The sequence below is a fragment of the Phocoena sinus genome, chromosome 3 (genome assembly GCF_008692025.1).
Source record: "Phocoena sinus isolate mPhoSin1 chromosome 3, mPhoSin1.pri, whole genome shotgun sequence".
Classification (NCBI taxonomy): Eukaryota; Metazoa; Chordata; class Mammalia; order Artiodactyla; family Phocoenidae; genus Phocoena; species Phocoena sinus.
Genome location: NC_045765.1, coordinates 163387443 through 163459531, shown reverse-complemented (window position 1 = coordinate 163459531; position 72089 = coordinate 163387443). Strand labels below are relative to the sequence as shown.

Here is a 72089-nt window from a genome sequence, read left to right as displayed (position 1 = left end):
GATGTATTTACACAGTTGATCAACTAACATTGTATTTAGAACTGTGCTTTGATTGTGTTACAACCATATTGAGACATTGGGTAAGTTCTGAAAGAGGAGAGAAATAAGGGAGGTAAGAAGGGAAGTGGGCAGAAATGGGAAAGGAAGGATGGAAGCACAGGCATAGGACGAGAAGAAAGCAATCAAATTGAAGTCTGTTATCAGTGAGGAAATTAAAACAAAGATGACTGTGATTGAGGGGAAAGATGATTGATAGAACTGTTAAGATGGGAAGGTGGCAGGGCATGTGATTTGGATATCTTCTGTCTTTCCATACCCCTCTCTACCTTATATGTCCTTCTCTGCCCTCCTGTCTGTCCTGGGAGACTGTCCTGTGGTATCCAAATGGGCACTGTCCAAAAGGGGCACTAACATGAAATAGAAAGGCAGGAAGAGAAAATCATTGGGAAACATATTCCTTACCTTCCCCTTGCTTGTCTATGGTTTGGAAATTCCTGTGTTTCTCACTTATGGCCTTAGCTTCTGCTAGGCTACACAATTAAAAGAATAAGTGGTTTCTATTAACACAGATCTCTCTGTAATCACCTGCAGACCTGGGGCTGTTAATGACTCCCTATTCTGCTACATTCTGAAAGCTGTTCCATTCCCTCCTAATTTCCTCAATCTTGCCTATACTTTGTAAGCAACCCCTTTATTAATTTTTTGAATTGCCTTTTTTGATGTGTCATCTGATTGGAGATCTTCAAAATTACACCATTATGACTGATGGTGTCAGGGGTGGAGTGCAAGTGAAGGGCAAGGCATTGGGAGACAAGTACCGCTGATGCTCAGTGGCTATGGTAACAATGTTGATTACTGTGTTGTAAGCTGACAGTTGTTGATCTCACTAGAGGGTATACTAAAAAATGATTATAAAAGAAAGCTCTCAATTTTTATCTCAAGACACAGGTAGACCTCTATCAGGCTATTTTTATGGCAGATATGGCCATGGAGCATATATGGCTGAAGACTGATGACAAGAACAATTGTAAGTGTTGCAAAGTTGCAAGACAAATACATACTCAGTAAAGCACTGCCTGAGAAGAAATGGAGGATCTCCCAAGAGCAATACATATTAGGGGTTGAGGAAGCAGGATAGGCATAGGGAGAAATTGAATGCATTGCTTAGAGATTTTAGCTGAACTCATGTGGATTCTGAAGCTAAGATGATCCTTCAGAGAGGTCCTGAACTGGGAAAAAGGAGCCAGGTGCTTTACACTCATATCAACTAGCCACTGGATTTAGGTTCCACCTGGAAGGGGTTGTTGTTTAGTTGATATATTGCTGCATTACAAACCACCCACAAATTTATAAGCTTAAATAAAAGTAAATTAATATTTTTATGATTCTGTACATTTTCTGGTGATTCTTCTTTTATGATTCTTCACTTGATGTCACTTGTGTGGCTGCATTCCAATGGTCATTTCATTGTGGCCATATATAATCAAGACTAATTTGCTACTGGTTTTGATGAGTAACCAAGATTCCAAAAGCAAAGGTCCATGTTAACATGTGTAAAGTTTATGAGTTCCAAAGTCCAAGAGATGTATGGACATAGTCATTGTAAGTCACTTCTGCCTATCTTTTTTGTTCATTTTATCCATGAACTAATAAAGAAGGGTATCACAATATTAGTCATGGTAAGAAGAATTTGGATTGTTGCTGCTAAGCGGATGAATTCAGGAGTCTTATTGGACTGTCTCTTAGATTCCTCATATTCAATAATAATAATAATACCCAAGGGGAAATTGTATACATGCAGGACTGTAGATAGCTTAGATTATTTGGTTTGATTCATCACAACAGGCTAAAAAAAAGTAAAGGTAAGAAAATAAAATATGAGTTATTATAAAATGTTCAAAGGAAAATGGAATATATATTATCCGTTTTGGCCTTCTTAACATCTGCATATGGAAGGACTGTGGCAGCTACTCTATGTTAATTATTTGTATACCATCCTCTCCAAATACCATATGTCAGAGGGCTAGAGCGTGTTTTGTCATGGCTGGAAGGATTTGTGTGTCTTTGGTACTTAAAATGTTAGTGACATAGTGAAGCTTTGAGAGTCATATGGTAATTTAAACTAAAATTGGGCAATTTATTTTACTTTCGTGATTTTACACTGACCTACATAAGAAAAATGTGCCGTGTTTATAAAAATTAAAAATTGTTCAAGTGAATTGGGCTTATATGAATAATTTTAATTTACTAAATTCAGAAGTTCTATTTAAATACTTTGGACTATTTTGCTGATAAACTAAGACTTGCCCAGTTACACTTTGAAGAGTTTTAAATGGCTATGGAATAGATTATGTTTAAAACTGCTTTTTAAATGATTATTGAAATTATATTAACTAAGTCTTAAATGTGACCAAGAATTCAGTCTGTTCAATCAGAGTTCATAGAACATTATTTAGGTTTTCCTAGGAAATGTCCTAAAATTATAAATAGAATAAAATAACTTATATGTCAAGTGCAGAAGAAAAATCAAAACTCATGACTGTAGACTAAAAGACCCCATGATGCAGAGTTGACTGCATTCTACAATTAGGCCTCTTAGCCTTCTCATTCTCTTGACATCTAACCCAGCGTCTTGTCACCTTGGGCCCCAGGTGCTGACAGTTTCCTCTTCCTGTTAGGTTTTATCTGCACATCTTCACATGACTTGATCCTTCCCTTTATTTGTCTCAGCCTGAAAGCTGTCTTCTAAGAGAGGCCTCTCCTAACCCCTAGGCTCCCAAGCACTCTCTCCTCTAGAAGAACACCAACCACGAGATAACTTTCTCTGATTGGTGTTGCTTTCTTTTATACCTTTCTCCATGGGAAGATAAACTTGGAGACGGTTAGTCTGTTGTCTGCCTGTTTCAGGGCTGTATTTCTAAAAGTTAGTCCTTTGATCCTGGATCACAGTACGTGCACAGTTAATATTCGTTAACCAAGGTAATCTCACCTCACCCTTATTAATATCCATCTTTTGACTCCAGAATCTGAAGAAAGGGAGGTATGCTCTCTATTGTTTTAAAATATAAATATTAGTTGGTATTATTAAACAATACAACTTTATAAACCTGGGAGGTTCAATTTCAGTCCACAAAAGCAAAGAACTATGCAAGTGATCAGGATATAGAGATAAAAAAGCCTAACATTCCTCCTGCCATCGTGGTGTTTTAAAACCTCTATGAGAAGCAGGACATTGAACTACTGTCAAACTACTGTGCATCTAGCTCTCTTTGCTCTTATAAATCTACCCGTGCACTTATTATCAGGATTCTTGTTATTTAATCTATAAAATATAACTAATTAAATTAAAAAGCTTTTTGGCACTGTATGAAGCACAATAAAATAATTAGGTACATTTTTTAATCTTCAACATAATTTGATTTTAACATGTATGTTGTAACAGAAAAGTTCATACTTTCCTCATGTTTTTATTAATTTTTGTGACTTTATTTAGTGATAGGTTATGCACAATTTAATTTTGTAGAACTTAGTCCCTGTAAAATTACAAAAATCCAAGCCAAATATAATGTGCTTTGATGATAAAAATCCAGAAAACCAATAGGAAATAATTTCAATAGGGATCAAATGCCTTGTCCCATGTCATGTCTTGTCCACTTAAATCCTTATTATACTGGGACTTTCTACAAGGATTTTTCATAGAAACCTTTGTGGAGTACTTTCCCCTCATTTCATAATATCAATTGATCATTTCTCAAATATTAACATGATGGCTATGTTTGGTATTGTAAAAATTAAACAGTGAATGCCAAATAAAACTTTCAAAAATACATGATTACTAATTTTACATTAAAAATGTACAAGTAATGGCAGTCAAAGCTCTCTCCACCTTTTTCCCTAATGAATTTGAGCCAGCTAGAAAAAGGACACAGGCCGTGGTCAGATTAATAATTAGGTAGGGTAATTGCTCCATTTTCTCACAAATTCCTGGTTGAATGTTATTAGAGGATACTTCTTAGTCCTCAAGACAAACTGAAGCTCCCAAACAGACCATCTTTTCCCACCTCCTTGTCCTGTCTAGATCTTAGGGCCTCTTGACAAGAAACCATAACATTCCTGTAGTTTGTGACACATATCTTTGTAACATCTCGCTTCTTTTTTTTTTTTTTTTTTTGGCCTTCTCGATTCTCATGGAGAACAGGGCTGATAAGTGTGTGTGTGTGTGCGTACATGCATGTGTATGTGTGTGTGTGATTTATGTTTGAGTATATATGAAATCAAGAAATAAGTAAGGGCCAAGTCAGAAATGTCTTTTCCATGTGGTAGTTCCAGCCCCTGATGAAGGTGGCCCAGGAGAGTAGGTTCCCCCTAACTTTTCAATCAGATAAGAAGAAAAGGTGGGAGGAAGGAACTAAATGAGTTACCTCAATATATGCCCATATTATCACTAGAATGGATTCTATTAACTAGGAAAAATCAAAACCTATGCCATGGTTATGATTAGGAACATCTACCTGTTTTTCACAAGGACTGACCTAAGCTGTAAAATAAGAAAAAAATTACATATATACTTTATCTTTTAACACCAAACATGATGGGACCAAAAAAGTGTCAAAATGTGGAAATTTTTTGTTGTTGATGAATGTAGGAAGCACAAAACAGTGAATATATACCTTCTCTCTTTCCATGTGAAAAATATAGTGGGGAGAATAAATTATTTTCATCAGAAAGGTTGATTAGAAAAATCCCCAATTTTATGTCAATATAAAGTTTTTCTTCAGGTATATTGCATGTTTTTTTTTGTTGTTGCTGTTGTTATCTGTGTTTTATTTCCCTTACATGCACGCAGGTTTATAAATTGGTAGAACTGGTAACATTGGCAAAATCAAACATTAGAGATGATTTTTTTTTTAAAAAATTGAAGTGTCAGTGAAACCTTGAAGCATTGTTTGTGTCAAATCATGTTATCTACTACATATCAGTAACAGTTTTGCCTGTCATGAAAGATTTGGCAGCTTATGAGAATGTCAGATGTCAGTAGAATTTCATTGCCAAGCAAAAGTTTGGTTATAGTGGAGAAAAATTTTTACTGTGTAAGGGTTGAAATACTTCTGAGTTGTGCATATATATTTGGCTTGCTTTGTTGATAAGAAAGAAACAAGACATGACTTTTTACATCAGCATGAATTGGTCTCAGCTATGTTTTCTAAGACATCTGACCTCAAAGAGAGGAAAATGGAATTCATTTAAAATTCATCATGCTGCTATCTTCTCAAGATTTGGAGCAGAGAAGGGGAGTCAACTACTTTAAGCAGTTGACAAAACTTTAAATGGTACTTTGTGTTTAAATATTTCTTTTTTGTTTTTAAGAGAGAGATGGAGAAAAAAGAGAAGCTACTATTATCAGCATAATTTGACAAGAAGGAGTTTATCCATGGCTTTCTTTCATTGTTGGATATTCTTAGCTATACAAATAAGGAAAATATTTCAAGGTTCAACTGGCACCATTAAGTGTTTTACTGGGGGGGGGGGGGAAGGGGACAACTAACCAAACCAAAAAAAAAAAAAAAAAAAAAAACCCTAAATGGTAGTTTGGTCCAACTGCCACTCTTGAGAAGGTTAAAGTCAGAAAATGATGTGAAGCTTCTAATAGGTGGAGATGAGCTGCAGCAGGCTGGAGTCAACAGTGATAAATCCCTGTAAGTTCCTAGGCAGGCGGGAGATTTCAGATATTGGAAATTACCGTAGGATGCATTTTGAAGGCCATTTTTTGTTTATTGTTATGTTTTAAGTTTTTAAGTCTTCCTTTTATTCAGCCATTTGTTTATATGAACTGTTTCCTTTGCTTACCTGTGTGTGCATGCTTTACTTCTGGTTAAAAAGCCATAGTGTCTCCTGTCCACATAATAACCAGGCCCAACCCTGCTTAGCTTCTGAGATCAGATGAGATCTGGCACGGTCAAGGTGGTATGGCCGGGGAAGCTGGGACGAAGTGAGAGAGTGGCATGGACATATATTCACTACCAAATGTAAACTAGATAGCTAGTAGGAAGCGGCTGCATAACACAGGGAGATCAGCTCAGTGTTTTGTGACCTCCTAGAGGGGTGGGATAAAGAGGGTGGGAGAGAGACACAAGAGGGAAGAGATATGGGGACATTATATGTATAACTGATTCACTTTTTTGTAAAGTAGAAACTAACACACCATTGTAAAGCAATTATACTCCAATAAAGATGTTAAAACAAAAAAAAGCCATAGTGTCTGTTGTTAGTTATTATACAGCTTACCTGTATGCCTTGTGGAAATGAACAAATGTTAACCAAATGAGAAAAGCAAAGGCTGTGTGTTCTGAACTCACTACAGCAAGGGAGTGAGCCATTGCCACGTGCTTTTTGGCAAAGACTCAAAGGCAAGCCAAAGAGTTGGAAGGCTTTATAGTGAGCAACAGGGAGAATGGTTTCACGTGTGTCCTGATTGGAGGCTCTTGCTGTGGGGGAATCTGGAGGCTGGCTCACTGGAATAGGAGCATCCTATGTGATTGGTTAGGGGTGCACATCTAGCCTTCTCTTGGGGATAAAACTTAGGGAAGCTGGCAGTTATTAAGCACATCCTATTTTTGGTTGATTGTTACAGAAGTTATTGTTTAGCTTCCTGGATCATCACGAGAGATAGCAATCCAGCTTCTTACAAGTCTGACTTAGAGCAGGCTAGCTTCCTGTGTAGTTTATTGAATAAAGGGTTGGTTTCCTGGGCACATTGCTACAGGTGTGGGTCAAGGTTCCATCTTTCTATATGGTCTGGCTGTTGTCCATTTGTATACTCAGTCTCTCAACTCTCATGTTATGTTTCCAAATCCAGGTCCTCTATTCTCTAGTGCTTGATATTTCCTAGAGATTCACCCTACCAGTGTCTTCCTTATTCACCTTGCTTGAGGTGTGATGGCCTCCCTCATCTCAGGCCTTTCCATTTTCTGTTTTTTTCTTATGAAACATTTCTTACAAAAATATGTCCATGGCTGTTTTGCACTCTTTACTCTGATCTCTGCCCAGATGTTACTTCTTCAGTAAAATTTTCCCTGATCAGTCTACACAAACCAGCCAATTTGAATCAGTCTACTCAGCTCACTTGTGTCCCTTCTTAGAAGTTATTATTCTCCTGCTTCAACTGTTCATTTTTTGTTTAATGTTCGTCTCTAGAATTTAGTCATCATGGATATTGCTTATTTTGTTCCCTGCTATATTCATTTTTCTTAGAATAGTAAAATGTGCAGTCATTGGTCATAAAGTATTGGTTGAATGAATAAAACCTGTATTCCTTGATTTAACAAATTTAGAAAATATTTTTTCATCTATCATATGAGCTTTGAAAACCTTAGCTTATTGTTTCCTTACTTTCCCTTTCCAACGTCTTCTCATAATTTTATGTCTTATTACCTTTAATTTTTCTAGATGCAAAATTTCTATCTCACAATTATCCTGAATTTAATTTTAAGATAAGAAAAATTCACTAAAATTCTGTCAATTAAAAACATTCAGGGATTAAAAAAAAGCATTGATGACAACGATTTAGCTCACCTTTCCCACCAAATCACACTTGGCTTCCAGATTGATAACTGTTATTGTCTTCTGTTGTATAGGTTTTCAGATAATTGTGTTTTCACTTGTATTGGTACTCTATTGATCATGGTAAATTAATATTAATTCTAGAACAAGCAAACCCAAACTATCAGGAACTTGAGATAGTAAAGCTTTAGTTTCCATTAAGTCAGGGTCTGATTGACACTGATTGGTTCTCCAGAAGCCCCCTTTGAGGAAATATATCAGTAATCCAGTTTCCTATCACATTAGGCAATGACAAATTCAATACCAATGTGGCTCCCAGCATATCTGCACAAAGAGAAGAGAGATTGTAAATGAGTGTGAGGTATGTCTAGGCCCATAAGTGGTGCACATCTTTATGCTTATATTTTATTTATGATTAGATTAAGTGAACACAAAATTAATATCAAAGGCAGTTGGGAAATATAGTCTTGCTATGTGTTCAAACAAAATAAATAGACAGGAGGATGTTATAGAGATAGTCCCCTGCCTAAATCAACTAAATCATAATTAGTTTTTGAAAAATAAAGTAATAATATTGAAAAAAATTTCTAGCCAGATTGATTGATCAGTAGAACGATAGAAAATACAAATTATTAATTGGAAAAAATATAGATATCACAGCAGAGGTTAAATATATTGGAAAGAAAATAAGGAGACATCATTAACAAACGTACACCAATATATGCAACAACTTAGTTGAAACTGATGAATTCCAAAAACTGACACAAGAGAAATAGAAGATCAGCATTGCTGTACATACGGAAAAGAAACATAATTTTATGTTAAAAACCAAGTTTTAAAAACTTCAATGTTCAAGGCTTGCTCAAAGTATTTATATTTGTATTTTATTGGAAATAATATTTTTCCACTTTCTTATTGTCTTTTAGTTTAAAGTAAATACAGTTTTTTGCTTGTTGTTTATTGATCTTGCATTCTACAGCCTTTTAAAAGTCTTCATTTATTCTAAAAGGTTTTTTTTGGTAAATCTCCTAAGATTTTGTGTGCACATATTCATGTCTCTTTGGAAAAAGAGAGTTTATATTTTTCTCTTCAAACTGTGTGATTTTATTTTATTTCCTTGTCATATGACTTTGAACTCTTGGCATAATCTGTAATTGGTCATGATGGTTTATTTCACATATATTTCTGGATTATTGGCTAATATTTTGTTAAAGATTTTTCCCATTGATGTTCATGACAAATACTGGTCTGTAGCTTTATTTTTTAAATTATATTTGTCTTATTTTGGTATCAGAGTAATTCAGGTCTCATAGAGGAGTTAGATATGTTCTTTCTGCATTTTTTAATGAGTCAGTTTACTGGATTTCCTTTATCTGTGGATTGTTCACTTAAGTCACACAGATCACTCATAAAACTCTAGTTAAAAATAGCTCCCTTAGGGACTTCCCTGGTGGCACAGTGGTTAAGAATCCACCTGCCAATGCAGGGGACACGGGTTTGAACCCTGGTCCAGGAAGATCCCACATGCTGCAGAGCAACTAAGCCCACGTGCCACAGCTACTGAGCCTGTGTGCCACAACTACTGAAGCCTGTGCACCTAGATCCTGTGCTCCACAGCAAGAGAAGCCACCACAATGAAATGCCCGTGCACCGCAATGAAGAGTAGCCCCTGCTCCCTGCAGCTAGAGAAAGCCCATGCACAGCAACGAAAACCCAATGAAGCCAAAAATAAATAAATAAATTTACTAAAAAAAAAAGCTCCCTTAACCACCCCAGTAGAAGAGTTACCCATATCAGTGTATCTTCCCATATCTGACATACCATAGTTATATTTATTTGTTACTTTACTAAGTGTCTTATTTCCCTCTTTAAAATTCATGAGAACAGAGGTGTGTGTGTGTGTGTGTGTGTGTGTGTGATGTTTTCATCACCACATGTACCTAGATCAATCCCTGGCACATGCTAATTTTTTAATAAATGTACATTGAATAGATCAATGGACAATTAATCTCCCCATTTGGCAATCTATTCTAAAGAAGTGATCTGAAATGTAGCCAAATATTTATTGAAAAACAGTATTCATTGAAATGTTATTGGCCATAGCAAATTATTAATCTGACCTAATGTCCTGGAACATGAAATTTTTAAAGTATATTTTTAGCAGAGACACATATAATACATGATGAAGTGTTTTAACGATATTATGAAATATGTATATAATGTTATCTATGTTGTACCCAAGATATGATTGAAACTGCAAAAGTATATTGGAAAGTACATGGGGTTGAAATACATCAAGAATATCACCAGGGTCATGGAGAAATAGGTGATACTTTTTCCCTTTAAACTTTTCTAATATAAACATATCATATTTTTGAAATAATTACTAAGGAAGAAAACACCATTAATTAAAATCCTCTGAGGATAAATAAATTAGGTTTTGTTTTGTTTTGTTTTTTAGAAAGTCAGAGTGATAAAGTCACAGATCTAATCCTCTCAAGCTTCTATTTCTTATGCCCTTTTGGAATTACTTTATGACCATGGACTATGTTTTTATGCTTAATTATACACCTCACACAATTGTTCTTTTAGCTATGAGAGAAATTAAATTATGAACCATAGATGGTTCATAAGTGTAATCGTATCACCCCAGTTATGTCAACATTTATTATAGGAATTAAATAAAGACCTTAGGTTTAGGTCTCCAAGTGTTTTCAGTAGAAATCTAATTCCCAAGTTGATTTACTGTAAATATGTCTGAAACATTATGTACTAAATGCTGTTCACAGTCACAGTTAAATGGCATTTTGATAATTCTCTGAATATCTGAAGTTAAGAAATCAATTTCACCTTGTTTAAAATATCATTTCTCAAATTTATTTCATCATTGAACCATATTTAAATTTATGCCTGTTGCTCAAATGCTACTTATCATTCATGTTTAACTCAATTTTTTTGTCTAATTATTCAGTCTTTCAGATTTTCTTCTTCTACTATAGCTTCTTTTCAAGATGACTAATAGACAAAAGATGATGTTACTTATCTGTTATTGGGGTCTGGGGTGGGGGCATCCAGTGACCATGTTGGTCCTTGGATGTTCACTGCCTCCTATTCTCTAAACTATGATCAGCCTGTTGCCTGCCTAGGCATTCTACTCCCATATTGGGCTGATTTCTGCAATCAGTGGCCTGCTGACACAGTATGTTTCTCTAAGCCATATCCACCGTGTCACACTAGCCTAGGCTGGCCTCCCTGCAGCCTCTGTCACCTTTGTCACCACACAATTCTCATTATCTGTTATGGACTGAATATTTGTGCATCTCCCCCACACAAATTCATATGTTAAAATCCTAACCCTCAATGTGATGATATTAGGAGGTAGGACACTTGGGAGTGAGGGTAGAGCCTTCATGAATGGGATTAGTGCCCTAAAAGGACCCCAGAGTGATCCCTCACCCTTTCAGTCACATGAGGACACAGTGAGAAGATGATCATTTATGAACCAGGAAGTGGGTCCTCACCAGACACTGAAACTACACAAGCCTTGATCTTGGACTTTCCAGCCACCAGAAATGTAAGAAATTTGTTGTTTAGGCTGCCCAGTCTATGGTAGTTTGTTATAGTAGCGTGAACAGATGAAGACATCATTTACACTCCAATACGGGAGGGGAATAAAAGTTATTTTGGATTGGATATTCCTTTCATCCTCACAAGGCATCAGCTCCACACTCCCATTCTACTTTCTGGAGCAGGCAGGTGCCTCCACCAGCCTTCCTGAGCTTCCCCATAACATACTGGTGCAGAGGAAAGGTTTTTCCCTTACCTTCCACTCTGTGGTCCCTTGACTTTTCTCGAGAGTTTAATGATGTATATCTGAGAGGTGTGAAGAGACAGAAGCTGTCACACTAATAAAATGTATACATAAGCATGTACCATAGGCATAGCATGTCTGTTATACACACATTTGTATCACGTGGACAATCACTCTTCTCTCCTCCTTTATCCTACCAGGAGAAATCTGATATGTATCAACACTTTCCACACACGTTAAGCAAAATCCTCAGAACTATGTCTTTGTGAGCTGTCCCCCATTTAATCCCTTTAAGTTATGGAAAAATTGATTTAAAAAGTCATATGTAAATTGGGCTATGGCCAATAGAATGCCAATTTAAATGTCAGCTATCAGTGTTTCAATCAAATGTTTCCTGTTCTCAATGAAAATTCCCCTGTCTACCCCTACAAGATAAAGATGTCCTTAAGACTCTAGAGAACTAGCAAAGTTCATATGTATTGCCCCATATTAGAGTACTTCTCTCATTAGGTGGTGATGTCCTTGACAGAAGGAGTTCTCACCTTAGGACACGTATTTACAGTTAGTTGCATAGTCAATGACACATTCCATATACCGTAAAAATTGTAAATGAACGTTTGTTCAGTGAATTGATGGAAGCTAATGCCTATTCTTGAATTTAGTGAGATCTCTCTTCCCCCACCAAATAATTTTTGGATGAGTGAATTTTGTTAATACTTTCCGAAGAATTGGCACTGTGTTAAAAAATAAATACAACTTTGGAAGTCATGATGCTGTTTGAAGTTTATATGTGAACACACAGTAAAAGTTTGGGATCAATAATACCCTGGTGCTTATCAGGAAATAAGCATGTCAACATGTCCTTTCTGCTTTTAGAATAGCCTCCAGAGGTTTAGTCCCAGGAACATAAAATATCAAGCACTGTAGCTCCATTTCTGTGGGCTTTACCTTTTGCAAAACAGTTGCCATTGCAAATGACACTGACATACCAGTTCTGTTTGTGATGAGATTTATTTCTTCATGCTTGGCAATTATGAATGACCTTTGAAGGAAAAGGTAAACAGTTGTAGCTTGGCAAGTCATGTGTATCATTTCAGAAATTTCCTCCTGAGTTCAAAGAACAAGTAATATCACTTACCGCCTACAGATTTAAATTCTCTGCCAAAAAATAAGTGATAAAAAGAGTTTTTTCTTGTTTTCTTATCACAGATTGTTTTATAAGGTGCTTCTTTAGGAGAATGGGGTAATTTATGACCTCAAATTGTCTGAACTTTTTAGGTCCTTGAGAATTCTCTGCTTCAACCATCACTTTCATTTCCTGCTGCTGTAGTTGTTCAAAGTTTTTAAGTTGATCATATCCCTTTGAAAAAAAGCAAACCATCCTTTTTGGTGTGACTCAAGTCTATAGTGTTACTTTAGGTCACTGGGAAATTGAAAAATGCAATTCAGAAAGAGAATACAATGTCAAAAAGACTGTTCTAGCCTCTCTGGGGCATTAGACTGACGGACATTGATGGGAAACATATTCCATTATTATTTTAAATATGCTCATTATTTTTATGATTCAGAATAGGTACATATAACAAAATATTATTTTTTCAAGCTCAACAGAAAGAAGAAAATACATATTTAAGAGATAAGGTCAAGAAACAATATCTGATATGTCAGAAACACAAATATTTTTAGAAAATTAACAGAGTACTAAAATAAAGACATGTAACAGAAGTGTATCCAACAAATATAAAAGAGAGAGAGAAATCCATTCCACAGACTTCAATTTTGTTCTTTATCAGGCTTACCCTCAGGCTTACTCTGGTACAATACAGTGTATCTTTCTCAGGAGCTCCTGTACTGCCCATAGTTAAGAATACAAAGAGGTAAATCAGAAGCGGTAAAAATGTACTGTATTGGTACAAAGGAAGAGATCTCATTTTTTTCAGCTCCAAACAGAGAGAACATAAGGTGCTTAAAATCTGATGGAAGACAGATATTTAGGTGACCAGCATTGTCAATTTCAAATCATTAGACCTGAAGCCAGTTTACTTATAAACTTTGTGCTTGTCACTACTGTTAGAATACCACACACAATGTGGCTTGTGGTCTGTCAGCCAGTACACTGTGATTTAGGAAATTCAAAGAGAGAAAAATGATCTATTAACAAAAGTATATTGCCGTATATGCAGGGAAGTTTGCATAAGTACAATGCATCTACCATGCTTTTCTATATTTGCCTAAGCAACTGATTCTTGACTTCTCTGTTGCTCTGGGTATTTTTCCTCAAACATCTTAAATATTATATCACCAGAGAGTGACAGTTAAAATGGACCCTTTGTAAGTAACTTATTAGAATGGCAAAGACCATTTACAGTAGGTTGATCTGAGCATTTTAACCTACTTTAATAAAATATCATTTTGAATATATTGTTAAAGAATATGCTAATAGCATATACTGGCAAAATGCGATTTTGCACACCTTCATAATGTTTGCTATGTACATGCATGTGTGTGTGTGTGTGTGTGTGTGTGTGTTTGTGAAAGAGAGAGAGAGATGTGTACTAATATCTCCATGTGTTAATGGTTTAGAGCATAATATGTTATATTCAGGGAATTGTAACAGACTAGTAAATCACTAAAGAAGTATTTGATACTACTTAAAACAATATTTTTTAAATAACAATTTCTTTAATCAGTGAATTGTTTCCATAAATCTTATCTATCTTTATGTATTTGTGCATATATTTTATGCATGTAAATAAGATAATACTGAACATGAGAAAATTGAAGGTGTATCAGACCAGGCTTATTCACCTCTTATTTCCATGTATATGCACTCACTAATGTCATACTAATGTTAGGATAAAGAGCATGGGTTATGCAGCCAGACAACTGAGTTGAAATATGAGCTTTGCCACATACTAGCAATGTGGGGAGAATTATCAGATCTCTATGTGCCACAGTTTTCTCATCTGCAAAATGAGGTTAAAAACAGTGTCTATTTCATTGGGTTGTTCGGAGAATTAAATGAGTCGATAATGAAAACTGCTTAGGAGATTGGTTCTGCTACCTGTAACAATGACCACACTAATAATAATTCATATAATATTGTATTCATTTTAGAGATTATTATCATTATTTTTATTGATTTCAAGAGTTACACTGATTGATTTTTAGTCATATTAAAAAGACATTGAAAAATTGAAAGATACTAGGAGGTGAATAAGCAGTGTGATTAAGAATGTGAAATCATGTTACAATATAAAATATACTAAAAGTAATTTTAAAAAGAACGTGAAATCATGTCACAGCAAAATTTGAAGGCACTAAGGACATTAGCTTTGAGAATATAAGTCAAGACCAGGATTTTTCAAGTTCAGTACTATTAACATTATGGTTTAGATAATTCCTTGTTTGGGAAGAGGTAGCAATGGCTGTTCTGTGCACTATATGATGTTCAAGACTGTCCCCGCCCTCTATCTTCTAAATGTCACTATCAACACTTTCCCTCTACCAATTGTGATAAACAAAATGCTGTAGACTTTGGTAAATTGCTCGCACTTCAGAATCAGTGGTATAGCCAAAATTTTAAATATCTTTTTGATAAAAATATCTTTTTTTTCCTTGCCAAGATTTACTGTGTTCTAGAAGTAGATTTTCTTTCTTCTGAAAACTGTTCCTTGTCTTCCCTGTTGAATCTCCATATTCTACTCCAACTGGGAATTCCTGACTTGAAATGTTTAATATACCATGTCTCCTTCACATAAGATTGGTACAGGAATGAACACCTGACACAAGATTAACTAATAATAATTCTTTTTGTAATATAAATTTATTTATTTATTTTTGTCTGTGTTGCTGCACACAGGCTTTCTCTAGTTGCAGTGAGCGGGAGCTACTCTTTGTTGCAGTGCATGGACTTCTCATTGCGGTGGCTTCTCTTGTTGTGGAGAATGGGCTTTAGGTGTGCAGGCTTCAGTAGTTGTGGCTCGTGGGCTCAGTAGTTGTGGCTTGCGGGCTCTAGAGTGCAGCCTCAGTAGCTGTGGCTCATGGGCTTACTTGCTCCGCGGCATGTGGGATCTTCCCGGACCAGGGCTTGAACCCATGTCTCCTACATTGGTAGGCAGATTCTTAACCACTGCGCCACCAGGGAAGTCCCAAACTAATAATAATTCTTTATCTTTATGGGTTCAGTTGACTTTTCCAAAGGTTAGCACTTAACCCCAGTTGGACTGACAAGAAATCCATAGTCAAAGTTTTAAAACTGGACATAAAAAATAGAAAAATATTCATGTTTTCTTAAGTGGTAAGAGCACTATGATGTCTCTTGCCATAAACTTATATTCTAATTAACCTCTTCTTTTCTCGATCTCCTAGTAAATAAGAATGGCTATTATTGTGTCATAAAATGCCTTTCTAAGATGTCAATGCAGTTATATGTTAAATAACTTAAGACACTATAATATTATTTTATGAACAGGGTATTTAATTCTGCATCATCACTGTAAAAAGGGAAATTTAACTGTTTTTATAACTGAAAAGACAAGTTAATGTGATTTATAGAAATGGGAGCATCTGGACGTGCCAACCCAATGCCAGCCAGAAATGTTCACCAACATCCTGAGTGTGGATACTGAGTTGTAGATCCAACAAGATTAATAACAAATACAGGTACTTTTAGTATGTAGTGGTCCTGAAGGAAAAGTTCATCCAGATAATTATAATATCATTGTTGAAATGAATGCTGCATTTCTTTGAAATGAGACTTCTGATGCCTGATGTCTGTCAAAGTAAAAAAAAAAAAAATGCACTGGATAAAGTTAAAGGAAGACTTATTCAAGACCACTGCAATAGGAGAGAATGACTAAACTCAACTCTGCTGAAACAAAAGGCAGAAGAGTTTCTAAGCACTGGGGTAAGCTAGCAGAAACGTACTGGAGGATCTTGGAGAGAAGGATGAAGAATGGGATGTGCTCAGGAGTTGAGTTGGTCCTGAGTTTGTAAATGTTTTTCTCTGCTATGATGTCACCTCTGTTGGTTAACTGGTGCCCATTAAAGTAAAGCTGTGACCCTCTCACACAGACTGGAAGATGGGAATGCTAGCTTCCTGGATGATTACATTTCAAAAGATGGCAACCAGGTCCTTGAGAAAAACATAAGTGGTTTATAAAACTGGCAAGAAGTTTTTAAGGAGATTTAAGTCTCCTTAAAGAGCAGGGAAAGAATTTGCAATTATAAGTCTTCTAAGTTAAATAGTCTAATAAAAGAGAAATCAGGAGCCAACAGTCAGGAAGAAATCGGTCCACGTTTAGTGATGCCAAAGGGAGCATTAAAGTCCTCCTGGTCATGACTTTGGGAAAGACAATAATCCTCTGTTCCACTTTGTTTTGTCCTTTTCTAAATCTTTAAATGGTTATTTTCATCTTGAAATAGCATAATCTCATTTGATGTTCCGGGAATACAGTAGAAATCAATGATTATATTGGAGATTAATTTTTAAAAATAAAGATTGATATATTTTGTGGATTATGGCTCTATTCTTGATTATCATCCCCAGATAAAACATAAAAAGTCTATACTAAAGATATGATTCTAGTGCTGGACAAGTCTTACATTTTCAAGGATAGTTAACATTAGAGTTTATAATAAATGGATTACTAAAACATATATTTATATAATTAACCTTGAAAGCATTTTATTAAAAAGAGTTACATGAGTTAGTTGATTAATTTAATTGTTGTAGTAGTTCCTTTAGTATATTTTAAAAGCTTATAATGACCATAGTAACTGGCCCTGTCACATAGACATGCTTTCCTATAACCTTGTAAAACAAGAAAATGTTGAATGAAAACATTAAATCAACTTCAATTATTTGTTAAGATATTCTAAAAATGGTTTAAAATATATATGTTTAATTTCATGTTATTTGATTCTCATTTAACATTTTTCCTAGATAGATTTATATTTTCTTTCATACACTGCTCCTCATGCTAATTCCAGTGAAATTCAAAGACATGTTACTGACTTAAGTTTTTAGATATTTAGTTCAACAGCTTGATTCAAGACACAATGAGTTATATTTATTATGCATATTTGATATACCTGAATAATCCTTTATTACAGTGTAGGTAATATTAGCCAGTAAAACACTATTCAAAAATTACCCTGGAGGGGCTTCCCTGGTGGCGCAGTGGTTGAGAGTCCGCCTGCCGATGCAGGAGACACGGGTTCATGCCCTGGTCTGGGAAGATCCCACATGCCGCAGAGCAGCTTGGCCTGTGAGCCATGGCCAGTGGGTCTGCGCGCCCAGAGTCTGTGCTCCACAACGGGAGAGGCCACAACAGTGAGAGGTCTGCGTACTGCAAAAAAAAAAAAAAAAAAATTACCCTGGAAATATTCATAAGGTAGTAAGCATTAGGTGTTTTACAACATTTTTACTGAAGCAAACATTTTATTTTTTTCTTTATACATCAGTGGAAAAGAAATTATTTTAGATAATGTGTCCTAGGATACAACAGAATCACTAATATCTTGATTTGATGGTGACCCTGAAATCCCAGGTTTAATAGTATTATGACTATCAAATGAACAGAAGATACCTTTATCTGAGAACAAGCCTCATAATATCATCAGGCACATTTGATAAATGGGCTGTATTTGCTGCAAGCTGGCTTTTCAGATCTGGATGAAAGTGTTTATACTTCATGTTTAATTACTTATGCAACCTCCAAAATGCAACAAAATGAATAAAGGAAATTTTCTTGGGGGAAACATCTCCAAAATATTTTTTTAAATAATATTATATATTCTTCTTCATGTGTAGATCAGTTTGATACTAAACATGCAGCAGGTACTCAATAGTTGCTGTATAAATCATATGGAATTAATTATGATTTCCCTTTGTTTCTTTCTTTGCATACTTGCATGAGCTTTTCCAAATGGTCTAAAAATCATAGTAAGCAACTAATAAATCTATGACTGAAAATGATAAGCTTCAGCATGAAGAGAAATTTTTGATGTGAGATTTATAGATTTTTCAATTTTCAGGGAGGATACTGAAACAAAATATACTGATCGTTCAGTTTAGTAAACTTTGCTCTTAGTAAACTATGTTTAAATTAGACTAAGATGGGAGGGAATGTTTGATGGGGGATTAATTATTGGTCATCACTTCTAATTCCTGATAAATAATATCAGACCTGATAGTGTGTGTGTGTCCCCTAGTTTTTGTTTTTCAATTAAAACAAAAGAAAGACCAAATTCCCACATACAGTAGCATAAAAAGAAATAATCCAATGAGATCTGTTCTTGAACAAGGCAATTCCATCATCTATATTATAGTTCAACCTTTATAGAAATGCACTTAGGGAAACAGGAATAATTTTGGAAACTAACATGATAACAAATATGGCACCCTGGTAATATGCCCTCCACCAGGACGTCCAGTCAGCTCAACTTCCAAAACATATTTAATTCCATCCACCTCTTTCTATACCACTGAGAGAGAAACTGTTTTCTGTGGGGTTAAGGAAGGTCAGCCAGTTGTTTTATTTTGAGGTGTTCAGGGTGAGATGCCAACTGAATACAGAGGTGGAGATGTCAAATAGGGACTCTGACATATGTGCTTGGACTTCAGAAGAGAGATCAGAGGTGGAGATTGAGAACCGAGGTCCTTAAAGAGTACATGTATCAAAGTCCTGGCACTAGATGAAGGCACAGAGCTAACACATGGATACGGAGAAAGAAGATCAGGCTCAAGCCCTGGGAATTCCTCACACTTAGAACTGTGAAAAAATAGAAGAGCCCACCAGAAGATTCAAAAAGGATGTCTAATGAAGGAAGAAGTAATCCAGACCTGTGTGTTTCCTTAGAAGCTGAAGGAAAAAGGAGTTTCAAGAAGGAGAATTAGATTAATGGATTAAATTAGCTTTTGAGTATTCAGGTAACAGAAAGATGTGACCACTGGATTTGGCAAGAGAGAGGTCATTGTCTACCTTGAAAGAGCATATTCAGTGGATTACAGGAGACAGAAACATAACTAATGTGTACAGATGGGATAATGAGAGGGGAGAAAGTGGAAACTGCATAAAGTGTACCTTCTTGATATAATAACATGGATGTGATTTTGACTCTCTCATGGGCTTTCCAAATATAATATAGCTTTACTCTGCTGTATGTATTGAATATGGTGAGATATTTTTATCATTAGATAATTCTGAATCACCTTTATGATAATAGACCACAGTTCAAGGTGATCGTTAGTTAGAAGTAAGTTGTCAACTTTAAATACTTTTCTTCATTCATGAAATATACCATGTCTATGTATCCTTTTAATCAGTTAATTAAACCTCATTTGTGAAGCGTGTATGCAGACCTCAGGAGTAAATGTTTCGAGAAATACCAAGCTAAGGAGAAAATGAAAACACGCATCAAGAAGTTAATTCTGGTAGATGTGGAACAACTAAAACTGATACTTATACCACTATAATAAGATTAAATATAAATAACACAAGGGAAATAACAATCTTTTGGAAATTAAAGGTTATCTAAGGAGGTAGATTACATACCTGATGTAAATCAGGAAAGGAAATGTACGTACAGTTGAGTTCCAAAATATTTCTAAGATATAAAGAAAATTAGAGCCAAAAGAAAAACAAAACAAAACAGCAGTAAGAATCATTGATTATACCTGAGGGGACGAGTCTCATTTGTGAATATAAAGTGCATCACAGGAAATAGTTAGAAAAATTGTTCTCGAGATTAATTTGAGTGGACTGGGTAGAGTGTTAAGCTTTACTATTTTATGTCCCCCTCTTACTCTTTCTATGTTATGTTGTGAACAAATCTTTTTATTAACTTTTAAAATAATTACTTCTATAAAATTATGTATTTTACCAGAAACAGTTGTTCTCATTTTATCATATTCTGAGGATTCATTTTGGTTTTGTTGGAATATTATTTTTTGGAATCATACTTTCAAAAAGTGTCTTGCATGTGAAACACTCTCAGTCATAATATGCCCTCCTATGTAAATATTAATTTGACTTCAAATTAAATGGTAAGTTCAAAATTATCTTATTTTAGAAATTTGAAGATATTCCTCTACTGTTTTTTCTAAAAATAAGCTTTATTTAATGGGAGCTTTAGGTTTACAAAAGAATTGCAAAGATAATGCAGAGAGTTTGACATACTTCACACTGAATAATATAGTCTTCTGTATGTATAGTACATTTATTACAATTAATATGCCACTACTGGTACATTATTATTAATGAAACCACATTTTATTCAGATTTCCTCAGTTGCTCTTTAATGTCTATTCTCTGTTTCCAGGCACCCATTAGAATACCACATCACAACTGAGTCATCATGTTTCTTGACGCTCCTCTTGGTTCTGACAATTTCTCAAACTTTTCTTGTTTTGATGGGTATGGGTTAGAAATTTTGTAGAATGTCCCTCAACTGAGATACGTCTGATAATTTTCTCATAATTATATTAGGTTTATGTGTTCTTGGAGAGTAATAGCAAAGAGGTAAAGGGCCATTGTCATCAAACCATATCAAGGGTACATATTATCAACATGACCATATCAAGGGTACATATTATCAACATGATTTATGGTTGTTGATGTTGACCTTGATTAGCTGGCTGAAAAAGTGTTTGCCAGGTTTTTCCATTGTGAAGTTATTATTTTCCCTCTCTCTTTGCTGTGTTTTTTAGAAGAAAGTCACTATGTGACTTTAAGGAGTAAGGTGTTATGCTCTACCATCTTGAAAGGGGAGTATTTATGTAAATTATTTGGATTTTCTTCAGCTTTATTGAGGTGTAACTGACAAATAAAATTATAAGATAGTTGTAGTGTACAGTGTGGATTTCCCCACTGAGTAATTTAAACATCTATCACCTCACATATTTACCTTTTTGGAGGGGTGGGAGATGAGACTATTTAAGTTCTACTTTCTAGCACATTTCAATTATGTAACACATTATTATCAGCTATAGTCACTATGTTATATATTAGATCCACAGACCTTATTATAACTGAAACTTTGTACTTTATTGTACTCCCCATTGTTCTCCTCCCCCACAGCCCATGCCAACCACCATTCTATTCTCTGTTTCTATGAGTTGAACTTTTGTTTAAAGTTTCACGTATACGTGATAACACGCAGTAATTGTCTTTCTCTTTCTAACTTATTTCGCTTAGTTTAGTGCCCTCCAGTTTCATCCACATCGTCACAAACGACAGGATTTCTTCATTTTTTCGGGCCAAATAATACTTATTGTATATATAAGCCACTTTTTCTTTATCCATTCATCCATTGACAGAAACTTACGTTGTCTCCATACCTTGGCTATTGTGAATAATGCTTCTGTGAACATAGAGGTACTCCTTTCTTTTTGAGATAGTGATTTTATTTCCTTTGGAAAAATACCAGAAGTGGGATTGCAAGATCATATAGTTCTAATTTTAATTCCTTGAGGAAGCTTCATACTGCTTACCAGAGTGGTAGTACAAGTTTACATTCCCATCAGCAGTACAAGGGTTCCCTTTTCTCTATATCCCAGCCAGCATTTGTTTTCTTTTGTGTTTTTGATAATAGATAGGTGTGAAGTGATATCTCATTGTAGTTATGATTTGTGTTTCCCTGTTGATTAGTAATGTTGAGCATTTTCCTTCCTTCCTTTCCTTTCTCTCTCTCTCTCTCTCTCTTTCTCTCTCTCTCTCTCTCTTTCTCTCTCTCTCTCTCTCTTTCTCTCTCTCTCTCTCTCTCTCCAATTCTTTTAAGGTTTTTATATATACCAATAACTATGTTAGCTGCATCAAGTGTGTAAGTATCCACCTGCTCAGTCAGATAAAATGAAGTATGAGAAATACTCAGACACATATCATAATAAAACTTCAAACAATAACACTGGCTACTAGTTTATAGAACATACACTTCAATGAACTGAGAGGGGAATTGTGTGAAAAAAGTTCCTAGACTTCACCTGTCCACTAATATGGGGGTGGGGGTGGAGTGGGGGTGGGGAAGTATTCCCAAATCCATATGGTTCGTTCCCTGTAGAGAAAATTGATCTAAATATGGATTTCCCTTCTAGATCTTTTATTCACTCCATGTAAGTTTAAGTTTAATTTTTTTAATCTGATTGGAAAACTAAAATGGAAAGAAAAACTAGACAGGCATAGTTGTTTTGCCCTTCTTCCTTTTAGGAGAAAACACCACATTTGGCAGGAGCAAGTGACTCACCTATTATGTCAACAGGCAGCCTCATGACAAGGAGAAATCTGGCATTTCTAAGAACGTTCATGGGATTCTGCCTAATTTTCCAATTTGTATAGCATGTCTATTTGTTTTCCACACTAAATTATGTGCTTCAAATCAACTCCTACTAAGAATAAAGGTTATCCTTCTTCTACCATTCTTTATATTATTTTTTTTTTTTATTTTTTATTTTTTCCTGTATGTGGGCCTCTCACTGTTGTGGCCTCTCCCGTTGTGGAGCACAGGCTCCGGATGCACAGGCTCAATGGCCATGACCGGGGCACGAACCCGTGTCCCCTGCATCGGCAGGTGGACTCTTAACCACTGCGCCACCAGGGAAGCCCTCTTTATATTATTTTATAATTTCTTTAGAACACGGGTAGGGAAGAGCGGTATTATTTATTGAGTCCCTCAGAATTTCCCCAAACAACCTCAGCATCCTCTTCATCATTATCAGTCAACTGAAAATCTGAAAATAAAATAATTTTAAAAATTTAACCAATAATTATCTGGCAATGATTGGGAGAAGGAAGTGAGGGGTACAGATAGAAGTAGCTGACTCAAATATAAATAATCATATAATACTAATTATGGGAAAAAAACAGCTGAAGAAATACTTTATTGTCAAGGAAACAGTTACTGATAAGATGCTTCAAAAATTCACTCTATAAGAGAGTACACTTTATGGTACAAAGTTTGAAGCATTACAGATACCAACAAAACATGAGCACCATGAACTAAAATGACATTTAGAATATGTTGAAGGCATACTTGTTAGAATAAAGAAAAGAAAGCAAGGAGATGACAATAAAATTGAGATATTTAATATTCTTTATAAGGGAAAATGAAATCATGAAAAGTGGATTCTTTAGATACAACAGCCATAGGAGCAACAATGGGGACATAGGTTAGAATATCACAGAGGAGGGAGAGAAAGAAAACAGGTAAAAATGAGTCTCAAGAAGATTATTTTTCTGGATAGAGGCACTGCAGGTATAAAATGCACATAATTTGTGTATTTGAAAATGTATATATAGACCAAGAAAATGATACAGAAAATATCCAGAATAAATATAAGAACATTTCCTATAATAAAAGAAAAACTGAATAGGTAGTTCAAAACACTCACTATATGTCAGTGACTCAAAAAAACATTAACAAAGATAAAAAAGACTGAGACATTTTTTGGAAAAGTCATTGATCTTCAAGTTTAAAGACGAAAACTTGCAAGCATCCAGGGAAAAGAAAAGGAAGTCACTTAAAAAGGAAAATCAGATGATTTTCAATTTCTCAGCAATTTTAGATGACAGATAACAGCAGAGAAACCTCTACGATGTATGAAAAAGAAACAAATATAACCCCCAAAATTCTATGACCAGTGGCATGTCATCCAGTGTACAACACAAAATGAAGATGAGTTTGACAAACCCAAGGCTTCAGGAAGTAAAACATTCACCTACTCAAAGTTAAAAAATATACCTGTGAAAAATGTCCATTTCAGTAGAATTACAGGTAAAGAACCATGGAAAAGATAAATATAAGAGAGAATGCAAAAACTATATTTTTTAAAATAAAGATGTTTAATATGAATAATAATTTGACTCTAATACACTCATTCGAAATGTGTCTAGGTATTTTACACAGTCTATTTAGACCAGAACATGACTAAATAATTATGAAGATATATTCATTCAAACATTTCTAGTATCTAAAAAATGTATTCATCGAATGATTACAATGTGTCAGGAAACTTTCTGGATAATGAGGCTACTTCAGAGAAGAAAAACAAGAATTCCACCTTACAGAGCTTACATTCTAGAGGGGTAGACACAAATTCAAAAATGATTAGGTAGATACATAGGATGCTAAAAGATAATCAATGCTGCTTTATAGAAAAAAGGAAAGAAGAGGCATAAGAATTGACTAAAATTGAGGTTACAATTTTAAATGGGGCAGTCAATGGAGACATAAATAAGGTATTATTTGAGCAGATAGCTGTATGAACTTCAGAACCCTGTGTGGTCAGGACAGCTAGATCCCATCATTCTTAAAATAGCTGAGATAGGGTGGAGAGAAAGGGGAGAGATCAGGAGCATGGAGGGAGAAAGTAGCTACATGCTAGGTAACAAAGCTTGGCATTAATTTTCAGTTTGGAATGGCTGCCTACTGGAACAAAATTTTGTTGATTCTGGACAAATTCAAGTATCATAATGCAAAGAGTATCCACCTCATCCTCATACCATACACACTTTACCTCCCACCCTGGGGAATTGTTGTTGACGCTGCGGCAGGAGAAGCCACAGGACTGACAGATTTCCATGCACAATGTTGAATTTTGGGTGAATTAATGCCCCATAAGGCAAAATCTAAATCAATATGAGATAAAACTGGTGAATACATTTTTCTTCCTTCCACCTCCCAACAGGCCAAACTGACAATCATTTGCATGGTTTCTTAGAAGAGGATCTTGCAAGACTGAGTAGTCAGTAGTGCTTGATACAAAGTGATGGCTACTTGCATGGCTTTCTATTCTTCCTTGTCTCACTCCATTTTTCCTTGTCTTTTTTTGTCTGAGGTTGTACTCCCTAAAATAGCGTAGGAGATAAATATATGCCACAGTATCTGTTTTACCCAGGGTAAAATACTCTTGATAACTTTACAAATTATAACAAATATAAGTTCATGGGTCACTAACTGTCACCTTTCAGTCCTTATGTTTATTGAACATAACTCTCTCATAATGGCATTGTAACTCTCTAGTGAGTCAAAATTACCCCATGTTTTTCTGGGAGATTAAGTGTATACAGGTCTATTGGAAAATGGGTTACCTCATAAAGAAATGTCCTGGAGATAAGGGTGTTAAGATCTTGGCAGAACTTGTAGGACAGTAATCAGCATTTCACAAAACTAGATGTTTTATGAGTGAGAGGCTGTCCCTTTTTGCACATTCCTTACACATCTCATGGAAAGCTCTTTATTCTCCCTCTCAAGGATTAAGGTAAATTTTTGTTACAAATGAATGCATAATAATATAATTGTTATTTGGTAAGGGAGTGATAACACAGATGAGACCGATGCTATATGTCCCATCTTCTCAGAACACCTCTGATTTCAGCCACTGCTGTAATGGACAATTTCATGTAAGATCAGCTTGTGCTGATAGCGTCCCATCTAACGCCTAGGCTATAAGTTATACAACCTTCTACTCCAAAGCCTTTCTAAGGTCTTTTTCCAATACATATAAGGAATATAGGAGGGCTGAGATACCCAGGATCATCCTTTAGGCATACGGATATATTCCCCAGCTTCCCTGTATTTCAGGAGGAAAATGCTCAAGAAAATTTTTTGTACATTGCTTGGGAGGTATCAACAGAATCAATCCCATTTTCTACAACTGTGGTCTGGACAAAGCACTCCCCTCATTGGCTTCTCCATCTGCTGTGTGACTGTCTCCTTGCAATCTCCCTCCTCCTTCCTGCAGTTATTTCCCCATACCTCCACCTATGTCATGTCTTCAAGCTCTGCTCTGAGGAGGGAAGTTCTAAGGATATAAGAGATTTTATTGCATAGGAAAAGACCCACTTTTGCAAGAATTACATTTATGGTGCAGGAAAAGGGAAGGTCTGGTGGAAAGTAAGAAGCAACTATAAGAGAAAAAAATGTTTTACAAGGGTAGGGGATACTGAGTAAACCACTAAGACAGACCTGTGTGTTTATATAGTTTTATGTAAGGACAATCTTACTCATAGGACCAAGGATTTTCATAGATATTTCAAATTGTTTTTCTAATTAAACTATAGTTTTCATGACATAGATGATCAAACTTTCTATAGGCTAAATAAAAGCTGCTCTTTGGGGGCAAATTTATACAATTTTTAGATAATAAGACATAAGCAGGCAGTTTAAGAGACCAACCCCCAAAGACAGGAAAAAAAAAAAAGTTTAATAAAAAGTGCCTCTGAATGTTGGGAATTAGAGGTAATACAAATTTTTTTCAAAATTATTTTAAGATCTAATGACATCCAGAGGAGCAAGATTTTAATATCACCAGATTGAAGACATTGCACACAAAGACAAGCAATTCATTGGAGTTTGTGCAGTAAGGAAACATAGAGAAAGAATCCCAGGGGAAAGAAAACCAAGCCTCAATTATTGTTTTAATCACATTGTGGGAATGCACATATTAGATTACTTTCTAACTCTTTTTATTTTGACTCCATGCTTGAAACATAGATATAGCTTTGGGATTTAAGAGTGAGAGAGAATTGAAAAAATAATAGATTGTCCTCATGAATTAGCAGACAAAAAATATTTGGGTTACTATACTGAAATATGATGAAATTTTTAAATATTCATAAAATCAACAATATAAATTTGTCAGACATAGGTGACAGTTTCATTTACTGTGATCTGAAACAACGTAGAATTTTTTATCCATTTAGATATCAATGTGAGATATTTAATATCAAAGAGTGATAACAATTGTAGGCTAAAAGAATTGCTTGGGTTTAAGAGAATCATAGTTTCTGAAGATTACAGATTTAAGAACCTGGTTTTCCTTTACTTTTTTTTTTTGTTTGTTTTTGTTTTTCTTTACTTTTAATTTCAAGTTAAAAGTCAAGTAAGTTTCATATAAAGTCAATCACTTTATGGGGGCTTTGATTAATGTTTACATGTGTACATTTCTTTTTTTTTTTTTTTTTTTTTTTTGGTACGCGGGCCCCTCACTGTTGTGGCCTCTCCCGTTGCGGAGCACAGGCTCCGGACGCACAGGCTCAGCGGCCATGGCTCATGGGCTTAACCGCTCTGCTGCACGTGGGATCTTCCCGGACCGGGGCACGAACCTGTGTCCCCTGCATCGGCAGGCGGACTCTCAACCACTGCGTCACCAGGGAAAGCCCTACATGTGTACATTTCTTATAAATAAATTAGTTCCACAATTAAAATTAATTCATTAATTTCCTTTAAGTATTTTACATTTCATTTATTAATTTATTAAGCTTGATTTTATTTTAAACAATTGCTGTCTGATTGAACAAAGTTAGTTAAACAATGTATGTAAACCTAGTAAAGTAAAGCTCTAAATATAGTAATAAGTAGTTGGCTAAAATATTCAAACACTCTGTGCATTAACTAAAAATATTTTATATCTTTCAAACTAAAATCATAAATCTGAAATCAATTTTATATTTTTAGATTGAGATCATAGGTCAGATCTACTGGGTTCTCTAATAAGTCAAAATCTTTCAAGCATAACAAATCCTTTAAATGACAGATTATTCCTAACTTTAAAAAGTGGTTAGTGTGATATATTTGATCTATTTATTCACCTTTATATTTATCTCCCTTTAAAACAAACCTAGAAAATCATGTATCCCCTAGGAAAGCAGCCTTTTCCATATCAGGTAGTTGGAATTACCAGTTCAAATATTTAGGACTATGAGATGGTTAAGATCTCAAGTGGATGAAAGTTTCAATGAGGTCCTGGAGGCTGCCTTTCTTCAGGTGACTCATTTCCTGCTACAAATGAACACTCTGAGAGATTTTTGTCATTTTCATGATACAAGATATCTCCATTGCTAAAGTTTCCACCACTACATCGAGATTGATTTCAGGCATTCATTTTCCAGTTCTAATTGCTTCCATATATAATGTGCTCATCTGATTAGAATAGATTTAAATCCACACACACTCTTTCAGGTAACTAATTCTATAACTTATTTGAATTCTACATTACATTAAAGCTTAATATATTTTTCAACATTTAAAAATATTTTAATGGCCTTCTCTTGAATTCTAAATACCTCTAACAACTTTATCTGACAATCTTTTAATGATGTAGATGTCAGGCAAATGAAATAGAAAATAGAAATAGAATTAGAAAATCAGATTCTCCCTCTGGGTTCAGTAATGCTGTACTAAGCTGTTCTCAATCATTTTAGACATGATATATCTATGCTCTGTAATCAAAATTAGAGTAATATTTCCATTCTTATGTAGCCTTCAGAAGGAAAAGAATATCAGTATTATAACTGTCAAAAAGAAATTTAAAAAGTCATTCCACTGTATATACCCCCAACCTATTGTGTCTTGTGCAGAATCTCTGAAGAGTTGAAGCAAGTGAATTATATGACCATACTTACATATCCCATAGTTGCATATCCGAAAAAAAATCACTGAAACTATATAGAGGCAAATTGAAAGTATGATCGCCCTGGAAGAAGGGAGATTCCTTAGGAGGTTCCTGCAGAGAAGTAGGCATGAATAATTCTCTTAAATGTATTTGGAAGAATGGGACAGACTTGGGAGAGGTTTAGGAGACAGAATTGTTGGGCAATGTTGATTTAATAGAAAGGGTGGAAGATGGGTGTTTGTATAATAAAACTGTGTGTGTTTTGGCTTGATTTGATGAGGATGTTATCAAAGAGTCATCTTAATTTTGTGTTTTTTGTGACAATTTCCAGCTCTCCGAAGTGTCTAGTGACAGGAATTAGGAGAGACGAAAGGAAGGATGGAAGGACAGAAGGAAGGAAGGAAGGGAGAAAAGGAAGGAAAGAGAGTCAAGCTCTAGATAGGTTGAATTGGACATTCTGTAACCTACCCAGGAGGGGCTATTGAAGAAACTGTAAACTATGTGTCTTTGGAGCTCAGAAACACGTCCTCAACAAAAGAGGATAATTTAGTAATCACAAACTATGGATAAAGGTGCAAATTCCAGAAATAGTGCGTAGATTGTTAAGAGAATACAGAAAATTGAAGACAAATATTTAAGGGGAGTGGATAAAAAGAGCACTTTAAAGAATCTAAACAAGAGCATAGACGGAGGAGGGGGAAATACCTACCATAAGTTAAGCGACTTGGTAGAAACAGAGAGAGGAACTCTCAATATCGCTACCAACTCTGTTGCACTAACAGACTTTCTTTCTCATTTCACAAGAAGACTCTTGAGACTACTGAATGAATGACTTCTTTCAAAATGTCCATAATCTATCTATATGCATCATCCATTAATGCCTTTGCTGTGTCATATTTCACAAAGAAAATCAAGGAAACATATATATCTATTCCTCTCATCAACAAATCTCACATCACTCTGTATTTGTGCCTTTTTCTCTTTCCTGCCTCCTTTTGCAATGAAGGAACCAATGATCATCTCCTTCACCCTTTAAGTTTATCAACCTCATATTGTCCAAGTATTTGATCCTCTTGTAACACTTTCTGTCCTAGATCATCATTCTCTCTTTTTCTGCTGGTTGGGTATATATCCCATCACATATTTTTTTCCTTTTAAATGGCATCTTATAACCTATCTTAATAGTTACAATTTTTTGGGTACCAAAAAAATGTCTAGACTTGGCGTAGTTTAAATAATGGTGTGTTTTTCTTACAAACCAAGAGTTCTGAAGATGAACTGTTGCTGCCATGGTTTCGTGGTTACACAATGCCTGGAACGTTGTTTCTGAAATTCTTTTGGGCATTCCTTAATTCTTGTATCTCTGCGATCACAAGATGCATCACACAGTTCAGAAATCATTTTTATATACTCTAAGGTGTGAAGAAGGGTAAAGATTGGATCCAGAATACTAACCTCTTTTGGAGTTGTTATGAAGATTCAATGCATAAAAATTTTAAAGCTCTTAGAACAGTGTCTGGTCTATAGTAAATACCACATAGGATAGTAAACAAATGAAACAAACCAACAAACATAGAAGTAGCAATCTGTACTCCACTCAGCTTTTAAAATTATTTCTATGACCCATTATTCCATTCCCTTTCACAGACTAACTTCAAAAATAATTGCATAATTTTCTCTGCATTTTCTCACATCCCTTTTTTCTGTTCATCTCATTCTAATGGACCTTATGTTCTAATCAGTCAATTAAAATTGACTCTATCAAGGTTTCTGATGTACATGTTTCCCTCCTCATTTTTCTTAGTACCTCATTAGTAGTATTTTCTGGGGGTGACCATGTGCTCTTCTTAACGCACGTACTTCTTGACTTTCTTAAGACCACACAAGAAACTTCTTTCTGTCTCACAAGGCATTCTTCTTCAATGTCCTGTGCTTCTGTATTTGACCTCTAATTATAAATAGATATTTTTTGGACTTGGTCTTATGCCAATTCTCTTTTCTTTCTACAGTTTCATAATTACCTCCAGATAAACCTCAAATTTGTCCAATTCTCTATTTCCTTACTCAATTATACAAACTAATACTGATCAGAATTTGAACTTACTCCTCTTTATCCACTTATCTCATGTTACATGTTTTACATACAGTAGCCTCCTTTATGTTTTCTTAACATGGTTAAGTCCTTATAATTCAGGGTCTTTTTATCTCTTTGTAGTGAAACTTATTATTTGACCTTAACTTAAAAGTGCTTTATAAACCATCTGTCCTTCATTAATTTCTAGGTTAACATCTTATTTTTTTCCTTTGTAGTCAATGTCACAATTTTATTTATTTGTAGTTTTTCCTTTGTTCCTAATTCTAGACAATAAATTCCATGAGATTATTATTGCCTAAATTCTAATTTGACCTTAGACAATAAGTTCAGATGTTATTTGCCTAGAATACTAGTTAGTAGAAGAGGACAACTAAGGGAAAGGTCCCTAATTCTCAGTATACCCTTTTCTTTAGTCCTTCCTCTCTACTGGTAGGTATTTTATATTTAGGGGGGTGGATGCTGCAAAAGTTAATAATGGATTATTCTAACTCTTTCAAATTTGACATCTGAATATTTGGATTCCCACACGTAGACCATTTGCAACTCCAATGTATTGGGGAAGGGGAACCTGTAGGTGATGGCATTAGAGAAACACATAAATGCTTCTCATTTTTATCCACCATTTGCACTCTTTCCTGTATTGCATTTCATATTTTATCTTATTTGTATGTAACCTCTCTAAATAATCCTGATCATATTTTAAATATGATTTTGTGGACTGTAAGAAAATTAAGCAATGTAAGAGCTGTGAGTTGAGTTTTATTCAGGGTCTGGCTGAGGACTATACCCTGGGCAACAACTTCTCAGGTAGCTCTGATAGACTACTTTAAAGAAGTGTGGGAGGAGCCAGTATATGCATGAACTTTTTTGGCTAGGGAAAACATGTAGTCAAGCATACATCTTGGTAAAAGTTTACTGTTTATCTCAAAGACCAGATATTTCAAGTTAATACTTTTAATGCTTTTCTATATATGGGAAGATGCAAGAATCTGGGGTCATTGAAGTTCTTCCTGAGGTACACAACTAGACTACCTAGGGGCCCATTTTTCCAAAGCACAGAATGCCTCATTTTGTTTTTCTCCATCCTGAATCCCCCTCAGGGTGCACTGTCAGTGGGTGACTGCAGTGGGCTGCGATTTAACCCTTTATAAGAGGATGTTACCGAAGCAAAGATGGGTCTGCTTGCCTGATGCACAGCAAAGCCAATCTACGATAATTGGGTTGTAGTGATGGAAAGTACAGGAAATCAAGTAAGGGAGTGGAGGATAAACCTCCAATCCACTCCAACTTGGTCTTTGAGTCAAGCTTTTTTTTTTTTTAGGGGAAGAACAAAGAAGGTAGGATTAATCGTCATCTTGTGACATTTGTTAATCATAGTTTTGGGAGTCAGGATGTCTCTGGTTTATGATTCTCTGGCCAGGTGGTCCATGGCTTAGGAATCTACTAGCTCATGTTACCTTGGAGGGACAACCTGAGTTTGTATGTTAGCAATGATATCTATAATAACAACTTTAGTACATTACCAATGTTATCTTATCAACAACAGCAATTTTAGTCATCTGACTCTGGTTGAGTAGTGTTCAGTTAGCACAGGATTGAGGGCAGAGGGGGCAAGAAAGGGAATAAAGTTTTAGATAGAGAGATTAATCATAAACTCATAAACTTGGTAAGGAAAATTGTTTCTAGGGGAACTCAGTTTCAGGGATGGTGTGCTTTGTTCCTTTTTTTTTTTCTTTTTAACAATTTCATCCTTCATTACAGCTTTTGGAAGCTCAAGTCTCTACAGAGACAATTTCATAAACAATTTGTTAGGGGCATGCAAAGCTCTCACCATACAAATTGTATATTCATAGATATTCTTTATGGTCTACAACAGTATTTATTTTGTATAAGAAAAAGAAAAGCTAAAAAAGAAAGAAAGAAAAAGAAAAGCTATTGTAAATACATAAAGGTAACAATATAGAGAAATATAAAAGCTACTACCTTATAAATTTATGCTTATATTACTTTGTATGTTGACTTAGAAAAATGAAACAATTTTGTTTAGATATGTGAGTGTAATTTAGGTGACATTATGACCATTGAGGAAGTGAACTAAGGAATTATTTAAATATCTGGTTTTTTTTCAAGAAAATATATTTTCTTTTGCTGCTTTATTATTTTGGTTATAAAATTTCATTATGTGACTCAGAGGTATAATGTTAGATTTTATGTACTCCTTAGAGACTAGCCCTGAATTTCTAGATTATTTAATGAGCCATTTAAATTTAAATTTTCATATTAAACACTTCCAATATTGACAGAAAAAAAGTGATATTAAACTTTATTTTAATAGAGATTTGTCCTGAGTTAATGACAGTGCTTATTTGGAACTAAACTCACCATATAGTCATGAAGCTTGATCCACATGGAAAACTTAATTCTGAGAATTAAAGTCTTGACCTCCAACACAATGCTAACATTGCAATCCACCAGAAAAGGTACTTCTGTTTTGAATATATTCTATGCTCATTTCAAAGATATTAAGTCAAATTTGAACAAAATGAAACACAATTGTTTTCAGTACTAAACAGACAATGTAGTATTGGTATCATCATCATGATTTGAGTCTCTGTTTCTGGTCTTTACCATGGATATTATACATGTCATTTTTTTGTTGTTGTTATTTGTCTATGATTTAGTTTAGTTTGGTTATCTTTAGCATGTAAACAACAACAACAACACACAAAAATCATGTAGGACGTTTGCATCATGCTCAGCAGGAGTTTTTTTCTGCATTGTGTATATGGGAAGATAAATGTATATACTGGGCAGCTAATATATAAAAAAGAGCACAAACTAAAGAAAGATTCCCAAAGGTGCTCCAGTATCTCAATCCAGCACTTAAGTGTCTATGATATGCCTTCTCAAATTTTCTAGATGAATCTTCTTTCATTCTTTAAACTAAATTACTACTACTGGTAAAAAATTTCTTTTTTACTGAGTTAATGTTGAATTTCTGTTCTTGGCAATCAAATGGCCCCTAACAAATTCAAATAGGTTGATAAATACTTTACTGGGTCTTTTTGCTTGTCTTAGCCTATCGATAATCAATGTGACTGGATCGGCTCTTGTAGTTCTTGTTACGATTGCAGGATGCCCTCAGAAATAACCACTAGGAAACTTTGAAAGAGACAAATCTTATTACTTACAGGTCCTGAAAATGACGTGGCACACTTGGGGTCATACTGTGAAGTCACGGGCAGAGAGGGTCGACTGAAAGAAAAACATACAACTTAAAAGTCATGAGTTAATTTTATTCTGGGGCCTTACTGAAGACTATAGCTCAGGAGCCAGCCTCTCAGATTGCTGTGAGAAACTGCTTTTAAGGGTTGAAAAGGAGCAGGATACACATGAAATTTGTTTATGTTTTTGCTGGGAAAAACATGTAGTGAGCATAAAAAGATTACTGCTCATCACAAAGAAAAGACATTTCAAATTAATGATTTTAATGCTTTTCATTGAATAGGAAGATGAAAGAATCTGGGTTCACTGAAATTTGTCCTTATATGAGCATCTTAACTATCTAGGGGCCAGTATATCCAAAGCATAGAATACTTGCTGTTTTTCTCCATCCTGAATTCCCTTCAGGCACCCTGATCCTGGATGAGGGCAGTGGCTAATGGCTTGCTCCTTGTAGAACTGGACCAGAAGGCAACAATTTTTGCTTTACAAATGTTTGAGGGAGACTTAGAGAGTGGGCTTGAGGTTCCCTTCTGCTTTTATTGGGGTTGAGGGTGGGGCCCTAGGGTTTCACAACCCACTGCTTGTTGGTGAATTTAAAACGTAAATATGGCCGTGTATACAGTGATGTGTATAAAACTGATGACTAATAAGAACCTGCTGTATATAAAAAAAAAATGAAATAAAAATTTTTTTAAAAAGTATGGGAATTTAAAGTGTGTGAAGAGAAAAACAAAAACAAAAACAGAAACACAAAAAACCAAGAGGCCCAAATTGTCAGTTACCCAAATCAGCCAAAATCCGTACAACAAAGGAACCCGGCAGGATGGTTATGTGGGTAGGGTGGGGCAGGGGTTCTGGTGGCTGAGGTGGCCTATTTTTTTAATCTATTCTATTAGCTGCAAATGTATTTATTCTTGATAACCATCTTGCCTCCTTGAAGTGGATGCCTCCACAATCAAATCTTAAATCGGCCGTTTGCATTACAAAAAAGGAAAACCAAGTATCAGGGCTTACACTACACCAGGGTATTTTTTAAAAGTTCATATCAATGAATTACATATAAATGAGTGGGCTTATAAAGAAACTGATAAAAGCAGCAATTAGGAAAATTGTGACTATAAAGTAAAACAATAAAACAGGGTGTGTGAAATATATTCTTAATTCCATTATATCAGAAAAACTGGATAATAAAATATCTCTGAAGGTACTTATGGTGTAAGCTAATGACAATCTGTGATGATTCAATTTGAAACATAGACCAAGGGGAAAAGACCAAGGTTTTTAGACCCTGTAGTATAAAAGTGGATTGTGATCTCAGAACATGAGACAAAATTTTGAAATAATACTGTTTTAGGGCTCTACCTGTTAATATATTCTAGCTTGCTTACTTGACAAATAGTGAAATTAAAATTTTGCAGTATATGACTATACTATTATTACAATTAGTTTAAACAAACCAGTATTTGGTGGCAAATATTGAACTTTAATAATATAAATTCTTTTAGAGAAAACCCAATTAGTCCTTTTACTGATTCAATGACTACCAAATTCCACTCTCATAATAAATTCAGTATGTGGAGTAAACATACATATGGCAAAGGGATATCCAGCAAAGACATTTCCAGATGAGTGTTAAATTATTTAAAACTGAAGGTCATATAATCCTTAAGTTTTGTCAAGTCATTCCAGCTATTAGTATTAAGAAAGCAATTATTGAAAAGAAGTTAATATGTAATAGCATACATCAGTAAATCTACAGGGTCACCTCTTAGATTGGAAATGAAAAATACACATAGATGCTAATTTCATTTCTTTGGTTTTGTTTTGTCATAATATATAAGAGAGACCACTTAAATATTAATGATAGTTTCTCCTCAGAACTATTTGGATATGATCTTGAGATACCATAATACTTTAACATTCATTTAGATACTAGATAATATTTCAATTATTCATATAGCTATTATATCCAGATGAATGTAAAGGGCACACTAACACTTTTAATAATGTCAACTAGAAGTATGTCTCTTGTAATTGAAGATTTATATAAAAATATTTAACAGGTAGCTGATACTTTTATGATATTTAAGTACACAATTTCTGTTTAAATTTCTGTGCTCTAGTCTATATTTGAATGTCATAGTTTAATTATGAATTTAAAGTAGATTGTTGAAATTTCTTAGAAGTCCAACAAACACCTGTGTCTTAGTCAACATATAAAGTAAAACTTCAATATAAAATAGTTTTATTTCAATTGAATATTTATTATTAAGATGTTATTTGAAAATCTCAAAGGCCATAGGATATTTCAATGCTGTATTAGATAATGCAATAGATAATTATCTCAATCAAGAGTTCTGGTTCTCAGTATTGCTAAGACTTTCAACACATTTCAGCCATTAAGATGTGGATTGTTGGATCATATGAGAAATTTAAGGAGGGCAGTTATGTCTTCCCTGATTTAAAGAGAACCTTCTAATTTGAAAAATTAAACTATGCATGTTTTCATTTAACAAGTTACAGTTTATCATTACATAAGGGCATTGATGACAGTTCTTTCTTTGGGGACAGCTTGGTACCCACTGGTGGCTATATCCAGATTGCTTTATTATTGCTGCTGCTCTTCTCTCTGATTTTAATTCCTGGCTCTGTCACTGAGCTACCAGGACATGGGTAAGTTACTTCAACCATTTTCCCTTCTCTGAATGGTGACCAGTATCTATTACAGTATTATATATTAATATATGAGCTAATATGTATTGGTAACAGTAATATTTTCATTGCATAAAATGTATATGATGTCTCCTCTATTTTCATAGTCAGAGATGTGTATTTTCTCTTTCAATTTGATTTTATTGATATTATTTCCTCTCTATTTAGCTTTCTCTCTCTTTTTTTTTTTTTGCAATATGCGGGCCTTTCACTGTTGTGGCCTCTCCCGTTGCAGAGCACAGGTTCTGAATGCGCAGGCTCATCGGCCATGGCTCAGGGGCCCAACCGCTACGTGGCATGTGGGATCTTCCCGGACTGGGGCACGAACCCGTGTCCCCTGCATCGGCAGGCGAAGTCTCAACCACTGTGCCACTAGGGAAGCCCTAACTTACTCTTGATTCATCTGACATTTTGTTGAAGATAGCAACTCCTGCCTTTGAATTTCTCTTAAACTATTTTAAAGTACATCATGTATGAGTAAATCAGGACATACATAGGACACCATAATTTTTAAAATTTTACTTTTATTAAGAAATTGCCACATATGCCATGTCTGATTGTCCAGTAACTTAAACTACACTTATATAAAAGATAATTACTTCATAGCCTCAAGTTCTGAAATCCATACCCTTATGAATCTGTTAACTCAGATGCAATGGTGATGATGATTATTGGGGGTGTAGGTTACATGCAAGAGAAAACCATACTTTCTTATTATTTGAAATTATAAATATAAGTTAATCTGCTTCATTTTTATTTTATTTAATAGTGAAGTTATTGCTTACATATTTATACTTCAAACCAGTCTACTAAATTCAAACAAGTATTCCTTACAGACCAGGTTTTAATAATTATCTATAGAATATTAAAATTTCCTAATGCTGCTTTTGAAGCTAGAATCATAAATATAAATTTCCTACTCAAGGGGCTTCCCTGGTGGCGCAGTGGTTGAGAGTCCGCCTGCCGATGCAGGGGACGTGGGTTCGTGCCCCGGTCTGGGAGGATCCCACATGCCGTGGAGCGGCTGGGCCCGTGAGCCATGGCCGCTGAGCCTGCGCGTCTGGAGCCTGTGCTCCGCGACAGGAGAGGCCACAACAGTGAGAGGCCCGCGTACCACAAAATAAAAAAAAAAAAAAAAAAAAAAAAAAAAAATTTCCTACTTAAATTACTACAAATCAACATTCATGAGTCATATAAACTTACTTTTAACAAGGAGTAATATTGAGTTGATAAAGTCCAACCATCAGAAATGATCTCTCAAATAATTTTATGGAAAGCTCTGCAATTAGTTCTTAAAGAAATCCCACACCACCAGCAACAAATCTCTATACGCTTACAGTGTTCTAATCTTATAAGAATGTTGTGTGTGTGTGCTTGTGACAATTAGGAATTATCTAAAAAATTCAATGTCTTTTGGTTTCCAAATATTGGATACTTTGATGTAAAATATTATAATAATTTTTAGTGGTCTCAAATGTTGCATATTAAGTTAAAACATCTAAATTATAGAGATGCTTCTCCTGCTCGACTGTAAGTTATCCAAATGTTGTTACTGTGTTCTATTATTACTTTGCATAGTAGAAATAGTTCTTGCTAATATTCTTCTGAGAAGAAGATAGGGGACTGAACGATACTGGGCAAAGTAAATGGAAAGTTAAATGCTACTTCATATGGACATTGGATAATTAATTTTGTGAATTCATAGTTTTTAAAAAATTTACCATCCAAGGGCCTAGATTAATTTTTTGTTTATTGGTACACTCGGAGACTTGGACAAAACTGGTGTGTGCATGTGGATTTGTGTTTACAAACCACAGAACTTCACATGTTGTCATTATTGTAGCTGGTCTAATAAAAATTGTTATTCTGGAAAACTTCAGTCCTTGATCTGTCACAAATTCTTATCATGGGGACCCAAAATGCAGCTGGATTTTTTCATCAGAGTTTACATGAGACCACATATTGAAGTCACATTCAACATGTGGAATTTTGGTTTTTTGACCCTCTGCTCATGAACATTTTATCCGTTTTATCTTAGCCACTCCCTCCATGTCAGATTCAAAACATTTTCTTTTCATTTTTTTTTTTCATTGCAAAATATTACAGAGCCTTACTTTCTACACCTACCACTAGAAGTCTAAGATGTTGGAGGCTTTTCTCACTCTTGTTAGACTCTGGGTGCTTCACCAGCCTTTGCCTGTGTCTTTACTGGGATTACTCATCTTCAAATAGGTTGCTGTATTAAGCACTCTTGAATCATCTTGTTTGAAGACATTATTGTTTTATTCCATGACCTATTCTTGTGATTCTTCTTTTTATTTTGGTTTTTGGAGCAAGAATGAAGAAATGGCATATTATATTTAAAGCTGTGGGTTTCCTTTTGAAAGATATCAAAAAATACTGGTGGCTTTTGCAAATGTTTAGAGGAATATGTATACTTGCAGGGCTTTAAAAATAGATGCTGTTTTTCTTCTATTAACAGTAATGGAGGGTAAAATTGTATGTTCCCGGTAGTGGGGTATTTTTTCATTGGAATTCTGTTCAATAATGTATCTCACTGAATCACGGCGCTGTTAACTACGATTCTTTAAACTTACGTACAGTCAAATCTTGATAATGACCCCTTTTTAAAAAATAACAGCTTTATTGAGATATTGCTCACATACCACACAATTCACCCATTTGAAGTGTATAATTCAATGTTTTTTTTTTTTTTTTTTTTGCGGTACATAGGCCTCTCACTGCTGTGGCCTCTCCCGTTGCGGAGCAACAGGCTCCAGATACGCAGGCTCAGTGGCTATGGCTCACGGGTGCAGCTGCTCCGCGGCATGCAGGATCTTCCCAGACCGGGGCATGAACCCGTGTCCCCTGCATCGGCAGGCAGACTCTCAACCACTGCGCCACCAGGGAAGCCCTTTTCCTTCATTTCTTTTTCATTTATTTCTGATCTGATTTATGATTTCTTTCCTTTTGCTAATTTTGGGTTTCTATTTTTTAATTCTTCTTTCTCTAATTGCTATAGATTTAAGGTTAGGTTGTTTATTTGAGATTTTTCTTGTTTCTTGAAGTAGGACTGTATTGCTATAAACTTCCCTCTTAGAACTGCTTTGGCTGCATCCCATAGGTTTTGGGTCATCATGTTTTCATTGTCATTTGTTTCTAGGTAATTTTTGATTTCTTCAGTGATCTCTTGCTTATTTCGTAGCATATTTTTTAGCCTCCATGTGTTTGTATTATTTACAGTTTTTTTTTTTCTGCGATTGATATCTAACTTCATAGTGTTGTGGTCAGAAAAGATATTTGATATTATTTCTATTTTCTTAAATTTACTGAGGCTTGATTTGTGACCTAAGATATGATCTATCCTGGGGAATTTCCATGAGTACTGAGAAGAATGTGTGTTCTGTTGTTTTGGGTGGAATGTTCTATAAATATCAATTAAGTCCATCCAGTCTAATGTGTCAGTTAAAGCTTGTCTTTCCTTGTTTATTTTCATTTTGGATGATATGTCCATTGGTGAAAGTGGGGTGTTAAAGTCCCCTACTATTACTGTGTTGCTGTCACTTTCCCCTTTTATGGCTGTTAGCACTTGCCTTATGTATTGAGGTGCTCCTATGTTGGGTGCATAACTGTTTACAATTGTTATATCTTTTTCTTGGATTGATCCCTTGATCATTATGTAGTGTCCTTCCTTGTCTCTTGTAACAGTCTTTATTTTAAAGTCTATTTGGTCTTATATGAGTGTTGTTACTCCAACTTTCTTTTGATTTCCATTTGCATGGATAGGCTTTTTCCATCCCCTCACTTTCAGTCTGTATGTGTCCCTAGGTCTGAAGTGGGTCTCCTGTAGACAGCATATATACAGGTCTTGTTTTTATATCCATTCAGCCAGTCTGTGTCTTTTGGTTGGGACATTTAATCCATTTACATTCTGGGTTATTATTGATATATATATTTTTATTACCATTTTCTTAATTATTTTGGGTTTTTTATTATAGGTCTTTTCCTTCTCTTGTGTTTCCTGCCTAGAGAAGTTCCTTCAGCAATTGTTGTAGAGCTGGTTTGTTGGTGTTGAATTCTGTTAGTTTTTGCTTGACTGTTAAGGTTTTAATTTCTCAGTCAAATCTGAATGAGATCCTTGCTGGGTAGAGTAATCTTGGTTGTAGGGTTTTCCTTTTCATCACTTTAAATATGCCCTGCCACTCCCTTCTGGCTTGCAGAGCTTCTGCTAAAAGATCAGCTCTTAACCTTATGGGGGTTCCCTTGTATGTGATTTGTTCCTTTTCCCTTGCTGCATTTTTCTTTGTATTTAATTTTTGATAGTTTGATTAATAAGTGTCTTGGCATGTTTCTCCTTGGATTTATCCTGAATAGGACTCTCTCTTCTTCCTGGACTTTATTGACTCTTTCCTTTCCCATATTAAGGAAGTTTTCAACTATAATCTCTTCAAATATTTTCTCAGACCCTTTCTTTTTCTCTTCTTCTTCTGCAACCCCTATAATTCGAATGTTGGTGCATTTAATGTTGTCCTTCAAGTCTCTGAGATTGTCCTCAATTCTTTTCATTCTTTTTTCTTTATTCTGCTCTATGGCAGTTACTTCCACCATTTTATCTTCCAGGTCACTTATCCATTCTTCTGCCCCAGTTACTCTGCTATTGATTCCATCTAGAGTATTTTAAATTTCATTTATTATATTTTTCATCATTGTTTGTTTGCTTTTTAGTTCTTCTAAGTCCTTGTTAAACATTTCTTGTATTTTCTCCATTCTATTTCTGAGATCTTGGGTCATCTTTACTATCATTACTCTGAATTCTTTTTCAGGTAGACTGTTTAGTTCCTCTTCATTTGTTTGGTCTGGTGGGTTTTTACCTTACTCCTTCATCTGCTGCATATCTCTTTGTCTTCTCATTTGTTTAACTTACTGTGTTTGGGGTCTTCTTTTTTGCAGACTGCATGTTCGTAATTCCCATTAGTTTTGGTGTCTGGCTCCATGAGTGAGGTTGGTTCAGTGACTTGTGTAAGCTTCCTGATGGAGAGGACTGGTTCCTATGTTCTGGTGGGTGTGGTTGGATCTTGTCCTTCTGGTGGGCAGGGCTGTGTCTGTTGGTGTGTTTTGGAGTGTCTGTGAGCTTATTATTATTTTAGGCAGCCTCTCTGCTAATGGGGGAGGTTGTATTCCTGTCTTGCTAGTTGTTTGACATAGGACATCCACCACTGCAGCTTGCTGGTCGTTGGGCGGAACTAGGTCTTAACTTTGAGACATAGATCTCTGGGAGACCTCTCACTGATTTATATTACATGGGGCTGAAAGGCCTCTGGTGGTCCAATGTCCTGGATTTGGACCTCCCACCTTGGAGGCTCAGGCCTGACACCCGGCTGGAGCATCAAGACCCGGCCAGCTGCATGGCTCAGACTTAAAGAAAGAAGAAGGAAAAAAAGGACAGGTAGACCCCCAAACCAAATGGTAAAAGCAAAACTAAACACACAAAATAACAAAAAGAAACTTTCACACACTCACTCATAAAAAACAAACAAACAAACAAACAAACAAACAACAACAACCAAACGAACAGACAGAACCCGAGGACAAATGGTAAAAGTAAATCTAAACAGACAAAATCATACAAAGAAGCATACACGTACACACTCACAAAAAGAGAAAAAAGGACAAAGAAATGTAAAAAGTTTAAAAAATATTGAAAATATTTAAAAATCTAGAAAATAAATAAATAAATAAAAACAAATAAATAAAAAGGAATAAAGCAACCAAGCCCATAAACAAATCCACCAATGATAACAAGCACTAAAAACTAAACTAAGGGGCTTCCCTGGTGGCGCAGTGGTTGAGAGTCGGCCTGCCAATGCAGGGGACGCGGGTTCGTGCCCTGGCCCGGGAGGATCCCACATGCCGCGGAGCGGCTGGTCTCATGAGCCATGGCCGCTGAACCTGTGCGTCCGGAGGCTGTGCTCTGCAGCGGGAGAGGCCACAACAGTGAGAGGCCCGCGTACCGCAAAAAAAAAAAAAAAAAAAAAAAAAAAAAAAAAAAAAAACTAAACTAAGATACACATGAAACAAAAACAAATCAGATGCATAAAGCAAAACCCATGTCTACAGTTGCTCCCAAAGTCCACTGCCTCCCTTTTGGGATTGTTCATTGTCTATTCAGGTATTCCACAGATTCAGGGTACATCAAGTTGATTGTGGAGATTTAATCCACTGCTCCTGAGGCTGCTGGGAGAAATTTCCTTTTCTCTTTGTTTGCACAGCTTCTGGGGTTCAGCTTTGGTTTTGGCCCCGCCTCTGTGTGTAGGCTGCCTTCAGGCATCTGTTCTCACCCAGACAGGAGTGGGTTAAAGTAGCTGATGATTAGGGCTTTCTTGCTCACTCAGGCCAGGGAGAGGGAATTGTATGGAAGTCATAATTGGAATGTGGCATGAACTTGTGGTGGCAGTGGCCAGTGTGACATTGCAACAGCCTTAGGCACGTAATGTGTTCTCCCGGGGAAGATGTCCCTGGATCATAGGACCCTGGCAGTGGTAGGCTGCACAGACTTCTGGAAGGGGAGGTGTGGATAGTGACGTGCGCTTGCACACAAGATTCTTGGTGGCAGCAGTGGCAGCATTAGCAGTTCATGCCCATCTCTGTGGTCTGAGCTGATAGCTGCGGCTTTCACATGTCTCTGGAACTCACTTAGCCAGTGCTCTGCCTTCTGTGGGCACATGGAGGGAGAATTCCCCTCTCCTTGTGCACCCCGAAACAATGGTCTCTTGCCTGTCTGTCAGGTTCTGACTTTTTCCTGGACTCCCTCCTGGCTAGCTGTGGCACACTAGCCCTCTCCAGGCTCTGTTCATGCAGCCAACCCCAGTCATCTCCCTGGGATCTGACCTCTGAAACCCAAGCCTCAGCTCCCAGGCCCTACCAATCCTGGTGGGTGAGCAGACAATCTTCTTGGGCTGGTGAGTGCTGGTCGGTACTGATCCTCTGTGCAGAAATCTCTCCGCATTGTACTCTGCACCCCTCTTGTTGTGCTCTCCTCATGGCTCTGAAGCTTCCCTCCTGCCCAACCCCTGTCCCCAGCAGTGAAGGGGCTTCCTAGTGTGTGGAAACTTTTCCTCCTTCACAGCTCCCTCCCAGAGGTGCTGGTCCCATCCCTATTCTTTTGTCTTTGTTTTTTCATTTTTCTTTTTCCCTACCCAGGTACATGGAGATTTTCTTGCCTTTTGGGAAGTCTGAGGTCTTCTGCCAGGGTCCAGTAGGTGTTCTGTAGGAGTTGTTCCACATGTAGATGTATTTTTGATGTATTTGTGGGTAGGAAGGTGATCTCCAAATCTTACTCCTCTGCCATCTTGAAGGTCTCTCTGAATACTGTTTCTTTTGGGCATTGTTTCTTTTAGTCAAGAGCCTTAGGTGGAGAAAGAGGAATAGTACAAACAAATAAAAACAACAAATTTAAAAAGTTATTAACAGCCACCAAACAGTAAATATTTAAATTTTTTTGTGTTTAGGAAGCTATAGGATTTGATTCAATGTGCTTCAGATTTCATCTGCATTCATCAAAAAAGCCAGATCATCTCAAACTCTGCATTTTTACATTATGTTAACATAATTTGATTTGCACATATTTTGCTCCACAATAAAATGAATTATGTACCAAGTAGAGCAATGATTTCCATTTTATTTATGACCAATATTTCATTCTTTCAAAATTTTATGAGGGTTTTATCACTTACAAAACTTTACATGTGAGTAGTTTCATCAAAATGAATTTGGGGATCAGTTTTTAAAAAAGTATGGCACACGTGAAAAAAATCAAACATGTAAGACAGATTCAGTTTTGCTGTTTGAGAACTTTTTTACACTGTCACTTTCTACAGAGTCAAAGAGAATCATAAGGGGAGGTGAAAGTCTTAGAAATTTTATCTGAAATATTTGAACGAGGACAAGAAGTCTGAATAAATATTGTATTTCTCATTAAAGCACAGTCTATGCATTGGATTATTCTAATTAGATTTTTGTTTCCATTTGAGTATATACAATGTTAGTCTCAATAATGTGCATAATCTCTGGAGATAGAGGAAAAATAAAAGATAATGATTCACTATTGTCAGGTGAATCACTGCAGTGTGGCAACAAGATTACTTGTGTGAAAGGCACATTTCCTCATGAGAAATGATGTATTCCTCATAGCAATAATCTTTTTTCTTTCCCTTTCTTCCGTACCCAATTTATTCTCACCTTCCCAAATGCAATTTTAATTTTGAATGCTCAACCTGATAGAAAAAGTACTTTAAATGACATTCTTATTCCTAAACTTTCATGTTAATTAAATAACTCAATTTCTGTCATGTATACCTCCCACAATAATGTAGAATGATTTTGAGTATTAAAATCTATTTTTTTAAAAATTTGTCTTCCCATTTAAGTTCAATTGTCACAGTTTAGGTGTCACTGATGAACTGCCACGTCACCAGGCTTAACTAATTTATCTTTAATATGCTAATTGAAGACCATGTACATTCTACCATACTAAGATTTATTAAATTGAATTGAAACTCTCTGTATCATCCATTAGAATGAAAATTGTTTGGGTGGTAAAAATCATGTGTGATTAATTATCAACCTTATTAAATGGCACTGTTTTGACATTGGATAGGTATTCAACAACAGTTCATTAAATGTCACTGAATAGGACTATGCCAAAAGGTTATTTCCTGTTTCTTCATGAATCTTAATTTTTATTATTTCCCCTAAAGGAAATTTGGTGTAGTAAAAAACTGAATAAAAGCAAGAGTTAACTATAAAATAATCGTTAACATTTTTCTAATTTATCCACCTTTCTCAGTTTCTCCAAAACCAAACTGATGATATAAGTTGAGCACTGGTATAAGTAAGTAATCAAGGAGATAAATTGAGCACTGGGTGCTGGTTATAATTAAGTGCAGTCTGGATGAAAGGGAAGTGGTCGTAGACCTGTCTGACCTATTTTTTAAAGGGAGAAGTGCTTACACAATGTCCCACTATTCTTATTGTGGCATCATAGGTATGTTTTGTTTGGTTTTGAATTTTATATTAATGGAATCATAGACATTCTTTTGTTTCATATTTTCTAATTAATATGTTTGTAAAATGTACCTATGTTCTTGCATAAATACATTCATTCTTGCATTAAAGTTATATAATTTTGCATCATATGGATATGCTGCATTATATTTATTTATTCCAATAATGATCAGAATTTACATGTTCCCACGTTTATGGTATTATGAGTACAGCTTTATCTTCCTTTGGTGTAATAGACAGGAAGTCACCCCATGTAGTTCTCTCTTCAAGGAAGGGCTTTATGTCATCCTTCAGGGAGTGCAGTCAATGGACTTCCTCCTGCTGTCAGTTCCTTCAGGGTCAGCCTCAGAGGTAAAGCCACCTTTCCCAAGGTAATAAAAAGCTTGGCCAATTTGGTCTGATGTGAAGCAAAGATGAAGGGCAATTTTAATCCAGAGTATCCTTCGTGGTTGGCAGAGGCTTTCCAGGTCCTGCATTGTAATGTGTTGTTTCATTCTATTTCCCTTTATTCATGTTGATTAAAAACAAACATTGTATATATGTACCACAACTTCTTCATCCATTCATCTGTCAATGGACTTTAGGTTGTTTCCCTGTTTCGGCTATTGTAAATAGAGCTACTATGAGCATAAGCGTGCATATACCTTTTTGAATTATAGTTTTGTCCAGGTATATGACCAGGAGTGGGATTGCTGGATCATATGGTAATACTACTCAGTCATAAAAAAGAACAGAATAAGGCCATTTGAAGCAACATGGATGCAACTAGAGATTATCACACTAAATGAAGTAAGTCAGAAAGAGAAAGATAAATACCATATGATATCACTTATATGTGGAATCTAAAATATGGCACAAATGAACCTATCTATAAAACAGAAACAGACTCACAGACATAGAGAAGAGACTTGTGGTTGCCAAGGGGAGGGGAGGAGGGATGGACTGGGAGTTTGAGGTTGGTAGATGCAAACTATTACATTTAGAATGGATAAACAACAGTGCCATACTGTATAGCACAGGGAACTATATCCAATCTCCTGCAATAAACCATAATGGAAAAGAACAAGAAAAAGAACGTATATATGTTAAAATAAAAAGAAAACTAAAAAACAAACTCACACTCCAAGCTCTAACACACTGACTTCCACAGACAAATCATTTGTTTAAGAGGAGGGTTTTGTTTCTCAAAAGGGAAACTAATCTATTGAAGAAATAAACCTCTGGCATTTATTTTATCCATAAGAGAATTAGAAGATGATTGATGATTTCCTCATAACACCCTGTGGCTGAAATGAAGAAACACCTCTTAAATTCTTATATTTTACCTTCAAACAATTGAAGTGCTGTTGGCAACTGACTGATACACAACTTCCCTTTCCCATTCTTGATTCTGTTGATTGGTATATGAAACTAGAGCCAAACTCTGCCTTTGTCTTGCTTAGAAACCCTCAGTATAATCCTTGACAATTCAGAAAATAATGCTAAACCTTGGAAGAATTAATCAGTGATTCATGTCTTTTAATTTCCACTTCATAGTATAGTCTAGGCTCCAAATACTTTGATAACTTGGATGATCATTTAAGCTACATACTGGTAATAATTTTATTTTAAATAAAACTGGTAAATTCTCTTTGATTTTCTATTTAGAAAATGGCCTGTGGTTAAGTCTTCTCTAATTCAGAAGGCTTCCTATTTACTGCCCCAAATAGATAGGATTAGAACTATGGTAATCTGCCTGTCTGTAATTAATAACTGGACATTGCAGTGATAATTTTTCCTCTTTTATTAACTGGGAATACATGGAACCAATAGAGAACTCCATTCTTGACCTTAACGAAGTCTTGTGATGCTTTGAATATATAAACAGTGTCTGTGTATATGTAGGATTTGCTGGTCCAAAGCGTTTCTGAACCTCAAAATGCAAAGAATCTTATTAATACTGGATGCAATTTGAAAACACAAAAGCAAAACCTTGTTATCAAAATTTCAGGTTAAGCATCCCAAAAGAGTAGAATCAGATGAGATCTCACAAGACAGTCGAGAGCTCATATCCTAGAGGCAGAAAACCATCACCTTCACACACACACACACACACACACACACACACACACACACCATGACAATCATATTCCGGATTCTGGTGTTATGTTGATGGGAGGGATTTGAGTCATACATAACCTTAAGTGCATAAGTTTTGTGCACTTAGGGTTAATATAATCTTTTAATCTTCTCTTTTTCAAATGTCCGTAGTTCTAAAATGAGAGTCCTGTTACCAATTAGGTAAACGTGGTGATTACTGTTTTGCACAATTGGTATGTGTGGAAAATGTGAATATCCAAATAAAAGTGTCAGCACAAAGTCTGCAATGCCAAAAACAATCAGAAAAAAACAGGACATGACTATTTCCCATGTCTTTAAGAGAAGAACGTTTTCATTTGCCAGTAAAATTTGATGTAAAATTGTGAGGTGAAATTTATGATTCGAGAACAAACAAACATTAAAAATGACAAATCAACCTTTTGATATATATGCATGCCTTTACAAATAATAAATATATTTATTTCCATGTAGTAGCAGTTAGTGTTTATAATGCCCTCAATCTGTATTCTATGACTGATTTTTCTATACCTTGCAAGGTAGCAGTGGGGAGGGAATCATGTGTTGTCTATGAAGCTTGAAAAGTTTAGAATATTCATCAAGTAATGAAAGAATACAGTGACATCCAAAGTAACAGTTCAAATCAAAAGACCACGTCATGACAACCACCACCACCAACATGTAGTACATACTTCTTGTGCCACTTCATTAAATTGACAACTGGAAATAGGGATAATTCCTGCAGTGATTAATGTTTTCAAACAGAACATGAGAGGAAAACCACAATGTTCTCAATTGTTGATGTTATCCATACTTAACAAATCCAATGTTGCTATGACTTTGGAAAAGTACCCAAGGCTCCGAGTAATATGCATGGCCTAGAACAGGTGATTTATTCATAAGTCTGGCACAGCTCCTATAAATTGACTTTCTTCCCTGCAAAAGAAGTTAACCACTCTGTGTGAAAATTATATGATTCCTGAGATTTCCTTTAATCAAGATAGATTTGAAAATGAGTAAGATGACACACAGTACTTGAAGGATTAGTAATTCATTGGATATTGCTGGAGCAAAAGCTCTAAGATGTCTTTTCATAACAAGGAGATCCACATGGACAGACCACATATCCTTGCAGGACACTCTTTTACTCCTAAATGCAAGTGAAATATTTTAAGAGCCTGGTATTTTGTTTCTTTCTCCTGTCACCATGTCCAATGACATGAGCCATGATCATGTTTCTGTTGTTTACCATCTTTCTCTGAATTCCTTTGTCCAAAACCAAATGTGATTTATTTGTCTAGTTTGAAAATTTCAATCTGAATCTATTTGTTTTTGTATCCCACTCATTCTAATTCAGTTAGTAGTGAAGCAGAAGCATTTTGAATTTAGAACATATCTGTAACATTATTCTTTGGAAAATAAATCATCCTGACACAGAAGGTATGTAAATCCCATGAATACCAGTTCATTTTGAATTGCTACTTTGCAATGTATATAGTGACTATATATACTATGTGTATACAGTCAGTCATAATTTGCTGTGATTATAAATTTCAGATTGGTTTATGCTAATTTTTATTATTTGTAAATATTCATGAAAAAATCTCTTAAAATTCTACCTAGTAACTTCTGCAGTTAACTGTTCTCATTAGCAATTCCCAATCTGTAAGAACGAAAAAAGTTATCTGTGATCTATTATGTAATTTGTAAGTTTCTTCTCATTGATAATGATGCACCTTAGAGGAAAATAAAGTGATGCATTCTGTTTTATTTCTTGTCAGAATTAATTAGTATCAACAAATGTCCCAAAATGATCATGGGAGGAATTGTTACTGCCAATTCCAGTTTATTTGTAGTATTTATTTGTGAATTTTAACTGATGACTCAAGGATTAACTCAAATCTTACTTTATTCACAATAGATCTTTAATGTGAGGAACACCTACTTATTTGTCTTGCATCCTTCTAAGACCTAATAGGGTGCTGTGTTCCATATACAAAAACCGATGAACACATTAATTGATACAGATGTAATTACAGAATTTTCCTTCTGTAACCATAGTCATGAATGATAGGCTCTCATTTTATTATAATGCTTTATGATTTTAATGTTAAAAACAACTGAAAAATATGTTGTTCTTATCAGGATCTACTGCACAAAGACAAAAGAAGATATTTTTAAAAAGAATTACATTCTACATGTTTACCTACAGTAATCATGGGGATACATTTGCATTGAAAATGTTTTTGTCTTTATATTTGGAAAATCAAACCAATCTAATATCATTAAGCATTTTAAATGAGAATAAATGTATTAGAATTGCATGCAAATTTACATAGCAAAATCATTTATTGTTTACATAATGTAACTATGTTAATGGAACCATGAGTTTCTACACTTAAACATAGAAATAAGTTTTCTATACCTCTAAATCAATTTCACTTCAGATATATACTCACCCCTAACCTCTGTGGGGCTTAGGAAAGGAGAACAAATGGAAGTGTTTGTACCGCATGTCACAATTTCAAAGTTGTAAATCAAGCTAAGAAACTATTATATAAGATGTGTTTTCTCTTCCTATCTTGACAGATTAATCTTTATAACATTAAAGTTGAAAAATGTATGTCAAGTGATCTGTGCATCTGACTGCTAGTTAACCACTATCAAAGACGTTTGAATTTAAATATTGTTGCCCCTGTCAGGCCTTCTGCTGATTAGCCAATATCATGGTGGAGGACATAATTAATAAATCATTTTATATTTATTGTAAGAATCATTTTATTGTATTTCTTTTAGCATAAATGCTAATTAGGTGGTTAAATCAAATTTATTTTCATATAAGTTGTATTCTATTTATAGTATTAATATGTTATCAAAATATAACTGTGTTAAAAGTGTACACAATTTATCTTCCTCAAAAATATCAGAACTAGATTTTATAGAATAAGAAATCGTTCTAGAGAAAGTAGCAATTTCAGGTCAAATTTTATGTACGTATATACAATTTAATAGCTATCATCTCAATAGATAGTAGTCTTGATTTAATATTTATCCTGATTTTTTCTAATTCTTTATTTTTCTTCACAAGAAATTGAAATTGAAATTGGCTTTCTCTTTGCTTCCATTACCTCAAGACTTCTGCTTAGTACTCTCTATTCCTTGTCTTCACTTCGGTCTTCTTGTTTGACTCCTGGTGTGTTTCATGTTGGATTGATGGAGGTACTGTTCAACACATTGAGGAGAATGGTCATCATAGGTTATATTTAGAAGTAGGACTGACTTGGAGATTTGCCTATGGCTCATTACTGTTCCATAGTCTATCAGCTCTTCTCAGAAAAAAAAAAAAGTTACCATAGATAAAGAATGGGAAGAAATGTGCAAAGAAACATTTCAACCTGGTTGTAGCAGTGACAAGACAAGCTCTAAAAGCAACAGAGTCATCTCCACTCTGTGTACAAAATATACTAAAACATCCCAAGACTGAAATTTTCTGTTCTTAGAAATGTTTCCACTGACCTGTTTGCAAACATCTTTACAGCTATTGAAGTATCATTTCTCAAAACATGCTCTTCTGTCTTTGGGGGAAATTGATAACTTTGCACACTTTGCAACACATTTTTTATTGTATATGACTTTGTTTAGAAGACTCAGTTACAAATATTGCATGTATGGTATTTACTGTGTATTTCTGGCTAGTTAGCTTTTCTCAAACTTTAACTTGGAATTGAATTATACAAGTTTTCACTTCTTGAGCTTTTCTCCTAATGAGCTTATTTCTAGTTGTCAACTTTGTAGTTTACAAAAAAGTTTAGGTTGTGATATCTTCTGAATTGCTGGAAGCGTATTCATTAGTGATATTTTTTCTTTATTCTGCCCTTTTAAATTAATGAGTAGAATAGTCATGACTCTGATTTTAGATCTTAGATGCAAAGTCTACAGGTCCCCTCAAGTAGTAACAACTAAAAATGCATGTGTTTTTTACATGTGGCTGAACACATGTATTTTTAGTTGTTACTACTTGAGTGAACCTGTAGATTTTGCATTTAAGATCTAAAATCAGAGTCAGAAATTAGAACACTCCCTAACACCATACACAAAAATAAACTCAAAATGTAATAAAAACCTAAATATAAGAGCAGACATTATAAAACTCTTTGAAGAAAATATAGACAGACCACTCTTTGACATAAATCACAGCAAGATCCTTTTTGACCCACCTCCTAGAGAAGTGGAAATAAAAACAAAAATAAACAAATGGGACCTAATGAAACTTAAAAGCTTTTGCACAGCAAAGGAAACCATAAACAAGATGAAAAGACAACCCTCAGAATGGGAGAAAATATTTGCAAACAAAGCAACTGACAAATGATTAATCTCCAAAATATACAAGCTGCTCAATATCAAAAAAACAAACAACCCAATCCAAAAATGAGCAGAAGATCTAAATAGACATTTCTCCAAAGAAGGTATACAGATGGCCAACAAACACATGAAAGGATGCTCAACATCACTAATCATTAGAGAAATGCAAATCAAAACTATGCTGAGGTATCACCTCACACCAGTCAGAATGGCCATCATCAAAAAGTCTACAGACAATAAATCCTGGAGAGGGTGTGGAGAAAAGGGAACCCTCTTGCACTGTTGGTGGGAATGTAAATTGATACAGCTACTATGGAGAACAGTATGGATGGTCCTTAGAAAACTAAAAATAGAACTACCATATGACCCAGCAATCCCACTACTGGATCTATACTCTGAGAAAACCATAATTCAAAAAGAATCATGTACCACAATGTTCATTGCAGCACTATTTACAATAGCCAGGACATGGAAGCAACCTAAGTGTCCATTGACAGATGAATGGGTAAAGAAGATGTGGCACATATATACAATGGAATATTACTGAGCCATAAAAAGAAATGAAATTGACTTATTTGTAGTGAGGTGGATGGACCTAGAGTCTGTCACACAGAGTAAAATAAGTCAGAAAGAGAAAAACAAATACTGTATGCTAACACATATATATGGACTCTAAAAAAAGAGAAAAAGTGCTTCTGAAGAACCTAGGGGCATGGCAGGAATAAAGACACAGATGTAGAGAATGCACTTGAGGACACGGGGAGGGGAAAAGGTAAGCTGGAATGAAGTGAGAAAGTGGCATTTACATATATGCACTACTAAATAAAATAGATAGCTAGTGGGAATCAGCCACATAACACAGGGAGATCAGCTTGGTGCTTTGTGACCACCTAGAGGGGTGGGATAGGGAGGGTGGGAGAGAGATTCAAGAGGGAGGGGATATGGGGAGATATATATATATATATATATATATATATATATATATATATATATATAGCTGATTCACTTTGTTATATAGCAGCAACTAACACAACAATGTAAAACAATTATACTCCAATCAAGATGTTAAAAAAATGCATGTGTTCTGTTGACCAAGATGTCATTAGTTGTAAGCTCCTCTATGCCTGTTTAAACTTAGAATTAAAAAGACTTGGAAGAAGATTCTCTTTTCTTCTCATTGATGATTCTCCACTGTCTCTTCTCTGGAAACATGTCTTTTCACATGGATGGATCATTACTGAATGTGTAAGTCACATATGCATGATTTAATATCCAATTTTCTCATGAAATCATGATTTAGCAATGTTTGGGGCAGAGGTAAGCAAGTATATACAAAGGTTTAAGAAGTAAAGATTTTTAGTAAAGTGTGTTGTGAACTTTACACAAGAAGACAAGTGATGAAAAGTGATAACAACCCCGTGGGTAAAATGCATCAGGTGGAGCTAGCTATCAGCATAGCTGAAAGAATTTTGCTTTTATCTTCTACATGATCAAATTTATGAGAATATTTTGAATACATTGTTCTAAGATTGTTGTCAGTTACTGCACTCTTATTTTCCTGAAAGTAACTACTTTGTTACCTTCTCATGTAATTCATGGGAATTAAAATGAAGAAATAATATGTTTAAAATCCATCATATTTAAAAAAAATTTAAATCAAATATAGTTTTATATTCCACTCCCCTCTGAAATAGAGCTAGATAATTTTGGTATTGGTTGCTTGTTATGCTTTTATTTTTCTGATATTTTTCTGATATATTGGAGAAATACTAGAATAAACTAGAATATACTAGAAATCTAATTTTTTATAATTAATGAATCCTGTCTTACCATAATTTGGAAATATCAAAAGCCAGATCAGATGTTGAATACTACAATTATGAACAATATAATAATTTAATATAATGATTTCAGCTAACTGAGGGCATAAGTCATGCCCTGTTTTGCAGCTTAAAAATATAATATGATGCCTGCCAACCCTTAAGAGACCTGTAAATAGAGAATAAGTTAAAAAACAAACCAATAACCAAAAAGAATTAATGCATTATCTTAGCTTTGTGATCATATTTTTACATTTTATAAATTTCATAGAGCATCTCAAACACCAATTTATCAAGATATTGAAATATAGGACTTCTTAAGAGAAAATTAAAAATGGTACTGTACCTATTTTATTTCAGCATCTAAGACCTACTGTAAAGAAATTAGTTCTTCTAGCAAATTTTCTTTTACAGGGAATATTAATATTGTGGAGTTATAAAGTGTTTTCTCTTATAGAAGCACCAACTATAGCTAAGCTTTCAAAGTTTATTTTATTTATTATTTAATTAAAATCCAAATTAAAGGCTATATTAAAATTAAAAGCTATACTAAATACACTGTGTTAAATACAAGAGTAGCAATAGTAATAGTAGAGCAATAGTAACACAACACACTATGAAACATTTGCTCTTAATATTCAGTAGGCATATAAATTATTTTTCTTGTTTTAAATAAATATGTAGACAGTTTTAGTCATTAGGGAAAATTTTCCTATGAGCCAATATAGATGAGATATAAATGACATTACACTTAAAATAATAATTGAGCATGGATACCTTTTAGGCCCATAGTTATCAGAGAAAGGTATGAATGAATACAAAGAGACAAGTTGGAAAGCCACTGTAGGAATCCAAAGCACACATGTTTTTCACTTGGTACTTATGGTGCAGATGAAAAATAAATGAGATGATATGAAGGTTTTTCCAGAGAAAGATATAGCAAGATCTACTGATTGGCTATGAGAAGAATACTTCCAAGTTTTTGGCTTAAACAACTAGATGATTAATGGTATCATATACTGGAAAATATGGTGTGCAGGTTAAAACCTGAATGCTTACAACATGGGGTAGCACAATTATAGTTTTTAAAAAACTTGCTCTCTCACCTTCTCGCTTCCAAGATGACCAAGAAAAGAAGGAATAATGGTCATGCCAGAAAGGGCCGCGGCCACATGCAGCCTATTCACAGCACCAGCTGCGCCCGAAGTGTGCCCAAGGATAAGGCCATTAAGAAGTTCGTTGTTCGGCACATTGTAGAGGCTGCAGCTGTCAGGGCATTTCTGAAACAAGTGTTTTCAATGCCTATGTGCTTCCCAAGCTGTATGTGAATCTGCATTACTGCGTGAGTTGTGCCATTCACAGCAAGGTAGTCAGGAATCGTTCTCGGGAAGCGCGGAAGAACCGAAGACCTCCACCTCAATTTAGACCTGCTGGTGCTGCCCCACGACCTCCACCAAAACCCATGCAAGGAGCTAAGTCCCCTGGGAAGACAGTAAAAAAGAAATTATACTTTAAAAAAAATCTTTAAAAATGATTTAACATTGTAACAGATCTTGATGAATGAGTAGAATAGTTTTTACGAAAATAAATTTTCAATGGATGTACAATTCTGGATTGACATTTGCTTTCAACACTTAATGTTGTTATTTATTTTTTTGCATAGATTCTGAAGGAAAAAAGCAGGATATAATTCTTACCTTTGTTCATTTTTATATAATGTAATATTTTCCTCTAGATGTCTCTGAGATTGTATCTTTGTGTTTTGTTTACAGGAGTTTGAATATGATATGCTTGAGTGTTTTGTTTTTATTTTGTTTTGGAATTTATCCTGCTTTCTGTTGTCAGATTTTAGAGTCATTGTTTTGCTCCCTGGTGTCTCTGGTATTAATTATGGAAACTTCTTATTTCATATTTACGAAAATATTTTTGATACTCTGTACTTTTCTCCCTTCTTTTAAATTCAAGTTATTTATGTGTTAGAGTGCTTAATATTGTCACTCAACTTTTTGATATTCTGTTGCGCTTTTTCTTTCAATAGTAAATCTCTCTGCTTTATGTTACATTTGGATAATTTTTAGACTTATCTCTGAGTTCATATATTCATGGCAGTTGTGCCATGTCTGCTAAGCAGTGGAAGGTATTATTCATTTCTCTTACTTTGTTTTATGTTTCTAGCAGTACCATTGGCCTTTATAATTTTTATCTCTCTGTACTTTATTATTTCTCTGATCTTAATTGTTGTCCACTTTTTATGATAGAACCTTTAACATATTAATCAGTTATTTTAAATTCTCTCTCAGATTGTTCCAAAATCTCTGTCCTGTTTCAGTCTAGTTCTAGTGATTGCTTTGCCCTTTGTGAGTGTGTTGTCTTTTTTGTTTTGCTTTTTCTTGTGTGCTTTGAGTTTTTTGTTGAGCATAAGACATCTTGTCTAGGACTGTAGAAACTGAGGTAAATAAATGTTATTCCAGGAACCTATATTTTGTAGTGTTTTGTTCTCTAGTTTATTTTTATTCCTTGTGAAGTGTTATAGTTCATGTGTTGGATCTTCTTGCCTATAGTTGATATTTGTCACTTTCTCTTAAATAATTTTATCTCATTCATTTTTAAAAATTTTATTTTTTACTTAACATTTCTCTTAAAGCATTACATTATCTTTTTTCTAGTAACTCATTTGTTTTGCTTTATTACTTCATTATTCATTTCTAAAATAATTTTTAATTTTATAATTCTAAATCTAATCCTTGATATCTGTCACCTTATTTATGTTTTTCTAAAATTTGATTTATTGTTTTTCTTTCATTTTGTAGGGAAGGAGACTGTTTACTATCTAGTTAATCAAATTTTTTTGTTTGCTTAACTTCATTTTTTTCCCTCATCTTCTGGATGATTAAAACCTATGCCATCAACATCTTTCCAGATTTAATTCATGTACTGATATTTTGTGCTCAGAGATCAGAAGAATTAATATTGTTAAAATGTTCATACTTCCTAAACTGATCTGTAGATTCAATGGGATCCATATAAATTTCTGGCATTTTTCACAGAAATAGGAAAAACAATATTAAAATTTGTATGGAACCACAAATGAATCTCAATATAGCCAGAGCAATCCTGAGAAAGAACAAAGCTAGAGCTAACACATGTCCTGATCTCAAACTATATTACAAAGCTATAATGATCATACTAGTGTCTTACTGACATAAAAATAGACACATAAACCAATGGAACAGAATTGAGAGCCTAGAAATAAACCATCACTTACATGGTCAACTAATATTTGACAAAGGAGTCAAGAACACTCAGTGGGGAAATTATGGTTTCTTCAATAAATGGCATTGTGAATAACTACAGGCAGCAAAATGAAACAGGACCCCTATCTTACACTGCACATGAAAATTAACTCTAAATAGATTAAATATGTAATGTAAAATCAGAAATTGTACAACTCCTAGAATAAAACACAGAGAAAAAGCTTTTTGGCATTGGCCTTGGCAACACGTTTCTGACTATGACAGCAAAAGCATAAGCAACAAAAGCAAAAATCAGCCAGTGGGACTATATCAAACTAAAAACTTCTGCACAGCAAAAGAAACAATCAACAAAATTCCTACCTATGGAATGGGGAAAATTATTTGAGAAAACATCTATCTAATGAGGTGTTAATAACCAAAATATAGAAGAAACCCATACAACTCAGTTACAAAGAACAAACAGAAAAACACTCTGATTTAAAAATGGACAGAGGAGCTAACTAGACATTTTTCCAAAGAAAACATACAATGGCCAAGAGATACATGAAAATAACACTAATCATCAGGGAAATGCAAACCAAAACTACAATGAATATCACCTCACACTTGTTAGAATGGCTATTATAAAAAAGAGAAGAGACAACAAGTGTTAGTGAGACTATGGAGAAAAGGAAACCCCTGTACACTGTTGGGGAAATGTAAGTAGGTACAGCCACTATGGAAAACAGTATGGAAAAAAATAAAAATAGAACTAACATATGATTTAGAAATCCCACTGCTGGACATATATAGAAAGGAAATAGAATCATTATCTTGATGAGATACTTGTACTCCCACATTCATGGCAGCATTGTTTATCAGAGCCAAGATATAAAAACAACTGTGTCCATTGGCAGGTGAATGAATAAAGGAAATGTGGGATATATTTATATATATTCTAATCTATATCTATATTTGCCACATTGTGTATACATACACATTTATACAATGAAATTTAGAGTGGAAAATTATTCAGTCATGATAAAACAGGAAATACTGCCATTTGTGACCTTTGCAACAACATTAATGGACCCTGAGGGCATTATGCAAAGTGAAATAAGTCAGCCAGAGAAAGAGAAATACTGCATGATCTCAATTACATGTAGACTCTAAAAAACAAACAAAAAACAACCAAAACTGAACTCAGAGAAACAGAGGATAGAATGGTGGTTGCCAGGGGCTAAGGAAGAGGGAGAAATGAGATGTTGGTCAAAGGTTGCAAACTTCCGGTTATAAGATCCATAAGTTCTAGGAATTTAATGTATAGTATAGTTAATGAAAATAGACAATAGTTAATGACACTCTATTATATACTTGAAAGTTATTAAGAGTAGATCTTAAAAGTTTTAAACACACAAAAAATTTAGGAAATTATGTATGGTAATGAAGGTGTTAACTAACTCTATTGTAATCATTTCACAACATATGAATGTATCAAAGCATCACATTGTACACCTTAAAGGTACACAATGTTATGTGTCAATTATATCACAATAAAGCTGGGGAGAGGGTAAAGTTTACATTTCTCTTCCACATTTTCATCATGGAATATATCCATCTCTCTTAAATAAACCACATTCTATGCATAATTATAACTCTTTTTTACTTGTTCTCCATTTTTCATTTATCAAGGCTAAAGGAAATCAGACTTTAATTTTCAAGGAAACATTGTATTTAAAGAAAAATAAGACTATTCATCATGTGTTGTAATTTATCTCTGTCATTGCAAAAAATTATACCTTTCGATACCTTACAAAAAAGTTATGGAGAAATTAGAAATTGCAAAAGGAAGCTAACAAATTGCAGATGAAATTAAAAATTGCAATATTTTTATGTGACTAAAAAAATCTAATTTTTTGCATTTTCTTCTATTTTTCTAAGAAATTAAGTTAATTTAATTAGGAAAAATGTGTAATTAAATACTCATATTGCCTCATAAACAGGACTTGATAGGATTATTTCCCCAGCAGCAAGAATGTGATAACATTAATACAATTCAATAGTTGATTATTGCTATCTCCACTTTAATTTTAATGGTACAGATCTTTGCTTTAAATTTAATTTGTATCGATTTTTCCATTTTTTACTCATTAAGAGTGTGTTTCTGCTCTTGGGTTCTGTTTTTCTAAGTTTACTTTCTTAAAAATAGTCCATTTAACAAACACAGTAAGTTTATGAAATCTTTGAACATAAACAATAATGAAAATATTAAAATTGCTGAAAAGACTGTGCTCAGTTTAGAATCAAGTAAGACTTCCATACTTTGAACAAAATACCTCTTTGGAATATCTACACTATTTTTATAACTGTCTTCACCTTGTAACATTTTGTTTTTATATCTAGGTATTAAATAGCCCACTAGTGTCTCTGTTGCATGAATATGTAAGAACAGCATAAACACTCCCATAAAACAACAACAACAACTGGGTTTCCAGTTTGTTTCAAATAAACTTTGAAAACAAATAGTCATATATCTATGCTTAGTGACTTTTATTTTGAAACCATTCTATTGATCAGTTTTTTGTACATTTTAACTTGGAAAAGATTCTTTTCAGTAGTTTGGAGTCACTCAGTAAAAATTAATCAACCTTGATTAACTGAATGATAATGGCAGTCTTGGAAACATCCTGCTTTGTGACTGCAAGGTGAATTTGTAATTAATGAGGACAAATTTTAATAGTCATCACCAAGATAAGCAGTACATACTGAAGTGCAGAGGCCCAGACACCAATTTTAGATTTCCCTAAGCTTCTCTACTCTGATCTCACTTCTCTCCTTTGAGGTTCCCTATCAAGCTCTTGTCAGTCTCCCATTCTGTTCATCACTCTTTCTAAGTTTTCTAAAAGTTTATTTAAGTTCTCTATTGTTGGTACCAAATTGAGATGTCTTCAAGACTGGATTTGAGTCCCTATTAATCTCTATTTATCTTCATTGGCATTAGGCAAAGAAACTTACCTTCAAAATATTGACTGAAAAAAATAATTTAAATAATTGAGAAATGTTTGATTGGATATATGATATTTGCCATACATTTGCTACTGAAATTTAATAGATTTAAAAACAAGGGTAAGAATACAGTATTCAACTGAAAGATAATAGTGATAAATCAACATTTACTTACCATCTGTTACTATGCTTGTCGCTATAAGTGATTCAAAATATAACACTTAATCTTTCCTCAAAATACTAATTTTCTAGGCAGGAAGATAACATATACCCATACAAGGTCAGCTGATATAATAATGTTACTAGTTTATACATAATAAATATCTAACTGACATGTGACTTTAAGTGTTACAGAGTTTTGAGTAAAGAAGAGTCTACTATACTTTTAAAAATTTTAAGTCATTGTTATTAAGACATATTTTTCAATTGTCACATAACCATTTACAGAGGAATAGAAAGAACTTCTAAATTCTCAGCTTTCAAAGTTTGTTTTGTATTTTATTTTCTATAAAATGCCTAAGAAAATGTCTTTCAATAGTATTGAAAACTTCTAGAAATGTAAGTGATGAATAATCAAAACAAAGCTTTTAAAACAAGAATAAAGATAGACAACATAGAAGTTGCCATTTCTAATTGTTCTTCCACTCCAAGTTTGGTGCTAGAAAAAAATATGCTTACAAGGACTATTCTTATTAGTGTCAATGTTATTATTTAAATAAGATGTTAGGGAATAATAAATCAATCTGTTATGTTTCCTTATTTTCATATATCAGAAATAACTTCATAATGGTGTAGTGATTTAGAGCACTAATTATGCAGCTAGACTGCTGAGTTCAAAATTGAGCTTTACTATGTACTACCTGTGTTACTTTGGGTGAATCATTTAACCTCTCTGTGTCATGGTTTCCTCATCTTTAATAATAGTGTCTATCTCTAGGGTTGTTGAGAAATTTAATGAGTTAATATATGAAAGTGCTTGGAAGATTGTGTGACTGACAATAAATGTTTTTTAGTTTGGGTTAAAAAGTGAAACCGATTATGGTTTTTTTCCTACTAATATAGCTGAAACATTTTTAGTGCTAAATATATAGGAATTATATAGAAAAGTATTTCTTTAGAAAATGCCATATTATTTCACACTTATTTGGCATTTACTAGTCTTACTAGGAATTATATCATGAAGTTATTTTAATTTCACTGAAGTATGTAGTAAACATATTATGTCTAGTATTTATTCCCGACTGTTGGTCATTTAAGGTATTTCAAATTTTACAATATTATAAGTAATGTTTCAATAAAGAAGCATTTATATTTAAACATTTCTAAATAGTCCCTAGTATTTCCTTTTCCAAAATTCATAGACAGATAATTGCTGAGAGAGGACCATTTTATAATTCATATAGGTTTTCGAATCCTCTTTTACAGACCATGTATCATATCTTTTCTTTCCTCCTTCCTTTCCTTCTCCTTCTTCTCCACACGCTCCTCATCCTCCTCCTACTTCTTTTCCTCCTTCCTCTCTCTCTCTCTCTCTCTTTATGTTTTCCTCTCTCTTTCAAGAGGATGAATTACTTGTATAAAAATTGAACACATGCCAGATTCTTACTAACTGAAGTATATTTAATCAAAATAGAATTCAGTTTTGTTCTTATGGTCAGCTTTTCTAGAGAGCAACTTTTTTTTTTTTTTTTTTTTTTTTTTAAACATCTTTATTGGGGTATAATTGCTTTACAATGGTGTGTTAGTTTCTGATTTACAACAAAGTGAATCAGCTATACATATACATATGTTCCCATATGTCTTCCCTCTTGCGTCTCCCTCCCTCCCACTCTCCCCATCCCACCCTTCCAGGCTGTCACAAAGCACCGAGCTAATATCCCTGTGCCTTGCGGCTGCTTCCCCCCAGCTATCTACCTTACTACGTTTGTTAGTGTGTATATGTCCATGACTCTCTCTCGCCCTGTCAAAACTCACCCTTCCCCCTCCCCATATCCTTAAGTCCGTTCCCCAGTAGGTCTGCGTCTTTATTCCTATCTTACCCCTAGGTTCTTCATGACATTTTTTTCCCTTAAATTCCATATATATGTGTTAGCATACGGTATTTGTCTTTTTCTTTCTGACTTACTTCACTCTGTATGACAGATTCTAGGTCTATCCATCTCATTACAAATAGCTCAATTTCATTTCTTTTTAAGGCTGAGTAATATTCCATTGTGTATATGTGCCACATCTTCTTTATCCATTCGTCCGATGATGGGCGCTTAGGTTGTTTCCATGTCCTGGCTATTGTAAATAGAGCTGCAATGAACATTTTGGTACATGACTCTCTTTGAATTTTGGTTTTCTCAGGGTATATGCCAAGTAGTGGGATTGCTGGGTCATATGGTAATTCTATTTGTAGTTTTTTAAGGAACCTCCATACTGTTCTCCACAGTGGCTGAACCAATTCACATTCCCACCAGCAGTGCAAGAGTGTCCCCTTTTCTCCACACCCTCTCCAGCATTTATTGTTTCTTGATTTTTTGATGATGGCCATTCTGACTGGTGTGAGATGATATCTCATTGTAGTTTTGATTTGCATTTCTCTAATGATTAATGATGTTGAGCATTCTTTCATGTGTTTGTTGGCATTCTGTATATCTTCTTTGGAGAAATGTCTATTTAGGTCTTCTGCCCATTTTTGGATGGGGTTGTTTGTATTTTTGTTATTGAGCTGCATGAGCTGCTTGTAAATTTTGGAGATTAATCCTTTGTCAGTTGCTTCATTTGCAAATGTTTTCTCCCATTCTGAGGGTTGTCTTTTGGTCTTGGTTATGGTTTCCTTTGCTGTGCAAAAGCTTTGAAGTTTCATTAGGTCCCATTTGTTTATTTTTGTTTTTATTTCCATTACTCTAGGAGGTGGGTCAGAAAGGATCTTGCTGTGATTTATGTCATAGAGTGTTCTTCCTATGTTTTCTTCTAAGAGTTTGATAGTTTCTGGCCTTACATTTAGGTCTTTAATCCATTTTGAGCTTATTTTTGTGTATGGTGTTAGGGAGTGATCTAATCTCATACTTTTACATGTACCTGTCCAGTTTTCCCAGCACCATTTATTGAAGAGGCTGTCCTTTCTCCACTGTACATTCCTGCCTCCTTTATCAAAGATAAGGTGTCCATATGTGCGTGGGTTTATCTCTGGGCTTTCTATCCTGTTCTACTGATCTATCTTTCTGTTTTTGTGCCAGTACCATACTGTCTTGATTATTGTTGCTTTGTAATATAGTCTGAAGTCAGGGAGCCTTATTCCTCCAGCTCCTTTTTTCGTTCTCAAGATTGCTTTGGCTATTCGGGGTCTTTTGTGTTTCCATACAAATTGCGAAATTTTTTGTTCTAGTTCTGTGAAAAATGCCAGTGGTAGTTTGATAGGGATTGCATTGAATCTGTAGATTGCTTTGGGTAGTAGAGTCATTTTCACAATGTTGATTCTTCCCATCCAAGAACATGGTATATCTCTCCATCTATTTGTATCATCTTTAATTTCTTTCATCAGTGTCTTATAATTTTCTGCATACAGGTCTTTCGTATCCTTAGGTAGGTTTATTCCTAGATATTTTATTCTTTTTGTTGCAATGGTAAATGGGAGTGTTTTCTTGATTTCACTTTCAGATTTTTCATCATTAGTATATAGGAATGCCAGAGATTTCTGTGCATTAATTATGTATCCTGCTACTTTACCAAATTCATTGATTAGCTCTAGTAGTTTTCTGGTAGCATCTTTAGGATTCTCTATGTATAGTATCATGTCATCTGCAAACAGTGACAGCTTTACTTCTTCTTTTCCAATTTGGATTCCTTTTATTTCCTTTTCTTCTCTGATTGCTGTGGCTAAAACTTCCAAAACTATGTTGAATAAGAGTGGTGAGAGTGGGCAACCTTGTCTTGTTCCTGATTTTAGTGGAAATGCTTTCAGTTTTTCACCATTGAGGATGATGTTTGCTGTGGGCTTGTCATATATGGCTTTTATTATGTTTAGGAAAGTTCCCTCTATGCCTACTTTCTGGAGGGTTTTTATCATAAATGGGTGTTGAATTTTGTCGAAAGCTTTCTCTGCATCTATTGAGATGATCATATGGTTTTTCTCCTTCAATTTGTTAATATAGTTTATCACATTGATAGATTTGCGTATATTGAAGAATCCTTGCATTCCTGGAATAAACCCCACTTGATCATGGTGTATGACCCTTTTAATGTGCTGTTGGATTCTGTTTGCTAGTATTTTGTTGAGGATTTTTGCATCTATGTTCATCAGTGATATTGGCCTGTAGTTTTCTTTCTTTGTGACATCCTTGTCTGGTTTTGGTATCAAGGTGATGGTGGCTTCGTAGAAGGAATTTGGGAGTGTTCCTCCCTCTGCTATATTTTGGAAGAGTTTGAGAAGGATAGGTGTTAACTCTTCTCTAAACGTTTGATAGAATTCACCTGTGAAGCCATCTGGTCCTGGGCTTTTGTTTGTTGGAAGATTTTTAATCACAGTTTCAATTTCAGTGCTTGTGATTGGTCTGTTCATATTTTCTATTTCTTCCTGATTCAGTCTTGGCAGGTTGTGCATTTCTAAGAATTTGTCCATTTCTTCCAGATTGTCCATTTTATTGGCATAGAGTTGCTTGTAGTAATCTCTCATGATTTTTTTTATTTCTGCAGTGTCAGTTGTTACTTCTCCTTTTTCATTTCTAATTCTATTGATTTGAGTCTTCTCCCTTTTTTTCTTGATGAGTCTGGCTAGTGGTTTATCTATTTTGTTTATCTTCTCAAAGAACCAGCTTTTAGTTTTATTGATCTTTGCTATTGTTTCCTTCATTTCTTTTTCATTTATTTCTGATCTGATTTTTATGATTTCTTTCCTTCTGCTAGCTTTGGGGTTTTTTTGTTCTTCTTTCTCTAATTGCTTGAGGTGCAAGGTTAGGTTGTTTATTCGAGATGTTTCCTGCTTCTTAAGGTGGGCTTGTATTGCTATAAACTTCCCCCTTAGAACTGCTTTTGCTGCATCCCATAGGTTTTGGGTCGTTGTGTCTCCATTGTCATTTGTTTCTAGGTATTTTTTTATTTCCTCTTTGATTTCTTCAGTGATCACTTCATTATTAAGTAGTGTATTGTTTAGCCTCCATGTGTTTGTATTTTTTACAGATCTTTTCCTGTAATTGATATCTAGTCTCATGGCGTTGTGGTCGGAAAAGATACTTGATACAATTTCAGTTTTCTTAAATTTACCAAGGCTTGATTTGTGACCCAAGATATGATCTATCCTGGAGAATGTTCCATGAGCACTTGAGAAAAATGTGTATTCTGTTGTTTTTGGATGGAGTGTCCTATAAATATCAATTAAGTCCATCTTGTTTAATGTATCATTTAAAGCTTGTGTTTCCTTATTTATTTTCATTTTGGATGATCTGTCCATGGGTGAAAGTGGGGTGTTAAAGTCCCCTACTATGAATGTGTTACTGTTGATCTCCCCTTTTATGGTTGTTAGTATTTGCCTTATGTATTGAGGTGCTCCTATGTTGGGTGCATAAATATTTACAATTGTTATATCTTCTTCTTGGATCGATCCCTTGATCATTATGTAGTGTCCTTCTTTGTCCCTTTTAATAGTCCTTATTTTAAAGTCTATTTTGTCTGATATGAGAATTGCTACTCCAGCTTTCTTTTGGTTTCCATTTGCATGGAATATCTTTTTCCATCCCCTTACTTTCAGTCTGTATGTGTCTCTAGTTCTGAAGTGGGTCTCTTGTAGACAGCATATATAAGGGTCTTGTTTTTGTATCCATTCAGCCAATCTGTGTCTTTTGGTGGGAGCATTTAGTCCATTTACATTTAAGGTAATTATCGATATGTATGTTCCTATTTCCATTTTATATATTGTTTTGGGTTCGCTACTATAGGTCATTTCCTTCTCTTGTGTTTCGTGTCTAGAGAAGTTCCTTTAGCATTTGTTGTAAAGCTGGTTTGGTGGTGCTGAACTCTCTCAGCTTTTGCTTGTCTGTAAAGGTTTTAATTTCTCCATCAAATGTGAATGAGATCCTTGCTGGGTAGAGTAGTCTTGGTTTCAGGCTATTCTCATTCATCACTTTCAGTATATCCTGCCACTCCCTTCTGGCTTGTAGGGTTTCTGCTGAGAGGTCCGCTGTTAACCTTATGGGGATTCCCTTGTGTGTTATTTGTTGTTTTTCCCTTGCTGCTTTTAATATGCTTTCTTTGTATTTAATTTTTGACAGTTTGATTAATATGTGTCTTGGCGTGTTTCTCCTTGTATTTATCCTGTATGGGACCCTCTGTGCTTCCTGGACTTGATTAACTATTTCCTTTCCCGTATTAGGGAAGTTTTCAACTATAATCTCTTCAAATATTTTCTCAGTCCCTTTCTTTCTTTCTTCTTCTTCTGGAACCCCTATAATTCGAATGTTGGTGCGTTTCATGTTGTCCCAGAGGTCTCTGAGACTGTCCTCAGTTCTTTTCATTCTTTTTTCTTTATTCTGCTCTGCAGTAGTTATTTCCACTACTTTATCTTCCAGGTCACTTATCCGTTCTTCTGCCTCAGTTATTCTGCTATTGATCCTATCTAGAGTGATTTTAATTTCATTTATTGCATTGTTCATCGTTGCTTGTTTCATCTTTAGTTCTTGTAGGTCCTTGTTAACTGTTTCTTGCATTTTGTCCATTCTACTTCCAAGATTTCGGATCATCCTTACTATCATTATTCTGAATTCTTTTTCAGGTAGATTGCCTATTTCCTCTTCATTTGTTAGGTCTGGTGCATTTTTATCTTAATCCTTCATCTGCTGTGTGTTTTTCTGTCTTCTCATTTTGCTTATCTTACTGTGTTTGGGGTCTCCTTTTTGCAGGCTGCAGGTTCGTAGTTCCCGTTGTTTTTGATGTCTGTCTCCAGTGGCTAAGGTTGTTTCAGTGGGTTGTGTAGGCTTCCTGGTGGAGGGGACTAGTGCCTGTGTTGTGCTGGATGAGGCTGGATCTTGTCTCTCTAGTGGGCAGGTTCACGTCTGGTGGTGTGTTTTGGGGTGTCTGTGGCCTTATTATGATTTTAGGCAGCCTCTCTGCTAATGGGTGGGGTTGTGTTCCTGTTTTGCTAGTTGTTTGGCATAGGTTGTCCAGCACTGTGGCTTGCTGGTCGTTGAGTGAAGCTGGGTGCTGGTGTTAAGATGGAGGTCTCTGGGAGATTTCCGCTGTTTAATATTATGTGGAGCTGGGAGGTCTCTTGTTGACCAGTGACCTGAAGTTGGCTCTCCTACCTCAGAGGCAGAGCCCTGACTCCTGGCTGGAGCACCAAGAGCCTTTCATCCACACGGCTCAGAATAAAAGGGAGAAAAAGTAGAGAGAATTAGTAGAAGTATGAGGAAAGAAAGAAGGAAAGGAGGAAAGGAAGGAAGGAAGAAAGAAGCAAAGAAGGAAAGAAAGGAGGGAGGGAGGGAGGGAGGGAGGGAGGAAGGAAGGAAGGAGGGAAAGAAGGAAAAAAAGACAGAAAGAAAGATGATACAGTAAAAATAAAATAAAGTATAATATAGTTATTGAATTAAAAAATATTTAGAAAAAAAAAAAGGGACGGATAGAACCTTAGGACAAATGTTGGAAGCAAAGCTATACAGAGAAAATCTTACACAGAAGCATACACATACACCTTCACAAAAAGAGGTAAAGGGGGAAAAATCATAAATCCTGCTCCCTGAGACCACCTCCTCAATTTGGGGTGATTCGTTGTCTAAAGGAGGGAGGGAAGGAAGGAAAGAAAGAAAGAACGAAGGTAAAGTATAATAAAGTTATTACAATTAAACTTAATTATTAAGAAAAAGAATTTTTTAAAAAAAGTCATGGACGGATAGAGCCCTAGGACAAATGGTGGAAGCTAGAGTATACAGACTAGATGTCACACAGGAGCATACACGTACACCTTCACAAAAAGAGGAAAAGGGAAAAAAATCATAGATTTCGCTCCTAAATTCCACCTCTTCAATTTGGGATCATTCCTTGTCTATTCAGGTATTCCACAGATGCAGGGTATATCAAGTTGATTGTGGAGCTTTAATCCGCTGCTTCTGTGGCTGCTGGGAGAGATTTCCCTTTCTCTTCTTTGTTTTCACAGCTCACAGGAGCTCAGCTTTGGATTTGGCCCTGCCTCTGCGTGTAGGTCGCTGGAGGGTGTCTGTTTTTTCGCTCAGCCAGGACGGGGTTAAAGGAGCCGCTGATTCGGGGCCTCCGGCTCACTCAGGCCGGGGGTTGGGGGATGGGGGTAGGAGGGGCACTACGTGCGGGGCGGGCCTGCAGCTGCAGAGGCAGCGTGACGTTGCGGCCGAGGCCGGCGTGACGTTGCACCAGCCTGAGACCCGCCGTGCGTACTCCCGGGGAAGTTGTCCCTGGATCCCGGGAACCTGGCAGTGGCGGGCTGCACAGGCTCCGCGGAAGAGGGGTGTGGAGAGTGACCTGTGCTCGCACACAGGCCCCTTGGTGGCGGCAGCAGCAGCCTTAGCGTCTCCCGCCCGTCTCTGGGGTCCGCGGTTTTAGCCGCGGCTCGCGCCCGTCTCTGGGGTTTGCGCTTTCAGCCGCGGCTTGCGCCCGTCTCGGGGGCTCGCGCCCTCAGCCGCGGCTCGCGCCCGTCTCTGGGGTTTGCGCTTTCAGCCGCGGCTCGCGCCCGTCTCGGGGGCTCGCGCCCTCAGCCGCGGCTCGCGCCCGTCTCTGGAGTTCCTTTAAGCAGCGCTCTTAAACCCCTCTCCTCGCGCACCAGGAAACAAAGAGGGAAGAAAAAGTCTCTTGCCTCTTCGGCCGGTGCAGGCTTTTCCCTGAACTCCCTCCCGGCTAGTCGTGGTGCACTAACCCCTTCAGGCTATGTTCAAGCCGCCAACCCCAGTCCTCTCCCTGAGCTCCGTCCAAAACCAAAACCCGAGCCTCAGCTCGCAGCCCCGCCCGCCCCGGCGGGTGAGCAGACAAGCCACTCGGGCTGGTGAGTGCCGGTCAGCACCGATCGTCTGTGCAGGAATCTCCCCGCTTTGCCCTCCGCACCCGTCGCTGTGCACTACTCCGCGGTCCCGAAACTCCCCCCTCCGCCTCCCGCAGTCTCCGCCCGCGGAGGGGCTTCCTAGTGTGTGGAAACTTTTCCTCCTTCACAGCTCCCTCCCACTGGTGCAGGTGCCGTCCTTATTCTTTTGTCTCTGTTTTTTCTTTTGCCCTACCCAGTTACGTGGGGAGTTTCTTGCCTTTTGGGAGGTCTGAGGTCTTCTGCCAGCCTTCAGTAGGAGTTCTGTAGGAGTTGTTCCACGTGTGGATGTATTTCTGGTGTATCCGTGGGGAGGAAGGCGATCTCCGCGTCTTACTCTTCCGCCATCTTCCTCTTTTCCTAGAGAGCAACTTTTATATGAAACTAAAATCGTCATTAGATCAGACAGCTATTATATGGCTAATGGTCTGAAAAGTAAAACAACTAGAATAGAAAAGTCTTCATTATTTAGCGAAGAGGAGAAACTATTTCTCACAATAATATCTCAGAGGCAATGAAAAGTAAACCAAGAACTCTTGAATGCTAAAGAGATGTCAAAAATCAAAAGTGATTCCTCTGGGCAATATATCACACATAGTAGATTGTCTCACAAAAGAAAAAAATGAATGTAAATTCCATATGGGATTCAGAAAATTATGTCAAGATTTGTATATACATTATCATACACCAATTAAAGAATCACCAGAACCCGATATGTTTTTCAAAATATCATAATAAAATTATGATTGAACATGCTGTTCAGATGCTTAAAATATTTTTAAAGGACAGAGTTTACCTTTAATACATATAACAAAGGTAGTATGTATAACAAGGGTAGTGTAACAAAGTGGACAATAATAAGTTCATATATCAAATTAAAAATAATAGGTAGACTATTTTACCCAGAGTGAAATACTCAAATGCATAGAAAATGATTCTCCATTTGACAATTTCAGTGACAAAATGACACTAGGATACAATTTTCCAGGAATTAAATAGAAAGTGAAATGAAGTCTCATTATCTATAAAACCATACAGGTTATGACAGGCAGTGTAACAATTCAATAGTTGAGACTGTCTGTTAAAAAATATTTGAGAACCTGAAAGGGGAAAAATTCAAGAGATAATATCTGAACCCTAATGTGTCCATTTTCTTCACTTGGAAATTGAACGCAATGCCTAGAATGACATATGCTCACAATTTGAATTATATTTATTTTGAGGAATTGTAGGTACCATATAATGTATCTTAAGTAGACTATGATTTTAAAAATATAGCAAAATGAATAAAAGTCTGAGTTAAGAAAATGAGCTATAAAAAATGATGATTAAATAGGACAATTTACCAGAATCATAAATATGAGTGAAAAAATATACAAAAATAAGATCCATCAATAAATTTCTCCCCCAAGGAAAACTAACTTTTAATTAATGAACAGGAGAGTGTATCTTTGTTTAAATCATTTTCAATCTCACAACCTCAGGGATATGCTGGGAGAATGTTTCTGTATAGATTTGGGAGAATGTTTTTGCATGGAATTTTGCAGCTTCTTTACCCTATTTCTGAACTAGAGAGTAATAGTGGGTGTATATACATGTGTATTTTAATCTAGATTCCTCTAGGAAAAGGATGGTACTAAGTCTGAAATGAAAGTTCTGTCAAGCAGAGCAAAATTATTAACAAAAAATAATACACACACACAAAAAAATAGGAAAATCATTTGTAAAAATTTCAAAACAGCTTGATTTGGAAATATAAACAGACTCAGAGTTGCAAGAATTGTAGAATATTTTCAGAGCCCTATTAAAGGCGTAAAACCATGTACTTACTACAATAAATGTCAGCTTACTTTTTAAATTAAACTAATATGTAAGAGTGGTAGCTGAAAGCGGGCCATGGAGACTTAAATTATATGGCCTTATGGTAAATAATAACTTCAATACATCTGATTATTTGTAAAGCTTTCTGAGATTTATAGGTTTTATGAAACAGCTAGTTACATCAAATTGACAGAAGAATCTGTTCATGTAAAAATACTTAAATACATTTAGTTTTCAATGTTATATAATTTTTTACTTGGAAAAAGAAATCTCTACATTAGAATTTTAAGTATTTGAATTAAATCACCATTAACAATTGAGTTTTTTCCCCTAAGTTGTTCAAAAATGCACTGGGGGAAAAATACCATAAAATGTATGTGGGTGAGAGATAAAAGATTTTGTATTAGTTTCCAACTTAAGAAACATTGCCTCATTAGCAAACTTTGGCAGCATAGAAATTCACAAATATAAAGCTGAATAATCAGCCTGAATGTCTGGTGGTTGCATTCAGGACTCTCCTTTATTATCCAAATAAAGGAAGATGAAAACACTATTGGGGGGAAGATGAAATGAGTTCACTTCTGTAAAGTTGAAGTATTCCAAACATGTAGTAAACACCAATAAGTGTTTGCTTTTATAATTAATGTTTTATGTATTATAATACTACGGAGATTTCATAAAAAATGTTTAGAGCATGGATTCCTAGAGTTAAAAATAGTGTTCTCTAATAAGTCTAGTAATTGGTAAGTTAATCAAATTAAACTGATCTCTTTACTCCAAACTTCCATAGAATATATGGGACAAATTTTAATTCAGGTACACATTTATTATTATTATTTTACATCTGAAAATCTGTTGACATATAACACAGCC

At 35.3% G+C, this 72089-nt stretch overlaps 1 pseudogene; it reads left to right on the top strand.

Annotated features, from left to right (window-relative positions):
* Positions 1-55261: 55261 nt before the first annotated feature.
* Positions 55262-59436, top strand: LOC116751143 (annotated as a pseudogene).
* The last annotated feature ends 12653 nt before the right edge of the window (positions 59437-72089 follow it).